The 71,487-nt window shown below is 49.6% G+C and overlaps 1 protein-coding gene and 1 long non-coding RNA gene across 3 annotated transcripts; one reads left to right on the top strand and one right to left on the bottom strand.

The window, feature by feature from the left end:
- Window positions 1-58,151: 58,151 nt before the first annotated feature.
- LOC103651608 (uncharacterized) lies at window positions 58,152-59,815 on the top strand. Its single transcript, XR_564844.4, has 3 exons — window positions 58,152-58,887; window positions 59,242-59,486; window positions 59,568-59,815. It is a non-coding gene; the product is annotated as an uncharacterized lncRNA (long non-coding RNA).
- Window positions 59,816-60,441: 626 nt separating this feature from the next.
- LOC103651607 (SCY1-like protein 2) lies at window positions 60,442-68,806 on the bottom strand. Of its 2 annotated transcripts, XR_564843.4 has the most exons (15): window positions 68,021-68,668; window positions 66,999-67,103; window positions 66,210-66,320; window positions 65,490-65,672; window positions 65,184-65,310; window positions 64,993-65,054; window positions 64,687-64,773; window positions 64,193-64,279; window positions 63,764-63,877; window positions 63,399-63,527; window positions 63,170-63,232; window positions 62,513-62,674; window positions 62,123-62,241; window positions 60,946-62,052; window positions 60,442-60,853 (listed from the first exon to the last, which is right to left on the bottom strand). XR_564843.4 is itself a non-coding variant. In XM_008677274.4 (14 exons), exons 1-14 carry the CDS (start codon window positions 68,510-68,512, stop codon window positions 61,014-61,016), a joined length of 2,880 nt encoding a protein of 959 aa, XP_008675496.1. In that variant the 5' UTR covers window positions 68,513-68,806; the 3' UTR covers window positions 60,454-61,013. The 2 variants fall into 2 exon arrangements, 1 of the variants encoding a protein (XP_008675496.1); XM_008677274.4 differs by having other exon boundaries at window positions 60,454-62,052; window positions 68,021-68,806.
- Window positions 68,807-71,487: the final 2,681 nt, after the last annotated feature.

The raw sequence follows: 71,487 nt of genomic DNA, 5'->3' as shown, positions 1-71,487 counted from the left end.
ACGAGGTTAGCCAGCCAAACCAACTTTTTTGGATTTTAGCCTTTTTTGTGTTTTTTTGTACAACTATGTGTTGAGGACTCGTTCTCAAATGCTATGAATTAAGAACAAGGCAACATAAAATGTTAAATGTTAATGCCCTTCGTCCAATGAAGCATTATTCCTTTAAGGGTTAATGCACCTCGGACGAAGGTTTAAGACGATACAACTACGAAGGTTAAACCTTCGTAATCGGACTCTAATAGATTATATATAAAGTAATATAAAATATGAAGCATTAAAGACAAATGAATTATGAATGAACAACATTACTTTCATATTATATCAACTTAATGCATTCAAATATTAGATATAATTATACCTCTGCCTTGGCAAAGATTGATTCCAGAATGATGCGATTGCAATTACAAGAATGCCTGAACAGTAAAGGAATACTGTTCACTATTTATAGACACAGGACACAGCCTGTGAGGAATTACAATTATGCCCCTCATAAAAGTTTACAACAACGACTTAAACATTTATGGACTAAAAGGTCATTCTACTCTTAAGTCGGTTTGTAATTCCGAAGCTTCATGAAGAGGAACCTTCGGTCATCGCGTACAAACAGCTTCAGCCGAAGCTGTTTCTTCCAGCAGGACCTTCGGCGACGAAGCATGGTCCTAACAGTAGCCCCTTCGCGGTGCTAGATCGTTTTTCGTAACGAGCTTGATCCGTGAAAAAAAAGTATCTTAGGCTTCGGGAAGCCGAAGGTCCGAAAAACACCTTCCCTGAGCTCGTTGTCGAGAAACGATTCAGTTTCCGGACGCGTAGTGGTCCCACCCTGCAGAGTTACTATTTGGTCTCTGCGGTCCACCGCGCAGCGAGTGCAAGCAACTGTTCACCTGGTGTAAAAAATCCTGACGATTCACCTTCTTACCTGCAGCACTATATAAACAGACGGGTAGGTGTGAAGTTACCACAGCATTCATTGCTATTGCACTGTTTTGCTGCCAAAATTTTTAACCATAGCCGAAGCTTAACTCTCGCAATCAAACGAAGCTCCAGTTTAAAGCCTACTCCGTCAGAAGAAAAAGTTTCGGAAGAAAAAGTTTTTAGTTCCAAAAAATTCAGAATTAAATGGCCAGAGTGCGTTCTACCGCTAGGGTTGAGCGTGAGGGAGGCGAAGCTGAAGGATCGGAGACTGTTCCTATCTCCGAAGCGATGCAACGATCTGGGCTGGTGACCTCGGAAGCATTCCGTACTGCCGAGGCAGAGCAGACTGTTGCCGAGACAGAAGAAGTTGTTGCCGAAGCGGAAGAAGGAAATATTGAGGAAGCTGATCCCGATGATGATTATCATATTGCCGTGCCAAGCAAACCCAGCCACTTAGACTTCGGAAAGTCGACTGTCTCCAAGGCTGACCTCTCCAAGATGGTGAAGTCGGGTTATTTCAGTGAAAATGAGAAGAAGTTACTTCGCTTCGGGGGGAAGAAACTACCCCGAAGCCAGAAAAGGATGAAATAGTCATTTTCAAGAGCTTCCTAAAGGCTGGGTTGAGATTTCCCTTAAATAGGATGATCTCTGATGTGCTGCAAAAATTTGGCATCTATTTTCACCAGCTGACTCCCAACGCGATTGTCAGGCTCAGCGTCTATATCTGGGCTCTCCGAAGCCAGGCGGTGGAGCCATTTGCCGACAGCTTCTGTCGAGTTCATGAGCTACATTACCAAACAAAAGCCAGAAAAGACGGATTGCATGAAAATTTTGGTTGCTATAACTTTGCTTATCGGAAAACCACGAAGTTTCCCGTGATCAGCTACCGAAGCAAATGGCCGGCAGGCTGGAAATCAGAGTGGTTTTACGTCAAAGTTGACGAAGATAAAGAGAAGCTGGTTCAGAGCCCTCTTGAACTAACCTTCGGAGAAACAAGACCCCGATGCAGAATGGAGGTAGAAGGTCCAACTTGGGCTGCACTGGGCGAATTCAAGATTATTGCAGAACATATTGGCACTAGAGATTTAGTGCAAGAATTCCTGGCCTTCAGGGTTTTTCCAACTATGAAAGAGTGGACAATGCCGAAGCTTAAAGGGGAAAATAAAAAGGGAGAACTCGTTCGACTGCCCTACCATTATAAGTTCAAGAAGTACTTCAAAGTACCCTGCCAAGAATGGCTTGATACAATTGAAATAATGAGCAATGAAATTCTTGGGAATTACTCTAAGAAAGAGGACCAACTAATGACAGCGGCCTTCGGCACTCGGCCGAAACGAAGGCTAAACAGAGTACTTGATGCCATAGGATTTGAATATGCTGACTACGGTCGACTGGGCGGAGATGCTGGGGGCCCGAAGCGAAAAAGGATTGCTAGCACTACTGACAAAGAAGTCGTCAAGGCAGCAAAAAAGAAAAAGAAAGATTCTGATAATATTAGCGCTGAAGAGTTAAATCCTGAGCCGAAGGTGCCTATGGCAAAAAAGAGAAAAAGCGCATCCCCAGAGCCGGAAATGCCGGTCCAAGAAGAAGAGACTCTTGGTTCTCCTTCTGCTATTGAAGTAGAAGAAATTATGAAGGTAATGACTGAACCTTTGCCTTTCAGGCTAAGTCCGCTGGCACTGGAACTGACGAAGTTTTTTCAGAAGGACAAGGCAGCTTCGGCAGTAGAAAGTCCTGCGAAGCCAAAAAAGCGGAGAATTATTCAAGTAACAGATGTGATCCACCAGACGCCGCCACCGACAACGGTGTCAAAAATTGTTTGTGCTGAAACTGCCGAAGCCAAAGCTACTGAAATGAAAACTGCTGAAGCTGAATCCGGCGAAGCCGAAGCTACCGGGGCCGAAGCCGGGGCCACCGAAGAGTCGAACCTTGAAGCCACACTTGAGGTTATTGACAATATACTGGTGAAAATGTCTGAAGAGGAAGCTACCGCGGCTACAGTGAATACGGCAACTGAGAAGGGGAAAGAGCAAATTGATGAAATTTCAGAAGAAGAAGATTTTACTTTTCAGGATTTGCTCGGACAAGAATTAACGGACGCCGAAAAGGAGGAATTGAAAAAATATGCCATATCTTGCGGATACAAATCAGGGGCTATGCTTTTTGGTGGGGTCAACGAAGGGAAATTAAGATGCCTTCGGAACCGTACTGAAGCCAAAATTGTTAGAACCCTTTCCAAAAGCATTGGCCTGCCGAAGCTGGAAGCGGACTTATGCCGTTACCAACGACATCACATCGCCGGGAGCTTGCTTTATGCTAACTTCAAGGTAACAAATATTTTTTATTATTTTATTACTATTATTATTTAACTTTTTTGGGTCATGTTCTGACAAAGATCATTTCGACAGAGTATATTATTAAGCAAAGTTCTGACAATGCAACAAGATCTAGAGGAAGAGAAGAACAAAGCTGTCATTGAAGATTTGGCTGAAAAAATTGAAAATCACGAAGCCAATCAGAAAAAGAAAGATTTCGTAATCCAAGACCTTGAGATCATGGTCAAAGATCACGAAGGTGCACTAGAAAAGAAAGATTTTGTTATTCAGACCATGGAGGGCTCTTTGGCCGAAGTCCAAAGTGAGAATGACAAATTAAAGAACGAACTGCTTCGTCAATCAGAAAAATTCGAGCAAGAAAAGAAATACTTTGAAGCAAGCCTGAAGGCTGAAGTGGATAAATACTCAAATTTGCAGAAATGCTTTTCAGAACTTCAGGAGAAATGCTTGAGCTTCGGCATCCGATGTGTGCAGCGGCTGAAGGACGTGTTTCACTCTGTCGGAGCTAGTTCTTCGAAATTCACACCTTTAGCTGAAAACTTTCCAAGAGCATTAGAACATATCGAAGGCGAAGTTGATGCCCTTGACGAAGTTATTGGTGGGCACGCTGACTTCTGCGCCCTTGTAGCTTCCCGGGGCACAGCTGCTGCTTTTTTGAAGGCTGGCTGCACACATGGAAACATTGTGAACAGACCAAACTTCAGCTTGTCAGCTTCAGATTTGTTAGATATCCCAAGCTTAGCCAGAAGCATCGGGAATAGATTCATGACCCAGATCTGGGTAAGTGGCGGGCGGAAAATGGCATGCGACGAAGCTCGAAGCCATCTTAAACCGGTAAAAAACTTATGTTTGTTACTTTTACCTTCTCCTTTGAAATTTGTATCTTTCTTACTGTGCTGTTTGATGTATACAGGATGACGAAGCTGAAGATTGACAAGCTGAAGTTTGACAAAACTGAAGACAAAGCCTTAGCTGAAGCTTGAAATTGCTTATACTGTGCTTACCTGCAAAAATTCTTGGAAAAACTATTGTAATATAGATATGGAATAACTTATGTAAATTTGTACATACCTTGTAATATATTATGTCTCCTTTAACCGCATCCAGTCTGCTTTGTTGTGGACGAAAACTTGTCTTTTGAGCCAAAGGCGAAAAACACCTTCCCTTCTTTTCATACACAACGAAGCATAAAAAAAATTTCCTTCAAATCTTCTCTGAAGCACCTATCTTTTTTGTGTAGCATGATGATTCTATATATGTCTAAATGAATGTTTATGAATGCAAATGACATGATGATATGTTATGTGCGAATGAGTATTAAGACACGTTCAAAAAACATAAGCACAACCCTTCATCCCCTCAAGAATGATAAAAATCTTTTTGCCGTTTACTTTTCGGCTTCACCGTTTACTTTTCGGTATATCAGTGTTGACTTTTCGCTGTAAGCCTCCCTTAGGAGCTTCCTCGCCTTTTACTTTCAGCGGAATCAGCGTTTATTTTTCGCTGTAAGCCTCCCTTAGGAGCTTCTTCGCCTTTTACTTTCGGCGGAATCAGCGTTTATTTTTCGCTGTAAGCCTCCCTTAGGAGCTTCTTCGCCTTTTACTTTCGGCGGAATCAGCGTTTATTTTTCGCTGTAAGCTCTGCATTCCCTTAGGAACGACTTTTGAGCTTCTCCCTGTTTTCTTTTCTTTCTCTTTGCACTCGAGGGTGCGTTCTCAGCTTTTACATTTACATTTTTTGGGGGATATCACTCTTATAGAATTGAAATAAGGAAAAGAAAAATTACATGTTGTGGCCCCATTAAAAACCTTTCTCCCCCTTTGGAAAGGAAAAGGGTGCCACGAAAAAGAATATAAAAAATTACATCAAACTAAACATAATATCTCCGAAGCTCATCCGCATTCCACGATCTGGGAATGTCATTGCCGTCCAAATCCTTCAACCTATAAGAACCCGGTCTTGACGAAGATACTACCAAAAAGGGGCCTTCCCACTTCAGCTGTAATTTGCCTACTGTTTCAGGGTTAGCTACTCTTCGAAGTACCAAATGCCCTGGTTCAATGTTCTTCAACTTGACCTTCCTATCTCGCCATTTTATTGTTTCAGCTTGATATTTATTTATGTTTTCCACAGCTTGGAGTCTGATCCCTTCTATATCATCTTTTTCTACGGAGCAATCAGCTTCGTGTTCGCCCTCTGCCGAAGCTACTGTCCTTATTGATCCTGTTTTAGCCTCTTCTGGGGTTATTGCTTCGTCACCAAACAATAGTTTAAAGGGTGTAAAACCTGTTGATCTTGAGATGGTTGTGTTATGACTCCACACCACTTTGATTAAATCATCTGGCCACTTTCCCCTCGACTGATTGAAGATTGACTTCATTATTCCTATCATTATGATCCCATTGGCTCTTTCAACAAGTCCATGTTCTTTGCAGTTTCATTTCAAAAAATGGACCCAACCTCGGCGCCATCACCATTGGCGCCGAGGTAACACACAGCGACGCCAGTACCATTGGCGCCAACTTTTCCTATGTGGCAGCCGAGTGGCAAGTCCCAGGGAGTCGGCGCCATAGATCTTTGCGCCGACCCCCCTTGACGGTGGGGTACGGCGCTATCTAGGGGGGTCGGCGCCAAGATCTATGGCGCCGGCCCCCTGGGATTTGCCACTCGGCTGCCACGTAGGAAAAGTTGACGCCAATTATGTCGGCGCCAATATGTGTTACCTTCGCGCCAATGATGACGGCGTCGAGGTTGGGTCCATTTTTTGAAATGAAACTACAAAGGGCATAATTGTGCAAAAAAACCCAAAAGGGCTAAAATGCAAAAAAGTTGGCCAGCCAAACAAAGGGTGCTGGACTTCACGCATGAACCCGACGTGCAGGAGCTTGTCAATCTCGGTGCAAATGAACTCATGTCACTCCTTGAGCCGCCTCCTCTTCTTTTGTTCCATGTCGGGGAAGACCGCCATGCAAATAGTGCTCAATCTCTCTAGAGACCTCGGACATGTCAGACGGTTCCCATGCGTACCCATCGATATGATCTTGAAGGAAGGTCCTATTTGGCCCTAGATTGCAGCTAATATGTAGTGTTATCTGCCAAATTTTGATGGCTAAATATTTTTTAATCTGTTTTTGTGAGAAGAATTAACGTGATGGTTCTTGAGGTCTCTAATCTATTACTACTCTTGTCGGCGTTTCGAGAACGGGGGGTCCCCAAGCCGACGAGTGAATGTCGCTGCGTGCCCCAGCCCAGATGGGTCGAGCGCGTGGGCGAGCGCGAAGGGGGGAAGCGAGGTGGCCGGAGACGGGCGTGAGAGATGTGGAGATCCCGCGGCCTTCGTGTTCGTCCCGCGCCCAGGTCGGGTGCGCTTGCAGTAGGGGGTTACAAGCGTCCACGCGGGTGAGGGAAGCGAGTGGCCCCTGGAGAGCGCCTGTCTCGTCCTCGTCCCCGCGCGGCCAACCCTCTCTAAGAGGGCCCTGGTCCTTCCTTTTATAGTCATAAGGAGTGGATCCAGGTGTACAACGGGGGTGTAGCAGAGTGCTACGTGTCTAGCGGGGTAGAGCTAGCGCCCTAAGTACATGCCGATGTGGCAGCCGGAGAGATCTTGGCACCCAGCTGGTGTGATGTCGTGGCGATCGGAGGAGCGACGGAGCCTGGCGGAGAGACAGCTGTCGGGGCGGTCGAGTCCTTGCTGACGTCCTCCTGCTTCCGTAAGAGAGCTGCGAGCCGCCATCGTCACAGGGCTTGCGGGGCGCCATCATTGCCTATCTGGCGGAGCTAGCCAGATGGGACACCGATCTTGTTCTCTGTGGCCCGAGTCAGCTCGGGGTAGGGTAATGATGGTGCTTCCTGTTGACGTGGCTGGCCTGCGCCCTAGGTTGGGCGACGTGGAGGCTCCTCCGAAGCCGAGGTCGAGTCTGTCTTCCTTGGCTGTGGCCGAGTCCGAGCCCCTGGGTCGGGCGAGGCGGAGGTCGTTTGGCGGAGGCCGAAGCGAAGTTCGTCGTCTTCTGGGGCTGAGCCCGAGTCCGAGCCCTGGGTCGGGCGAGGCGGAGGTCGTTCGGCGGAGGCCGAAGCGGAGTCCGAGCCCTGGGGTCGGGCGAAGCGGAGTTCGTCGTCTTCTGGGGCTGAGCCCGAGTCCGAGCCCTGGGTCGGGCGGAGCGGAGTTCGCCGTCTTCCGGGACTTAGCCCGAGTCCGAGCCCTGGGTCGGGCGGAGCGGAGTTCGCCGTCTTCCGGGACTTAGCCCGAGTCCGAGCCCTGGGTCGGGCGGAGCGGAGTTTCCTATGGCGCCTTAGGCAGGGCCTGACCGCCTGTCGGTCTCACTCTGTCAAGTGGCACTATAGTCGGAGTGGTGCAGGCGGCGCTGTCCTTCTGTTAGACCGGTTAGTGGAGCGGCGAAGTGACGGCGGTCACTTCGGCTCTGCCGGGGGGCGCGCGTCAGGATAAAGGTGTCAGGCCACCTTTGCGTTAAATGCTCCTGCGATTTGGTCGGTCGGTGCGGCGATTTATCCAGGGTTGCTTCTTAGCGAAGGCAAGGCCTCGGGCGAGCCGGAGATGTGTCCGCCGTTGGAGGGGGGCCTCGGGCGAGACGGAAATCCTCCGGGGTCGGCTGCCCTTGTCCGAGGCTAGGCTCGGGCGAGGCACGATCGAGTCGCTCGTACGGACTGATCCCTGACTTAATCGCACCCATCAGGCCTTTGCAGCTTTATGCTGATGGGGGTTACCAGCTGAGAATTAGGCGTCTTGAGGGTACCCCTAATTATGGTCCCCGACAGTAGCCCCCGAGCCTCGAAGGGAGTGTTAGCACTCGCTTGGAGGCTTTCGTCGCACTTTTTTGCAAGGGGGCCAGCCTTTCTCGGTTACATTTTGTTTCGGTGGGTGCGCGCGAGCGCACCCGCCGGGTGTAGCCCCCGAGGCCTCGGAGGAGTGGTTTCACTCCTCCGAGGTCTTAATGCCTCGCGCAATGCTTCGGCTGGTCTGGTTGTTCCCTCATGCGAACTGGCCGTAGCCCGGGTGTACGGTCGGGGCCCAAGTTCTCGGGCTGGTATGTTGACACTGTCAACGGTTCGGCCGGAGCCGGGTTTTGCGAGAGCAGCCCCCGAGCCTCCGCACAGGGCGAGAGGACGGTCAGGGACAGACTCGGCTTTTTTACATACGCCCCTGCGTCGCCTTTTCGCAAGGAGGAGGGGGGGAGAGCGCCATGTTACCCTCGATGGGCGCCGAACATGGTGTCTCCGGTGAGCTGCAAGCGGGTAATCCGAGTGGACGTCCGTGCCCCGTTCGTTAGGGGTCGGCTAGGGGCCCAGAGGCACGCCCAAAAGTACCTGCGGGTGATCTGTCGGACCCGATCCCCTGGCGACGGGGTCTGAGGGCTCGATGCCTCCCTCCGATGGGATTCCGTTACAGGATCGCTCCCGCTGGTCTCGGAAATGTCCTAGGGTACCTCGGGAGCGCAGCCCGAGCCTTGGTTATGTATCGAACGTACCCCTGGTCATCCCTCGCTCGGCGTCTGAGGCGACTGTGAACCCTTCGGGGGCCAGCCTTCGAACCCCTGATCAGTAATGGGCGCGGAGCCCGAGTAGCCTGAGGCGGCCGTGGAACCCTTCGGGGGGCCGGCCTTCGAACCTCTGACCAGTAGTGGGTGTAGGGCCCACGCGATCTGAGGCGGCTGTTGGAACCCTTCGGGGGGCCAGCCTTCGAACCCCTGATCAGTAAAGAGGCTCGGAGCCTGGTTCCTTCACGGGGAAGGATCCTTTTCGGGGTATCCCCCTTTCCCGGTCCCTGTCGCAAGACATAGAGAAAGAGAAAAAGCGGAAAAGGATACGAAATTGAACGACGCGGCGTACCTTTTTCGGCGCGGTTATTTCGGCGAAGGCGAAGCGTCGTCCGCTTCTCCTACTAGGAGCGCCGCCTGTCCTGCCGCGGAGTTAATGCGACGGGGCGAGTGGTTGGCGGGGCGGCCGTTGCGCGTGCGCGAGCCGTTCGAGGAACGGGTCACGGGCGCGTTGTCTTCACGCCGTGAGAGGGGGTCCTCCTCCTGCCCCCGGATGGGACGTGAGCTTGGCTGACGACGTGACCGCTGCTCCCGCCCGCCTGCCACCGTCATTACTGCCGGCCCGCTTTCGGCCGCATTGACCGCTGCGCCAGGCTGGCGCTGCTGGGTCGTGCGCTGGGTCGCCTCGAGTCGCGGTATCGGTGCCGCAGTCGAGGAGGCGCGGTGGTGGCGCAAGCGGCGGTGCGGTTGCTTGCATGCAGCATCCGGTGCGCCGGTTGCGTGACGCGTGGGCCTGGGTCTCCACGCTGGCGTGCTGGGAGTCGGAGAAGCGCGTCCACTTGGCGCGGTTGCATGTCGCCTGCATGGCTGCCTGCCTCTTTCGCCCGTTGGTCTGGGCAAAAGTGGAGGGTCACTTGTAACCGATGGGCGGTCGTGAGTGCCGCGCGCGGCGGTTTGGCCTCTTCTGCTCTGAGCCGGCTTGCATGACATGCGGGACCCAGCCCCCGCGCCGCGGGGGAGGGCCTTGGAGCGTGTTGGAGAAGACTCAGCCCATGACGGTTGGGGGCGCACGTAGGGAGAGTTGCCTTTAAAAGGAGGGCGACCCCTTTCGGAAGGCGACCATGTCTTCTCGCTCCCTTATGCATCGTGTCTTTCCACCTTCCAAGCCCCCGGATGGGGGATACCCGCCGTCTTTTCGCCTCATCGTTGGAGGAACGCAACTCCGTGGGAGTTGGTACCTTTCAGTCATCGTTCGGCTTCAAGGATTTTCATCTTACAGCCCGGCTGCACCCCTTCACCGGCGGTCACCCAAGATGGTGACCTCCAGCTTGATGGTGGGGGAAAGCGAGCCGGGCTGCGGCCTCTGCCCCTCCCTCAGCCTCAAGGATTTTCATCACCAGGGCTGGGGAGGGGAGTGTGCCGAGTTGGGGTCGGCCCCCGCGTGGGCGGCGACCCGCTCCTTCACTCAGTGACCGGAGGGAAGGGCGGTCGTCGTCCGTGGCGCCGGTGGCTGCACCGTGCCTGGCTCTCGGACTCGAGTGGCTTCGGAGCCGCTTGCGGCGCCGGCGTCTGCCACGGCAGCTTGAAGAGGTTCTCCCGCTGGCGGGATAGCCAAGGCTGGCCACGGACCGACCTCCAACTCTACGGCCTTCTGCCCGTCCTTGCCTCACGAGTTTGGGCATGGGCGGGGGCCTCCTGGCAGCAGCATCCGCCCTGAGGTCAGTGCTGCCGCTGTTCGACCCCCCGTAGCAGAAGTCGTTGTCGTTGCCACTGCTGGAGCGGGTGACGGCGCCGTTCGTCGGTCTTCTGTTGCTCCGCAGGCCTACCCCTATCGAGTGGGGTTGTTCGTACCTGCGGAGGGGGAACCGGAGTTCCGTTTGTAATGGCACTTGGAATGCCAGTGTTTTTGTTCATGGTGGCTGTCGGGGCCTGAACATGTATGTAATTTTGGCGCGGAGCCGTGTTTTTTCCTCGTTTTCGAGCACTAAGACTCGCCTGTTGATTATCTGAACCGCTTCACCAAGCATGAGTCGCCCCGTGTCAAGGTGACGAGTGAGGTATCCGTATCCCGGAGGCGTAGGAGTCCCTCGGCTCGGTCGGCCTTGTTGTCCGAGGCTCCTCTAGCTTAGTTAAAGGGACCCCTCGGCCGCTCTTCGACGAGTCGAGGCCAAGGGTAGCGATATCAGCATCAACAGAGGCAGAGTTGGCTCGAAAACGAAACCTGGTTGGCCGGAGCCTGGCCGGGTTGTCCGTTAGCGGGACCAATGCCGGAGTTGACCAGCCGAGGCCTCGGGTCGGACCGGCGCCCTTGGAAGGTGGTCGACCGAGGCCCCAGAGGTGACCGGCCGAGCCGCCTGCTCGGGCCGGTTTCCCGGAGAAGACCCTGGCGGCGATGGCCCGGGTGTGGTGACGACGTCGTCCTTCGGGGTGGAGGCCCTCGGACCGCGTCGCCGTCCGAGGCTAGGTCGAACCTCGCCGAAGTTGTCGTCGTTGCCGAGGGTGCTGCTGCCCTCTTCCAGCGTCAAGACCCGAGCCTGCAGGATCAGATTGTCTTGTAGCGTGTGTCTTCTGCGGCCGCCGAGGCCAGAACACACACCCTCGCCGCGTTGTAAAGCTGCGTCTCTTTTCCTCTTGTTTCGAGTATCTGGACTTTCGTGTCGGTAACAGGGATGTTTGTGCGAGCGAGAGTTGCTTCTCGCGAAAGGTGATGAGTAAGGTATCCGTATCCCAGAGGCGTGGGAGTCCCTCGGCTCGGTCGGCCTTGCCGCTTACGCGTACTTTCACCCGCCCATGAGGCCCTGTCGCCGACTCAGTCGAGAAGGCTCGAAAGATTGCTTCAGCAGAAGAGCTTTCGAACGAAAAGACTTGTTCGGTCCGTGGAATCACTTTATCCGAACGCGAGTTACTTATCGCAGAAGGTGATGAGTGAGGTATCCGTATCCCGGAGGCGTAGGAGTCCCTCGGCTCGGTCAGCCTTGGCTGCTTACGTGTACTCCGTCGTTTTCAGGATCCACTTTTCGAAGTAGTCAAAAAGCACGAAATACATTCTGGCAGAAGAGATCTTTTTCCGAGGAAAATTTCAACGCAGAGGGGGTTCCCCCCCTTTTAGCCCCCGAGGGAGGGTCGGGCTTTGCCGAGGCGAGGCCGACCCTTCCTTGATGACTAAACTTTGCGCGGATGCGAGGTATATGAAATGACTTGAAAATATCTTAAGGGTAGAAGCGACGTAGCTGTTGGATGTTCCAAGCGTTGTCGTAGACCTCGCCTTGACCGTTGGCCAGCTTGTACGTTCCGGGCTTCAGAACTTTGGCGATGACGAATGGCCCTTCCCAGGGGGGCGTGAGCTTGTGCCTCCCTCGGGCGTCCTGCCGCAGCCGAAGCACCAGGTCGCCCACCTGGAGGTCTCGGGGCCGGACCCCTTGGGCGTGGTAGCGTCGCAGGGACTGCTGGTACCGCGCCGAGTGTAGTAAGGCCTTGTCCCGAGCTTCTTCCAGCTGGTCCAGCGAGTCTTCTCGGCTAGCTTGGTTGCTTTGATCGCTGTAGGCCCTCGTCCTCGGGGAGCCGTATTCTAGGTCAGTGGGCAAGACGGCCTCGGCCCCGTAGACCAGGAAGAACGGTGTGAAACCCGTGGCTCTTCTCGGCGTTGTCCTCAGGCTCCAGACCACCGAGGGAGTTCCTTCATCCATCGCTTGCCGAACTTGTTGAGGTCGTTGTAAATCCGAGGCTTGAGCCCTTGTAGAATCATGCCGTTGGCACGCTCTACCTGCCCATTCAACATGGGATGAGCCACGGCGGCCCAGTCCACCCGGATGTGGTGATCCTCGCAGAAGTCCAAGAACTTTCTGCCGGTGAACTGGGTGCCGTTGTCGGTGATGATGGAGTTCGGGACCCCGAAGCGATGGATGATGTTGGTGAAGAACGCCACCGCTTGCTCGGACCTGATGCTGTTCAGAGGCCGGACCTCGACCCACTTGGAGAATTTGTCGATGGCGACCAGCAGGTGCGTGTAGCCCCCGGGCGCCTTCTACAAGGGGCCGACGAGGTCCAGACCCCACACAGCAAAGGGCCAGGTGATGGGTATCGTCTGTAGAGCCTGCGCGGGCAGGTGGGTCTGCTTCGCATAGAATTGGCACCCTTCGCAGGTGCGGACAATTCTAGTGGCGTCAGCCACCGCCGTTGGCCAGTAGAAGCCTTGTCGGAAAGCATTTCCGACAAGGGCCCGAGGCGCTGCGTGATGGCCGCAAGCCCCTGAGTGTATCTCTTGCAGGAGTTCCTGACCTTCGGCGATGGAGATGCATCGCTGGAGGATGCCCGAGGGGCTGCGGTGGTAGAGCTCCTGCCCATCGCCCAGCAAGACGAACGACTTGGCGCGTCGCGCTACCCGCCGAGCCTCGGCTCGGTCGAGGGGTAGCTCTCCTTGGCGGAGGTATTGCAGGTACGGGGTCTGCCAATTTCGATCAGGCGTGGCCCCGCTCCGCTCCTCCTCGACGTGCAGTGCCCCGCCCTCGGAGGTCGAGGGTACCTCGGGCTGAACCGAGGGCGCCTCAGGCCGAGCTGAGGGTGCCTCGGGCTGGACCGAGGGCGCCTCAGGCTCGGGCGAGTCATCGATCTTGACGGAGGGTTGATGCAGATCCCGGGAGAAGACTTCCGGGGGAACCGTCGTTCGCCCCGAGGCTATTTTTGCCAGCTCGTCTGCCGTCTCGTTGTAGCGCCGAGCGATGTGGTTGAGCTCGAGCCCGTAGAACTTGTCTTCCAGGCGCCGAACCTCATCGCAGTAGGCCTCCATCTTCGGGTCGCGACAGTGGGAGTTCTTCATGACTTGGTCGATGACGAGCTGCGAGTCACCGCGGGCGTCGAGGCGTCGGACCCCTAGCTCGATGGCGATCCGCAACCCGTTGACCAGAGCCTCGTACTCAGCCACATTGTTGGACGCCGGAAAATGGAGGCGTAGCACGTAGCGTAGGTGTTTCCCGAGGGGCGAGCTGAAGAGCAGGCCTGCGCCGGCCCCCGTCTTCATCAACGACCCGTCGAAAAACATGGTCCAGAGCTCTGGTTGGATCGGAGCCGTCGGTAGCTGGGTGTCGACCCATTCAGCAACGAAGTCCGCCAAGACCTGGGACTTGATGGCCTTCCGAGGGGCGAACGAGATTGTCTCGCCCATGATTTCCACCGCCCACTTTGCAATCCTGCCCGAGGCCTCTCGGCACTGGATGATCTCCCCAGGGGGAAGGATGACACCACAGTTACCGGATGAGACTCGAAGTAGTGTCGCGACTTCCGCCTCGTCAGGATCACTACATACAGAAGCTTCTGAACTTGTGGGTAGCGGATCTTGGTCTCGGATAGTACCTCGCTGACGAAGTAAACTGGCCTCTAAACGGGCAATGCATGCCCCTCTTCTTGCCTCTCGACCACAATCGCGGCGCTAACCACCTGAGTGGTCGCGGCGACGTAGACCAAGAGGGCTTCTCCATCAGCTGGAGGCACCAAGATAGGCGCCTTCGAGAGGAGCGCCTTCAGGTTCCCGAGAGCCTCCTCGGCCTCAGGGGTCCAAGCGAAGCACTCGGCCTTCCTTAAGAGGCGGTACAGAGGCAGACCTCTTTCGCCGAGGCGTGAGATGAAGCGGCTCAGGGCCGCCAGACATCCCATGACCCTCTGTACGCCTTTTAAGTCCTTGATGGGCCCCATGTTGGTGATGGCCGCGATCTTCTCCGGGTTGGCTTTGATGCCCCGCTCGGAGACGATGAACCCCAAGAGCATGCCCCGGGGCACCCCGAAGACACACTTCTCGGGATTGAGCTTGACGCCTTTCGCTTTGAGACATCGGAATGTCACTTCAAGGTCGGAGAGGAGGTCGGAAGCCTTCCTCATCTTGACTATGATGTCATCGACGTAGGCCTCGATCGTGCGACCGATGTGTTCGCCGAACACATGGTTCATGCACCGCTGATACGTCGCGCCCGCATTCCTCAAACCAAACGGCATGGTGACGTAGCAGAACATGCCGAAGGGCGTGATGAAAGAAGTCGCGAGCTGGTCGGACTCTTTCATCCTGATTTGGTGATATCCTGAGTAGGCGTCGAGGAAAGACAGGGTTTCGCACCCAGCAGTGGAATCCACGATTTGATCGATGCGAGGCAGAGGGTAGGGAACCTTCGGACATGCTTTGTTGAGACCAGTGTAGTCTACACACATCCGCCATTTCCCCCCTTTCTTTCTCACAAGCACAGGGTTGGCAAGCCATTCGGGATGGAATACCTCTTTGATGAACCCTGCTGCCATTAGCTTGTGGATCTCCTCGCCTATGGCTCTGCGCTTCTCCTCGTCGAATCGGCGCAGAGGCTGCTTGACGGGTCGGGCTCCGGCCCGAATATCCAGCGAGTGCTCGGCGACATCCCTCGGTATGCCGGGCATGTCCGAGGGACTCCACGCGAAGACGTCGGCGTTCGCGCGGAGGAAGTCGACGAGCACTGCTTCCTATTTGGGGTCGAGCCCGGAACCGATCCGGATCTGCTTGGAGGCGTCGCCGCTGGGGTCGAGGGGGACGGCCTTGACCGTCTCCACTGGCTCGAAGTTGCCGGCATGGCGCTTCACGTCTGGCACCTCTTTGGAGAGGTTTTCCAGGTCGGCGATGAGGGCCTCGGACTCGGCGAGGGCCTCGGCGTACTCCACGCACTCCATGTCGCATTCGAACGCGTGTTTGTACGTGGGGCCGACGGTGATGACCCTGTTGGGGCCCGGCATCTTGAGCTTCAGGTAGGTGTAGTTGGGGACGGCCATAAACTTCGCGTAGCATGGCCTCCCCAGTACCGCGTGGTAGGTTCCTCGGAACCCGACCACCTCGAACGTCAGAGTCTCCCTTCGGAAGTTGGAGGGTGAAGCGTCCCGATCCTTTAGGACTCAAATGTGATACAAATTACTAGTCCCAGGAGGCTAGTAAACACATTCTTTACTTCAAATAGTACAGAGTTTAAATAAGGTTATTACAATACCGGGGGTACAAGCTCGAGAGAGCCAAATTTAAGAAGCGCAGTAGGAAGAAAGTACTAGCCCAAGCCACAGGCAGAACTGGGTGCAGACACAGCCCTCTCAATCAAGCATAGCAGAAAAGAAGTCTTCGGCTGCTGAAAAACATAAATAAATCTGGGTGAATACACTAGGTATTCTGCAAGCCCACCCCGCTCCCGTAGAGAGAAAGAGACCTATGATATACATGCTCAATTTGGTGGAGTTGTGGTCACTCAATATTTTTTTCTTAGAAAAAGGCAGATACTTGAAGGTTTTTCCCATAGTCTTATAATAACCAAAAACTCAACCGCCACTGAGCTTCCCGCTCCCGTGGCCTTAGTCTTTTCCTAACACCTAGTCATTCACACATTCCCCTTTCCATAAAACTCATAGAGAAAATTCTAATTGCCATACCATACCAGACTCATCCATACCAGTGGACACGGACTATTCGAATAGGTTTCAACTCTGCGCAGAGGGGTACACTTTACCCACTAGCCCGGTTTCTGCGATCTCACCGTCGCGAGACCCGACTGCCGGATCTCTTTCCTTGCTCGTACGTCCTAACCTTAATGGTTATCCGGAAGGAGTCAGGCCACCACCATGCCCAAACCGGACAAGACTTTCCCCCTCCTTATCCTCCCGGTGCTCCCCAGCCTTCTTAACCCTGGGGTTGGACCGCACGAGTTCGGATTGAGTGACTGCCCACACAGTCTCAAGTGGTTGTACGATAAAGGAGTACAGGTAGTGAAAATGACAAGCCGGTCCTTATACGAGGGGACAATCCTTCTGCTCACACCTAAACCAGCTGAGCCAACACCTTAGGCCCTCCCCTAAACCAGGGAGTCCTTGATCATCCCACTCCAGGGTGATGAGGGTGAGTACCCTTCATCGCAAAACTTTTCAAGAGGAGACTTTATTTGAAGAAAACACATTTCCTTTCTTCCCAAACCACATTTCGTATCCAGAAAGAATAAGTTAATGCGGGCCATCTCTTACTCACAATGCAATATTCCCCCATGATTCCCGGCCTAGGCAGTGGTAGAGAGAATAGGTAATTTATGCATCAAGGGAAGGATGGACTTGCCTTCGTTGAAGCTCTCTTGGCACAGAAGATCTACTTCTGGAAGTTCGGGCTCCGACCCTTCTTCCGGAGCTACGGAATCTGGATCTGTGGTTCCCTCTTCTTCTAGGAAACATACAGTAAAACAATACATCAACAGTGGTTCATTAATCATGGTGTGCCATTTTCTAACAACATTATTTTATGTGACCTTGGAAATCCTTTTTGATAATTTTTTTGTGCATAAAATATTGATAAAACTATTTAAATGGAAAAAGGGTGGAAAAAGAAAAAGAAAAGAGAATTCCTCTCTTCTGGGCCGGGGACACGATTTTTGGCCCACCCCGGGCGCGAGCGCGCGCTGAGACGCTTTCGGCCCAGCGGCGGCCCACGAGCGAGGGGAAAACGGCGCGGCCGCGAGGGTGACGGCGTCGCTTGAGGGCCCACTTGCCAGCGAGAGGGGGGGGAAGAAACGGCGTTGCGGCCAGACGGCGGGCGAACCGGCCGAGCGCGGGGAAAAACCGGCCGCCGGGGAAGCTTGACGGCGGCTTGCCGCCGGTGGCCCGGTTTCTGGTCCGAGGGGGGGGTGGTTTAGCACGGGCGGCAGTTGGTGATTCTCATGGTAAGTTCAATTTGGCCAGAGGGGGTCGGGAGGGGGCTGCCCACGGGGAGGGGGCGGAGTTCCGTGGCGGGGATCGCCGTCGGTGGGCTCTGGGTGGGGAACGGGGGCTGGAAGGTGGTGCTTCGGGTTCGTGGCTACGCGAGGGAGCTGCTCGGCTCACTGAATTCCTTGCCGGACCAACAGAGAAAGAGAGGGAGGAGGAGGAAAGGGCTCACCGGAGAGGAGGACGACGCCGGCGCTTTGCGAATTGAGCTCGGGGAAGGGGAGGAGAGGGATGGCCGAAGCTGGTGCGAGGAAGAAGGAGCTCGGGGCGAGCTTTTTATAGGCGCGCGGGGGAAGGGGGGGCGGTGGAGCTCCCTGGCTCCGGCGAGCTTCCCAGTGCCGCCATAAATGGCGCACAGCGCCGCCGAGGGGACGCTACGGCGGGGCGGTACCGGCGAGGACGCTGGTCAAGGGGAGGAGGACGAAGCGGTGCCAAACTTCCTTGTGCGGCAGGATGGCAGAGGGGAGGACGGAGGCGACGGACGGAGGTGACTTAGGTGAGGGGACGGCGGACGGACGACGAAGCAACTGACTCGTGGGGCCGCTTGGTCAGAGGGAGCGAGCGCGCAAGAGAGCGGGTGGCTGACGGGTGGGGACGCCTTGTCAGCGAGAGAGAGGGCGGGGTGTGGAGCGGCTGTCGCGCGCGCGCAAGCAGGCCGAAGATGGGCCGAATGCGGAGGAGTGCGGGCGCGTGGGAAGGGGGGTCGCGGGTGTTGGGCCGAGATTTGGTCCAACAGGGAGAGGAGAGGGTTTTTCCCTTTTTCTTTTTACTTTTCAAATCCCAATTCCCATTTTGCCCCTTTTTCTTTTGAACAAAATATTTTGTGAATACTCTAAGTGTTTAGAAAATAGAATCTAAGTGAGGTGCTTTGTGATCAAACAAAATGTATGCATATGATGAAAGAAAACTTAGTGGAGATCTTAGAATTAGAGGATGAAGGGAGGGGAGAAAGGTAGATTAGGGTTTCAAACCTGGATTAGGATTTTTGGGATGCTACAAACCTACCCCACTTAAAGGAATCTCGCCCTCGAGATTCAGACGGGGCTCGAGAAAAGGTAAGGGTATTCCTTCCTCAGAGAGTCCTCACTTTCCCAGGTGGCTTCCTCTTCTCCATCTCTGCTCCACTGAACCTTACAGAGCTTCACTTCTGAATTGCGGGTCCTTCTGATTGCTGAGTCGAGAATCTTCACTGGCTTTTCCCGGTACTGGAGATCTTTTTTAATCTGAATTGTCTCTGCCTCGATACGTGTTTCTGGTACTTTTAGGCATTTGCGGAGTTGAGACACATGGAACACATTGTGAATATCTGACATGGATTATGGTAGCTCAAGACGGTATGCCACGGGTCCTATTCGGGAAATGACGGGGTAAGGACCGACGAAACGGGGTGCTAGCTTTCCTTTCATCTGGAACCTTTTGACACCACGCATTGGGGAAACCTTGAGATAAACAAAATCTCCTTCCTCAAATCTGAGTTCCCTTCGCCTATTGTCTGCGTAACTCTTCTGTCGACTCTGAGCTTCAAGTAACCTCTTGCGGATCAAAGCAACTTTTTCTTCGGCTTCTTTAACAAAGTCGGGTCCTTCTAGTGTCCTTTCCCCCACATTGGACCACATTAGGGGAGTCTGGCATTTTCTTCCATACAGTGCTTCGAATGGTGACATTTTGATGCTTGCCTGATGGCTGTTGTTGTACGAGAATTCGGCGTACGGCAAACTGGACTCCCAATCTCTGTCGAAGGCTAACACGCAGGCTCTGAGTAAATCTTCAAGGACCTTGTTGACTCTTTCGGTTTGACCATCTGACTGGGGATGATAAGCAGTGCTGAAATCTAGCTTGGTGCCCATTGCTTGCTGAAGGCCCTTCCAGAATTTCGAAGTGAACTGCGTTCCTCTATCTGATACTATCTTCCGTGGAACGCCATGTAGCCTGACTATCTCTTTAAGGTATATTCGGGCAAGGACTGCCCCTCCAAAAGTGGTCTTTACTGGAACGAAATGGGCCACCTTGGTGAGACGATCGATTATTACCCATATGGAATCATTTCCTCTTTGTGATCTGGGCAGTCCGGTTACGAAATCCATGCCTATTTCTTCCCACTTCCATTCGGGTATTGGGAGGGGTTGGAGTAGGCCTGCAGGATTCTGATGTTCGGCCTTTGTTCGCTGACAGGTGTCACATCGGGCCACATACTATGCTATTTCCTTCTTCATCCCTTTCCACCAATATCTGGCCTTGAGGTCTAGGTACATCTTGGTGGTCCCTGGGTGGATAGAGTAAGCTGAGTTGTGGGCTTCATCGAGCAGGGTTTCTCGTGCTTCTCCCACTGGCACGCACAGGCGGTCCTTGAACCAGAGGGCTCCTTGCTTATCTGTCCTGAGGTCCGGAAGTTGCTCCTTGCGTGCTCTTTCCATAAGCTTGGTTGTTTCTGCGTCCAGGCGTTGGGTCTTGCATATGAGATCTTCTAGATTTGGCTTGACTTCCAGGCCACCGTTGTCTCCCAGACATGCATTTAGCTGAGCTGATTCTTTCTTCCAATCTTCCAGAAAGTTTGTTCCTTTAACCCCGAAAGGTTTTCGGCTGAGGGCGTCTGCTACTACGTTGGCCTTTCCGGGGTGGTAGTGGATGTCGAGGTCGTAATCCTTGATCAATTCGAGCCACCTTCTTTGACGGAGGTTGAGGTCCGGTTGCGTGAAGATGTACTTTAGACTCTTGTGATCAGTGAAGATGTGGCATTTGTTCCCGATCAGATAATGCCTCCAAATTTTTAGGGCGTGCACTATGGCTGCCAATTCCAGATCGTGGGTAGGGTAGTTCTGTTCGTGCGGCTTGAGTAATCGGGATGCATAAGCAATGACTTTCTCATTTTGCATTAAGACACACCCTAAGCCTTGCTTGGATGCATCACAGAAGATGACGAAATCCTGGTGTATGTCTGGCAGAGTCAGGACTGGTGCGATTGTAAGTTTCTCCTTGATGATTTGGAAACTTCCTTCACATTTGGGAGTCCATACAACCTTATTGTCCTTCTTGAGAAGTTCGGTCATGGGCTTTGCTATGCTGGAGAACCCCTTGATAAAACGGCGGTAATACCCTGCCATTCCCAGAAAGCTTCGTACTTCACTGACGTTGGATGGTTGCTTCCAATTTGAAACAGCTTCTACCTTAGATGGGTCCACTTCTATCCCTTCTGCAGTCAAGATATGCCCTAGGAAAGCTATCTTCTCTAACCAGAACTCACACTTGCTGAGTTTAGCATAAAGTTGGTGTGCTCTGAGTCTTCCGAGGACGATTCGAAGGTGATGCTCATGGTCCTTGCGACTCTTGGAATAGATGAGGATGTCGTCGATAAAGACCACGACAAACTTATCCAATTCTTCCATAAATACCTTATTCATGAGGTTCTTGAAAAAGGCGGGTGCGTTGGTCAGTCCAAATGGCATCACTGTGAATTCATATTGCCCGTATCTGGTGACGAATGCAGTTTTCTGAATGTCTGCCTCCTTAATCCTGAGTTGGTGATACCCTGACCTGAGGTCTATCTTGGAGAAGTATTTGGCTCCTTGCAGTTGGTCGAAGAGGTCATCGATCCGAGGGAGAGGGTACTTATTCTTGATTGTAACTTCGTTCAAGGATCGATAATCAATACACATCCTCATACTCCCATCCTTTTTGGTAACGAAAAGAACGGGTGCTCCCCAGGGAGACGAACTGGGACGGATGTACCCTTTTTGCTGTAGTTCTGAAATTTGAAGTTTTAATTCCGCCAATTCGGTGGGGGCCATGCGGTATGGTCTCTTTGCGATGGGCGCAGTGCCGGGAATGAGATCTATATAGAACTCTACTCCTCTTTCTGGTGGCATCCCGGGCAACTCTTCTGGAAATACATCCTCAAACTCCTTGATTACAGACATGCTCTCTGCTGTTAGACTAAACATCATTGGATCGTTTGCGGGCGGTTGGGCTTGACAGGAAACTGCCTTTCCTTGGTGATCGGTGAGGAGAACGGTCTTGCTTGCACAACTGATGATACCCTTATGCTTAGCTAGCCAGTCCATCCCTAGGATTACATCAATACCTTGGGATGGCAAGATGGTTAAGTCTGCCAGGAACACTACCCCACTTAAAAGAATTCGGACTTGGGAACATCCGAGTTTGCACAGGAGGTCTGATCCCGGGGTTCGGGTGACCAAAGGGATAGCTAGGGGTGTAGAGGGGATGCCATGCTTTTCCACAAACTTAGCGGCTATAAAAGAATGGGATGCTCCCGAATCAAAAAGCACAGAAGCGGGAGTAAATTCAACAAGGAACTCACCGAGCACTACTCCCGGGGCTTGCTGAGCTTCTTGAGCGTCGATGTGGTTGACCCGGGCTCTGCCCTGATACTGAGTCCTGCTCTGCTGGCTGTTTGGAGGAAGTGCCTTGGAGGTAGGTGCCGATGGAATCTTGGGGCCATTCACCGAGTTGGAGTAAGTTGGTCCGGATGCCTTCAACTGAGGGCAGTTGTTCTTGAAGTGACTGGGGTCTCCGCAGTGCCAACAGGCGTTTGCTGGCGGCTGGTTGCTTGCAACGGAGGGTGCCTGATGGGAGCTCTGACTCTGCTGACTGTAGCGCGATGGAGAGGGTCCAGATTGCTTATTGAAGCTTGGACCCCTGGGTGGAAGCCCAAAGGGTCGAGCTCTCTGGTGACGTTCTTGCTGTTGCGCTCGGAGGACCTGGAATTTCCTCTTGATGTGCCCTTTTTCTTCCTCTTTTGCTCTCTCCACTTGAATAGCTTTGTTGGAGAGGTGAGAGAAGCTGTGGAAGTCTTGGCTGGCAAGGATGGTCTTAAGCTCGGGTCTTAGTCCTCTCAGGTAACGAGCCATCTTTCTGGACTCGGTGCTAACATCCTCAGGCGCGTAGCGGGCCAGTTCTGTGAACTTGTGCACATACTCACTGACTGTTCTCCCGCCTTGAGTTAGCTCCCGGAACTCATCCTCCTTGAGTTGAACTATCCCCTGGGGTACGTGGTGCTCACGGAAGGTTGCTTCAAAATCTGCCCAGGTAGCATCTCTGACGGCTTCACTGAAAGTGTCCCACCATGCTAAAGCCATTCCTGAAAGTTGATGGGCTGCCAGCTGAACACGCTGATTCTCGGGACAAGTGATGGCTTCCAACTTCCTCTTGATCGTGCGAAGCCAGTCATCTGCATCGAGGGGATTGCTGGACCCCGCGAACGTGGGAGGCTTGAGTCTCAAAAATTCTCCCATCCTGTCCTGGGGCCTTCCGCCGCCTGGGCGCTGGTTTTCCAGACTTCGAGTGAGGACTTCAATGAGTCGGGTTTGATTGGCTAGAACTTGGGCTAGGTCTAGTGGTAGTTCCGGAGGTGCGGGGAGGTGGGTCTCACTCCCTTCTCCGCCGGCCTCTCCTTCAGCTACTAGAGGAAGTCTTGCTCCAATCCCGGAGGCGGTAGGCGTGGTTCTATCCGAAGCCATCTGCCATGGGAAAAGGGTCACTATTATGCACATGCCAATTTTTTTAACTAGTTATTTTATTCATTACATCAAGCCATTACATTACATAGCATACTGCTACCACAAGCTCATCACACACGAGTGCTACCTAGGGTACTCCCGAACACTTTCTCTAAAGTGTCCCCAAATTCCTTGAGAAGGTCATCAAGGCTGGCCAGGGACATGTCCTCGGCGTCGGACTGGTTCCTAGGAGGGTTTTCTTCCTTCTGCTCAGTCTGACATCCTTGGCTTTTGGTCTTCTTGCGGATTTTTCTTGCGGGGGCGAGCTTCTTCAGTTTCTTGTCGTAGTCCATTTTGAGGGTGCGGTAAGCTTCACGGGTATTGGTCTCTTCGCCTTCAGCTATCGAGAGGCTCTCTTGAAGGGACGCTTTTTCTTCTGAAAGTTCCCTGACTTTTTGCTCCAGGATTTCCACCCGGGAGGTTAGGGAGGTGCAGTGGAGGGCGAGGTCATCATATTGGTTATCAAGGGTGTGAAGGTATCCAGCCATGTAGACAATGGTGGGATCATTCTCAATAGGATCTCCTCCTGATAGGGCCTGAAGTCTTTTCCTCCAGGTGGGGGTATTCTTGTTGCTGGGTGGAAAGTAGCGAAGGGGGGTTTCAATGATTACTTTGTTGTAGTTCTGACACAGTTGTCGGAGGGCTTTTCGGGCGACATTTTGGCAAGCATCTAGGAAATGGTCTCCGGTAAAAGTGACTTGGAAGGAACGTTGGTTTGGATAGCTTTGGCTTTCCCCCAGGTAGACTGCCATAGAGCATCTTTTCATTCCGCCCTCGATATGCTCCGTCCAGACGTATTCCGGCTTCCTGCGGATTCCCATGCGAAGCGCACAGCTTCGCAAGAGGCGTGGGAACCCTTCCACTTCTGAGCAGTAGGATGACTTAATGGCCAGAGAGTCTTCCATCTGGAATAGAAAAGAAGGGTCTTGTTAAAACCGGGGAAGGGAAGAGAAAACTTTTCTTGAGGTAAGAGGTATTTTCTTTTTAGGGCAAGTTTTTAGGGTCAGGGCTGCGTCCTACGGCCAGTCCTATGGGCTCTGATACCACCTGAAGCGTCCCGATCCTTTGGGACTCAAATGTGATACAAATTACTAGTCCCAGGAGGCTAGTAAACACATTCTTTACTTCAAATAGTACAGAGTTTAAATAAGGTTATTACAATACCGGGGGTACAAGCTCGAGAGAGCCAAATTTAAGAAGCGCAGTAGGAAGAAAGTACTAGCCCAAGCCACAGGCAGAACTGGGTGCAGACACAGCCCTCTCAATCAAGCATAGCAGAAAAGAAGTCTTCGGCTGCTGAAAAACATAAATAAATCTGGGTGAATACACTAGGTATTCCGCAAGCCCACCCCGCTCCAGTAGAGAGAAAGAGACCTATGATATACATGCTCAATTTGGTGGAGTTGTGGTCACTCAATATTTTTTTCTTAGAAAAAGGCAGATACTTGAAGGTTTTTCCCATAGTCTTATAATAACCAAAAACTCAACCGCCACTGAGCTTCCCGCTCCCGTGGCCTTAGTCTTTTCCTAACACCTACTCATTCACACATTCCCCTTTCCATAAAACTCATAGAGAAAATTCTAATTGCCATACCATACCAGACTCATCCATACCAGTGGACACGGACTATTCGAATAGGTTTCAACTCTGCGCAGAGGGGTACACTTTACCCACTAGCCCGGTTTCTGCGATCTCACCGTCGCGAGACCCGACTGTCGGATCTCTTTCCTTGCTCGTACGTCCTAACCTTAATGGTTATCCGGAAGGAGTCAGGCCACCACCATGCCCAAACCGGACAAGACTTTCCCCCTCCTTATCCTCCCGGTGCTCCCCAGCCTTCTTAACCCTGGGGTTGGACCGCACGAGTTCGGATTGAGTGACTGCCCACACAGTCTCAAGTGGTTGTACGATAAAGGAGTACAGGTAGTGAAAATGACAAGCCGGTCCTTATACGAGGGGACAATCCTTCTGCTCACACCTAAACCAGCTGAGCCAACACCTTAGGCCCTCCCCTAAACCAGGGAGTCCCTGATCATCCCACTCCAGGGTGATGAGGGTGAGTACCCTTCATCGCAAAACTTTTCAAGAGGAGACTTTATTTGAAGAAAACACATTTCCTTTCTTCCCAAACCACATTTCGTATCCAGAAAGAATAAGTTAATGCGGGCCATCTCTTACTCACAATGCAATATTCCCCCATGATTCCCGGCCTAGGCAGTGGTAGAGAGAATAGGTAATTTATGCATCAAGGGAAGGATGGACTTGCCTTCGTTGAAGCTCTCTTGGCACATAAGATATACTTCCGGAAGTTCGGGCTCCGACCCTTCTTCCGGAGCTACGGAATCTGGATCTGCGGTTCCCTCTTCTTCTAGGAAACATACAGTAAAACAATACATCAACAGTGGTTCATTAATCATGGTGTGCCATTTTCTAACAACATTATTTTATGTGACCTTGGAAATCCTTTTTGATAATTTTTTGTGCATAAAATATTGAGAAAACTATTTAAATGGAAAAAGGGTGGAAAAAGAAAAAGAAAAGAGAATTCCTCTCTTCTGGGCCGGGGACACGATTTTTGGCCCACCCCGGGCGCGAGCGCGCGCTGAGGCGCTTTCGGCCCAGCGGCGGCCCACGAGCGAGGGGAAAACGGCGCGGCCGCGAGGGTGACGGCGTCGCTTGAGGGCCCACTTGCCAGCGAGAGGGGGGGAAAGAAACGGCGTTGCGGCCAGACGGCGGGCGAACTGGCCGAGCGCGGGGAAAAACCGGCCGCCGGGGAAGCTTGACGGCGGCTTGCCGCCGGTGGCCCGGTTTCTGGTCCGAGGGGGGGTGGTTTAGCACGGGCGGCAGTTGGTGATTCTCATGGTAAGTTCAATTTGGCCAGAGGGGGTCGGGAGGGGGCTGCCCACGGGGAGGGGGCGGAGTTCCGCGGCGGGGATCGCCGCCGGTGGGCTCTGGGTGGGGAACGGGGGCTGGAAGGTGGTGCTTCGGGTTCGTGGCTACGCGAGGGAGCTGCTTGGCTCACTCAATTCCTTGCCGGACCAACAGAGAAGGAGAGGGAGGAGGAGGAAAGGGCTCACCGGAGAGGAGGACGACGCCGGCGCTTTGCGAATTGAGCTCGGGGAAGGGGAGGAGAGGGATGGCCGAAGCTGGTGCGAGGAAGAAGGAGCTCGGGGCGAGATTTTTATAGGCGCGCGGGGGAAGGGGGGGGCGGTGGATCTCCCTGGCTCCGGCGAGCTTCCCAGTGCCGCCATAAATGGCGCACAGCGCCGCCGAGGGGACGCTACGGCGGGGCGGTACCGGCGAGGACGCTGGTCAAGGGGAGGAGGACGGAGCGGTGCCAAACTTCCCTGTGCGGCAGGATGGCAGAGGGGAGGACGGAGGCGACGGCCGGAGGTGACTTCGGTGAGGGGACGACGGACGGACAACGAAGCAACTGACTCGTGGGGCCGCTTGGTCAGAGGGAGCGAGCGCGCGAGAGAGCGGGTGGCTGACGGGTGGGGACGCCTTGTCAGCGAGAGAGAGGGCGGGGTGTGGAGCGGCTGTCGCGCGCGCGCAAGCAGGCCGAAGATGGGCCGAATGCGGAGGAGTGCGGGCGCGTGGGAAGGGGGGTCGCGGGTGTTGGGCCGAGATTTGGTCCAACAGGGAGAGGAGAGGGTTTTTCCCTTTTTCTTTTTACTTTTCAAATCCCAATTCCCATTTTGCCCCTTTTTCTTTTGAACAAAATATTTTGTGAATACTCTAAGTGTTTAGAAAATAGAATCTAAGTGAGGTGCTTTGTGATCAAACAAAATGTATGCATATGATGAAAGAAAACTTAGTGGAGATCTTAGAATTAGAGGATGAAGGGAGGGGAGAAAGGTAGATTAGGGTTTCAAACCTGGATTGGGATTTTTGGGATGCTACAGAGGGCGTTCCGAAGCAGACGGGAAGGTCGAGCCGTCCGAGGGGCTGGACGCGCTTCCCGTGTATGATCCCGTGTAAGGGCGCAACGCCTGCTCGGACGGAGGACAGATCGACGCGCAGGAGCCTGAGGGTCTCGGCGTAGATGATGTTGACGCAGCTGCCCCCGTCCATAAGGACCTTGGTGAGCCGGACGTCACCGACGATGGGGTCGACGACGAGCGGGTATTTCCCCGGGCTCGGCACGTGGTCGGGGTGGTCAGCTCGGTCGAAGGTGATGGGCTTGTCGGACCAGTCTAGGTAGACTGGCGCCGCCACCTTCACCGAGCAGACCTCCCGGCGCTCTTGCTTGCGATGCCGAGCCGAGGCACTCGCCGCACGCCCACCGTAGATCATGAAGCAGTCGCGGACCTCGGGGAACTCTCCTGCTTGGTGATCTTCCTTCTTGTCGTCGTCGCGGACCCTGCCACCCTCCGCGGGTGTCCCGGCCTTGTGGAAGTGGCGCCGAAGCATGACGCACTCCTCAAGGGTGTGCTTGACGGGCCCCTGATGATAGGGGCACGGCTCCTTGAGCATCTTGTCGAAGAGGTTGGCACCTCCGGGGGGCTTCCGAGGGTTCTTGTACTCGGCGGCGGCGACAAGGTCCGCGTCGGCGGCGTCGCGTTTCGCTTGCGACTTCCTCTTGCCTTTCTTCTTGGCGCCGCGCGGAGTAGACGCCTCGGGGGCATCTTCCGAAGGGCGGCCCTGGGGCTGCTTGTCCTTCCGGAAGATAGCCTCGACCGCCTCTTGGCCAGAGGCGAACTTGGTGGCGATGTCCATCAGCTCGCTCGCCCTGGTGGGAGTCTTGCGACCCAACTTGCTCACCAGATCGCGGCAGGTGGTGCAGGCAAGGAACGCGCCGATGACATCCGAGTCGGTGATGTTGGGCAGCTCGGTACGCTGCTTCGAGAATCGCCGGATGTAGTCCCGGAGAGACTCTCCCGGCTGCTGTCGGCAGCTTCGGAGATCCCAGGAATTCCCGGGGCGCACGTACGTGCCCTGGAAATTGCCGGCGAAGGCTTGGACCAGGTCATCCCAGTTGGAGATCTGCCCCGGAGGCAGGTGCTCCAACCAGGCGCGAGCGGTGTCGGAGAGGAACAGGGGGAGGTTACGGATGATGAGGTTGTCGTCATCCGTTCCACCCAGTTGGCAGGCCAGGCGGTAGTCCGCGAGCCACAGTTCCGGTCTCGTCTCCCCTGAGTACTTTGTGATAGTAGTCGGGGGTCGGAACCGGGTCGGGAACGGTGCCCGTCGGATGGCCCGGCTGAAGGCCTGCGGACCGGGTGGTTCGGGCGAGGGACTCCGATCCTCCCCGCTGTCGTATCGTCCCCCACGCCTGGGGTGGTAACCTCGGCGCACCCTCTCGTCGAGGTGGGCCCGACGGTCGCGATGATGGTGCTCGTTGCCGAGGTGATCCGGTGCCGCAGGCGCGGTGTTGCGCGTGCGCCCGGTGTAGACCGAGGCTTCCCGCATGAATCGGGAAGTCGCGGCATGAGGTTCCGAGGGGTATCCCTGCCTTCGGGAGGCAGAGCTCTCGGCCCGTCGGACCGCAGCGCCTTCCAGGAGATTCTTGAGCTCTCCCTGGATTCGCCGACCCTCGGTGGTTGATGGCTCCGGCATCGCGCGGAGAAGCATCGCTGCTGCAGCCAGGTTCTGACCGACCCCACTGGATGCGGGTGGCGGTCTGACCCTGGCGTCGTCGGCGACGCGATGCTGGAAACCTTGAGGCAGGTGACATATTCCTCCGGCCGGGGGTTGGCCCACCCATACCTGCCCGACGTCCCGACGGATCAGCTCAAGCGCTCCTGCTCCCTCGTCGAGCCTGGCCTGTGCCCCGCGGACTTGCTCGAGCTGTGGGTCGTGACCCCCCGCCGGAACGGGGACCACAGCTAGCTCCCGTGGGATGTCGGCGCGAGGCACCGGCCTAGGGTGATCACCGTCCTCCGGCATGCCGAGATGGTTGCCTTCGGAGGGATCCCCTAGCTCGACGTGGAAACATTCGCGGCTTGGGCCGCAGTCCTCGTCGTCGAGGCTGCGGCCACCGTCGGAACGGTCGGAGAGGCAGTAGTCACACGCGGTCATGAAGTCCCGCATGGCACTGGGGTTGCCAAATCCAGAGAAATCCCAACAGATGCTGGGATCGTCATCTTCCTCGGACCCGGAGGGCCCGTAGGTCGAGACGTCCGTCAACCGGTCCCAAGGCGACCGCATGCGAAACCCTAGGGGGGTTGCACTCGCCTCTACGAGAGTGCCCGCCAAAGCAAGGTCGCTAGGCGGGTTGAGGCCGAGTCGAAATGTCGTAGGATGGAAATCGGTTGGTACCTTTCGATCGACGAGTAGCGACATAGTCACGTCGGGGACTGACTGCGTCGTCGTCTCAGGTACGAGGGCGATGTCCTGCAAGCTCCTCGCGAGCGTGCTGGCGTCGTCCGCTTGCTCGGGGCTGGCGTGTCGCGGGGAGACGGCGCTCGTCTTCGTCTCAAACGCGAGGTCGACGCCCGGCGCGCCCCGCGTTGGAGTGCTGGGGACGTCGACTCGCTCGACAGCCGACGAGGCGCGGCCTCCCGCTTGGCCTTGGTTGCCCCGCCTCCTCCTCCGTTGGCAGGGGAGAGGACGGGGCGAGCTCGAATGTTGTTCCTCCACCACGCGGGGAAGACATCGTCGATTCCACCGCCGGCGGGCGGGCTGTCGGCCGCCATTGTCGTTGTCGCGCGGCGGTGGAAGGAGTGTCATGTCGTAGTTGCCGTCGAGGGACATGAACTCAAGACTCCCGAAACGGAGCACCGTCCCGGGTCGGAGAGGTCGCTGGAGACTGCCCATCTGGAGCTTGACGGGAAGTTGTCGTCAACACGCAGCAGGCCCCTACCTGGCGCGCCAACTGTCGGCGTTTCGAGAACGGGGGGTCCCCAAGCCGACGAGTGAATGTCGCTGCGTGCCCCAGCCCAGATGGGTCGAGCGCGTGGGTGAGCGCGAAGGGGGGAAGCGAGGTGGCCGGAGACGGGCGTGAGAGAGGTGGAGATCCCGCGGCCTTCATGTTCGTCCAGCGCCCAGGTCGGGTGCGCTTGCAGTAGGGGGTTACAAGCATCCACGCGGGTGAGGGAAGCGAGCGGCCCCTGGAGAGCGCCTGTCTCGTCCTCGTCCCCGCACGGCCAACCCTCTCTAAGAGGGCCCTGGTCCTTCCTTTTATAGTCGTAAAGAGTGGATCCAGGTGTACAACGGGGGTGTAGCAGAGTGCTACGTGTCTAGCGGGGGAGAGCTAGCGCCCTAAGTACATGCCGATGTGGCAGCCGGAGAGATCTTGGCACCCAGCTGGTGTGATGTCGTGGCGATCGGAGGAGCGACGGAGCCTGGCGGAGAGACAACTGTCGGGGCGGTCGAGTCCTTGCTGACGTCCTCCTGCTTCCGTAAGAGAGCTGCGATCCGCCGTCGTCACAGGGCTTGCGGGGCGCCATCATTGCCTATCTGGCGGAGCTAGCCAGATGGGACACCGATCTTGTTCTCTGTGGCCCGAGTCAGCTCGGGGTAGGGTAATGATGGCGCTTCCTGTTGACGTGGCTGGCCTGCGCCCTAGGTTGGGCGACGTGGAGGCTCCTCCGAAGCCGAGGTCGAGTCTGTCTTCCTTGGCTGTGGCCGAGTCCGAGCCCCTGGGTCGGGCGAGGCAGAGGTCGTTTGGCGGAGGCCGAAGCGGAGTCCGAGCCCTGGGGTCAGGCGAAGCGGAGTTCGTCGTCTTCTGGGGCTGAGCCCGAGTCCGAGCCCTGGGTCGGGCGAGGCGGAGGTCGTTCGGCGGAGGCCGAAGCGGAGTCCGAGCCCTAGGGTCGGGCGAAGCGGAGTTCGTCGTCTTCTGGGGCTGAGCCCGAGTCCGAGCCCTGGGTCGGGCGGAGCGGAGTTCGCCGTCTTCCGGGACTTAGCCCGAGTCCGAGCCCTGGGTCGGGCGGAGCGGAGTTCGCCGTCTTCTGGGACTTAGCCCGAGTCCGAGCCCTGGGTCGGGCGGAGCGGAGTTCGCCGTCTTCTGGGACTTAGCCCGAGTCCGAGCCCTGGGTCGGGCGGAGCGGAGTTTCCTATGGCGCCTTAGGCAGGGCCTGACCGCCTGTCGGTCTCACTCTGTCAAGTGGCACTGTAGTCGGAGTGGTGCAGGCGGCGCTGTCCTTCTGTCAGACCGGTCAGTGGAGCGGCAAAGTGACGGCGGTCACTTCGGCTCTGCCGGGGGGCGCGCGTCAGGATAAAGGTGTCAGGCCACCTTTGCGTTAAATGCTCCTGCGATTTGGTCGGTCGGTGCGGCGATTTAGCCAGGGTTGCTTCTTAGCGAAGGCAAGGCCTCGGGCGAGCCGGAGATGTGTCCGCCGTTGGAGGGGGGCCTCGGGCGAGACGGAAATCCTCCGGGGTCGGCTGCCCTTGTCCGAGGCTAGGCTCGGGCGAGGCACGATCGAGTCGCTCGTACGGACTGATCCCTGACTTAATCGCACCCATCAGGCCTTTGCAGCTTTATGCTGATGGGGGTTACCAGCTGAGAATTAGGCGTCTTGAGGGTACCCCTAATTATGGTCCCCGACAACTCTATAAGACAGCAAGGAGGGCGTCCACAGTTGTCGTGCCCCCGCTCCCGCACATCGCGCCGCCCCATCTTCCCCGACTGTCGTCCCGCCGCAGAAATCTCGCCCGTCCCTCCCCCCTCGCCCGCACGTGGACCCGCCTCTCCTCGCCGTGATCTCCACTTCTACCAATGACGTCCGCGCAATCCACTCCCCCCGATCTGCCTCACCTCCATGGAAGTATTCGATCTGCCGCTCCCAAATCTCTCCCTGGAATGTCGATCCACGTGATCCACTTCCCTGATCTGCCTCACCTACATGAAGTACCCGATTTGTCGCTCCCAATCTCTGCATCGCGTGGACGCCTTCCATGGAGTCTCTGTACGTATGCGCGATTTACTCCCCCTCCCCCCGATCTGCCGCTCCCAATATCTCCCTGGAAGACCGATCTGCATGGTGTGGACGCTCCATGGAGTCCCCACCCCGCAACCCCGCTCCGTGTTGTGCGGCGACGCGATCCTTGCCGGCCTTCGCGAGCCAGCGCCGCGCCGGCTCATGGAGTGGGACATCTAGCAGCCGAAGAAGAAGTTCAAGAGGGGCGGCAGACGCTCGTTCGCTGCGTAAGACGATGAGGACTTCAAAGCCGACTCCAGCGATTTGGATTTGGAGCTCACAGAAGGGGCTGACTCCAGAAGGTCTTTCTCCAGAGGTATTAGCTCAAGCTTATTTTCTATGGTGGTATACGTTTTTTTGCGTTTGATTGTTGCAGACGATTAGAATCTACGAGTTGGTTGGGGTGCCGCCGCCGCCGCAGGGAACCCCTCGCTGGCGGGTCTGGTCGAGTCCGGTGCGCTTGTACGCGTATCGTGGCGGCAGTTTGGCCCTGTCCCGGCGTGGTGGCCGCTAAACTTCATGGAGCTCGAGGACGTGTGGATCCTCGGCACCTCGCACCTCTCCGCGTCCTCCACACCGTCAAACCCGACAACGTCGTCGTCTAGCTCTGCCGGAGCAGGCAAGGACGTGCATCCCCTTAAATGTTATGCCGCTTAAACAAATGCTGTCAAATATTCTTCCGGGAGCGGGGCTAACAAACCACGTTGCAGAGCCCTCACTTCAGAGCTGGAATCATGTACTCGTCCAGTGCCAACGAGCCGCTTTTGAAGTCCAACATGTTCTCTCTCGGTGGCTCCAAGTTCTTAGGCGCAATCAACAGAAGCATCAACTTGGGTGAGATCAACCGATCGCTGCCTCGTGCTTACCACTTCTCATTACCCATGGGACTCACAAAGACCTGCTGATTTTGTTGGTTTCTTTGGACTGGCACAGGTGGGCAGAGCGCTCTTGCTCTCCGTCTGCTCCGCGTTGTTTTTCCTTCTAAAATTTCTACCAGTGCAAATTGTCCGTTTGGAGGAGAGATGCTTTATAATAAACTGACATGTATTTTTTCTCCATATGTTATGTGATAACATATCAACTGAATTCTACTACCATATACTGTATTTTGGTAGTTCCGAGCAACTAGGAGAGTTTCTGAAGATATTGGAAGTACAACACAAAAAGGTCAGAACCACTTTTCAATCTAACCAGATGTTTATATGTTTGGTGGTGAAGCTACAAAAATTCTAGACTATGTGGAATATTTCCCAAATTGAGCTGGTAATGGAAAGTAAAGGACTGCAGAATGTGCCGCTTCTGGTCTTGAAGGTTTCCAACATGGTTCGTCAATGGAAAGGTAGTATCGGCTTGCGAAATATATTCCTAAGCCTACAGAATGTAAGCTAAAATCACGTGCTCACTGTGTACATTTTTTTCTGGTAACAACAGCTTTTTCTGAAAAGAATGAACATCCTAAATCCTTACTCTCTGTAGATAAGAAGCATCTAGACTAAAAGATATCCAATGCCTTTACTGTTTGTACGGTAGATTTTTCTTTGTCATATATCATAGTTACCTCTTGAAGTACATTTCATCAAGTTGTAGTTAGCCCTTGATGTACATTTCAGCTTTGATGTATACTAGCACAAAACAGAAAGAATCATTATGGTCGAACTACTACTATAATGAGAATTTCACATGCTACTGCTAGATTATCTTGTATGCATGGTTCTTGAGCATAGTCACATTATTTCTAAAACTAATTCTGGAGAGTATGTTTATGTGGAGTTAGAAAAAGTAATATACAAATACATATTATTCTATAGCAGCTTTATAGGTATAAAAAATTCCGTATGTTACTTCTGGTACAGACATTTTTTCTATATAATTGAACAAGCACACCTGTAACTGAATCTGTTTTGCAACTCCAAACTAAAATTGGAATGCATAATAATTGCATATACAACAACAAATATGTTATGATATATAGGAATCCAGATTCTCTGTGCAATGTAATAACATCATTAAGGCCTTGTAACAGTCAGAATAGCATCTGAGTAGTTTAAGTGTTGTCGGCCTATGTGCTCTAGACGAGAATTTTTGCTTTGTCATATAACAAATTCTAGGAACTTTTTTTTGCAAAATTATAACCATTTATCACTTATCAGGATGTTGTGTTGACACTAAACATTCTCGCCTTTCTTGGTAATAGTGTCCACTTAAGTTAGACGAACTGCCACCATTCTTTCCACTGCTCTGTTTCAACTTCCTCGCAAAAAACATAGCGACCTGCATGTGCGTTTTTCGCCATGATCTCAGTTCTCTTTAGCTCCGTCTTCCCCCTTCTTGATCTCAGCTTCAACCCTTATCTTTTGTCTCCCTGTCCATCTCCATCCCGGTGTGATCAACTTTCAAGAAGCGGTTGGGACTGGACCTTAATTTTTGCATCGATTTGGTGCAATTTTAAAGTGCAAGCAGGCATCTCAGCCCACCTACTTCCTTATGATCAACAGTCTGTTTTAAACAATTTGTTACCTAGCTGCTATCATGGTGTGACATTTCTAAATGCTATGAGATAAGTAACACATAAATTATTTTTATGTTGTTTCATGCTTTTGTTGGTTTTCAAGTTTGGGCAACTGATGTTGGAATAAGTTTCCTATTGTTTCTCTTCTTGTACTGGATAATAGGAATGGGACTGCATTACTGGGTCTTGCCTATATAGATTTAGTTAAATACTTAAATGTAAGGTCTGATTGCAACTTCACCAAGTTGAAGTAGTAATTTTAGTTGTTTTTTATTATCCGACAATTGAATTATGGAGTGTGTGATTGAATGGGTTCTTTTGTGTTGCTTATTTAAATAGGGTGAAAATAGAACAAGAACAGATGCTTATTTAGAACTAATGTTATATGCTTGTACCATATATTTCCTCTCTGGTTGCCATATAATTTATTTGGTTTCTTCCTCTGTTAATACGATGCTTTGTTGTATTTATGGTTGCAGCTATGTTGCTCCTAAGAAATACTAAAACATAGTTACTCACATTCGTGAGATATCACTTACCCAATGCTTAAGTCTCCAATGTTTTGTAAAAGAATTATAAGAAGAATTTGCATCTTTTCAGTAACCAAACAAAAGTTTAGTTCAGGTTGTACTAAAAAATAATACTTCCTTCCTTGAAGAAGCCAAGGAATACAGATTTTGGATTGAATATTGCTCAATCTTAAGAATAGCATGCGATTAGCATTTCAAAGGACTCATTACTTGTGCTCTATCTGAAATCAATGTGGTTAATAGAGCTAGAGAGGCTTCTGACTGAATTTTTTAACCATTAAAAGTCAGAAAGTAGTACTTTTTTTGCCATAAACTGCCCTTTGTATAAGTGTCTAGGTTTAGTTGGAAATTGCCGGTTTGGTTCGTATTGTGTAAGAATTTGAGATTTTGAGTTAGATTATAATAATTAATATGTGGTGTTCATTTTTATATAATTTATTGAAACCGTACATAGTATTGGAAACTGAACCCATACCCTAAACAGGGTTGGGAGTGGTATTAATAGAGAAGTAACTAGGCCAGGCTCATTACACTGGGGGTATGACGGTCATTACAAGGGAAACACCACAAACCCTAGACAGGTAGTCTAACACATAGCGATATCGACTTTGTACTTCTACCAGAGTGGCTGAAGGCACTCGTGGCCCATGGGCTCCTCGGTCGTTCCTTCGTCGGCGTAGAAGGTGGCTGACGAGTAACCCAGGACACGGTGCGCGAGGAAGATGAGCCATGGCTGTTTCTGCCGATCAACAGATGACAGGCAGTGCTCGATGAACCTGTACTGCTCCGTTCCTGGCATCCAGTCCAACTCGGTATTGGCTTACGCAGAAACGGAACATCCCGTAGTCCGTTGAGTACCTAGAATTATAAGCTGATGTTCGATGAGAGCTTCTTACAGAAAAAGGTTGGAAAATACTGTAACTTTCTAGATGGACAGTGATGCACAGCTCAGCTCCATCAACAAATAGCTTCAATGCTGTATTTGTTAACTGCCATGATATGAGTTTAGTTATGTATTGGTTATTATTACTCCAGTCCAATCATGGTTATTACCTGTTTATATATCTGCCAGGATATTTACTCCTTTGGTGAACGCAGAGATGAATTGAGACAATAATGGAATGGTGACCTTCAAGGAATTCCTTTTTGCTTTTACTCAACCGAAGATTAGGCGTTCTGAATCGATCGAGCCAGCCCCTCAGGAGGCCTCCAGCAGCTCCCTCCTGTCGTGCCTCGGAAGTAGTAGCTCATGTTCTATATGTGGCGAGCTGATGGTAGAAATTACCAGGTTTGCATGCCATTGATTTTTTTGCGAGTACAAAGAGTTGGTGTTCTATGTAGTGGTGCACAAACAATTTTATAACCGACATTCCTTTTTCTTTGTTTGTTGATGTGATTAGGTTCATTCTCTTCTGTGATATGTGAAGCTCGAGTGAAAAGAAAAATTATGTGATGAGAACAAAGCAGCTGAAGTTGGAATATATTGAGATGTCTATAATGTGGTGTGGTGTGACCCATGATTGACAGATTAAGAAGATTTGGTGGGCTTGGCTTGATGACAGGCGACAACATTGTTTTTTTTGGGTCTGTATACGATGGATGACATTGCCCCCTCTCCCACTATTATTAATTTAATTTGTAGCGAGACTGACATGATGATGATAAGATGACTGATCGCTATGTCTGCATGGGATGCCCATCATCGAATGATTTTATCTATAATTTGTGATGTGTTTTGTCAGATGAGTCGGGCGATGGAAGTTGGTCAGCATGCACCAGAGGTTGAGGCTGCTGAAGCATCAGATGAAGATGTTGAGGCCTACATCGGCAAAGCTACCGGTGTTGTGCTGATTTATCTATTACTTTTCTTAAACAACATATATAGAAATTGTCCCACTCCTGTTTACTACACAAAGATGTTCAGTATATTGCAACACAATCAATGTTTTTATGACTAAGTTTTTAATCCAAAATATCCCAAGTTTAGTTATGCATTGGTTATTAACAAAGAATATATATTGTTCGTTTTTTATATAATTATTGTGTACGTGCTTTGTGTGTGGCCACTGCCTGCACGCGCTAGGCTTAACTATGTAATAGAAACTGTGTTAGAATCTTTTTCTCTTTGTTTCTAATGATAAAGAAAGTAGAAGAATGCGTATACACAAGATAAAAAGACCATTCTTTATTTTTCTTAATAAATGTCTCGTGTATATCTCAACTACCAAGCACCACCACCCGATCGCTTCCTATAATAAATTTTTGCACAAATGTATATTTGAAACATGGTTGTTGGCTTTAATAAATAGGATGCACAAATCTTTATAGTTTACGCTGTATAAATGAAACCGTAGCAAAGCACGGGCACACTACTAGTCAATATATATATGTAGAAGAGAGAGAGAAAAAAGGATTATGCCGCAGTACAGTAATTAATACGTATTCTTCTTTTGGATGTTGGATTTGCATTGTAATGAATAGCGGTAGCTCGAGCTCCTAGTCCTAGCACCCTTTGCTTCGAATCCACTTTCTTTCCCTTGAAGGAACCCCGTACTGCAACCCAGAACCACGCAAAAGGCGCAAGCACTTGCTTGTCTTCAGTTCTCTCCCATAGTTAAGACAAATGGCTCGCTTTGATCCCTCCACGGCCGGACCACCCTATTTGCCAAGCCAAGAGACAAACTAGTGGCAGGGTGTCAAGTGATGCCAGTAGCCAAAAAACAAATGCTGAGCTGCACCGGCCGGAAGTTGCAAGTATAGCAGAAGAATCTCACACGCAGCCGCAAATGACGCCGGCTGAACGAGAGTTGTGACCATCAGCTTAAGCCTAATTAAGAATGAACAGGATGACCTAGCTAGTTTGCGTACTAAATGCAACAGGACACACAGCATGTATTTAGAGCCAAAGGATCGATGGGCATGTACCAAGCACACAGAACTGTGGTCAGGTCATCTGCTCTAGTGCTCTACTATAAGGCTGTTTTAGTAATGCAGACAACAAGAGTACAAAGAGGACAAGCTACCCCCAAATAATCAAGCCAAAGGTTCCTTTTTCTAGCCGGGCACACGTTGGCTTAGGGTCTGTTTGGTTGGGCTGTGGCTGTGGAAAAAGCTGTTGTGGGCTGTGAGCTGTGGAAAAAGCTGCTGTAGGCTGTAAGCTGTTAAAAATCTAAAAACCGTTTGGTGGAAACCACTAAAAGTCGTTAAAAATTCTTCGATATATGTTTTCACAGTTCCATCCGAAAAGCCACTAAAAGCAGGTCCAGAGGTGCTTTCAGATTTGCACTACGAGAAAGTCGGCTTTTAAAAAAAGCTGCTTCCTGGATCCAGCCCTTTGGTTGACTTTTGGCTTTTAGGGGGACAAAAGCCAAAGCCAAAAGTCAAACCAAACACACCCTTAGTTTAGAGATGGCAATGGGTACCCGAAACCCGAAACCCGATGGGTTTTTACCCCATTAGGGTACGGGTTTGGGTCAATTTTCATACTCATGGGTTTGTTAACGGGCATAAATCTGTACCCAGCGGGTTTATGGGTACGGGTTTGTTCTTATAGTACCCAAACCCGTGAACCCGTGGGTTTTTTAAACCCGATCAAACCTAGTGCATATTGTCATTTTATTTTATAAACGAACAACAAACTTGTTATTCCTTATTTACTTCATATTTTTTATCAATTGGTGAATGTATCAGTAGTCGGTGAGAGTGTTGCTTGCTTGATATTATAGTTTTTACTAGCGTTATATATGTGGTGGATGGATAACTTAGTGCAAGATCACTTAATTATACAACTTATTATTTGTATTTCATTCTCTCTACTAATAATTTTTATACCAAATCATAAACTCGTTGTTCATTACATAGATTTTGGATCATGATATCATTAATCATTACTCCCTCCGTTTCTTTTTATTAGTCGCTGGATAGTGCAATTTTGCACTATCCAGCGACTAATAAAAAGAAACGGAGGGAGTACAATACTTATTGATTATGAGAAGAACAAGTATATTGGAGATAAAACCCGCGGGTAACCCATGGGTACCCGTTAACCCGATGGGTACGGGTTTGGGCAAAATCTCAAACCCGTCATGGATACGGGTTTTTTAATGGGCATAGATATTTTTCACGGATACGGGTTTGGGACGGTAAAACCCAGCGGGTTTGTACCCGTTGCCATCTCTAGCTTAGTTAGCTAGACACAATCACACGATGCGACTAGCAAGGGGGCGATACATGTCCAGGTCATGCGTGCTTATCAAGATGGCTTTTATTTGTCCCAAGATATGTAGTGGCGTGTAGAGAGACGAACCAATTAATTAAGCCCACGATACAGATTAAAGCGAACTCAACGCCGGCCCTGGCGGGGTCAAGCAGTGTCCCGACCAGGGCCCCTAGATTAATTATACCGTTTTAGCGTTTGCTCTAGTTAAATCCTATTTAGTTGAGTGAATTTAGAAAAATCATACAACTACTCGTCTTTTGCGCGAGCCGCTGTAATTGTACTGAGTGGGGTGAGAGTCTTGCGAGACCGTGACAATCGCGTTTGTGTCACGGCCGTCACCGTGTACCGCAGGAAACGAGGTCCGTGGTGTTTTTGGCTCGAAGCGGAGCACCACTTGCGTGTGGAGAAGGTCTGCAGCTCTCTACAGAGTTACTCGACCGTGGTGCTTGGCGCTCGCGTGAGCTTTCCTTTGTGTAGAGACACCAACCAAGATTAGTCGGTACCTTGTGTGGTTTCGAATACCTCGGTAAAGATGATCTGGTTGACGGTGCTCCACGCGACCTGCTTCGGATATGCCAGAATGTCGTCGCCGGAGGCCACACATCGATCCCTCGATCCAAAGGAGGCCAGCCTCCTCTTCACCTCCTGGAGGGAGGCCTCCATGTTGTTCTCTTCTCTTGTTCATCTGCTCAAACAGATTCCTCTCGTCACACCCATAGCCATAGCTCGGATCTCTTGCTTCGGTGCCTACTTGCTGGAGATGGTTGGCTGAGGTCATTTCAGAACTGAAAATGGTCTTATGTTTTACAAGTAAATAATTATTAATATTAGTATGATCATCTTATTACTTAACAACAGTAGTCGTTTTCTAAACCAAACATCTAATAACATATTGTATTTAAACATCTTGTAATTTAAACAATTTGCATTGTCACACTTCGTTTGTAAACATAATGTAATTTAACTTACGTATCGTGTGTATGAGACTTATATATTGCATGGTTAAAACTTTTCGTGGACGTGTATAATCAATTATGTGCGGTCAAGGCTATGTGACGTGTATTTGTGTGGTCGAGACTTGTGTGTGTAAATGAACAATCGTGTGTTTAAGACTTATGTATAGTGTGGTTAAAACTTATGAATGATGTGTATGCTTAATTGTGTGTAAACAGGGACGAATTCAGCGGTGGGGCGAGCGGGGCTCGAGCCCCCTATCGCTTCGGATCCCATGGAGCCTCACTACACCCTTCTCTAATCTAAAATATATACAATATAATGTAGAATGAGCTTTTATACTGCAGCAATTTATTTCAGTCCCTCCTAAACTTTTTCCTGGCTCCGTCCATGTGCGTAAATGAACAATTTGCATTAGACTTGTGTGTGTAAATAAACAATCGTGTGTTTAAGACTTATGTATCGTGTGGTTAAAACTTATGAGTGAACATGTATGCTCAATTGTGTGTGGACATGAGTCATGACTATGTATTATGTATTTATGTGATTGAGACTTGTTTGTGAATGTAAATGAACAATTGTGCGTGATTAGGAATCATTTATCGTGAGTTTTTCCGATTTAAGTTACCGTTTTCTGATCGATTCCGAGATATTTTGTCTGAATTTATTCGTTTTCAATATAGCAGATTTACCGGGTGTAATCAGTTTATGACTTTCCCTCGTTTTTCGACACTGACCGGAAAAAAAAATCATACGCATGAAAACGACGGTGAGTTTTTTTGATCATTACCGACCATTTTCACCCTTAAGTGTATGCGTTGAAGTTCATCAACTACCTACGCAAGCAGTCATCAGGATAAAGAGGACATGACTAGGTGGCTATCTATCTATCTATATACGTGCCACCCTATGTTTTATCGGTTGAAAGTGGCGCTTGTAATTTGATTTCGTTGATTGTGAAAAAAGAATGCTGATTAAAATCTTGGAATTGCGTGTTAGCGAGCAGGCCGGTGCGACAAGGACAGTGACGCTGACGCCGACGGTGATGAGAGAATTGAAGGAGATCACAATTCAACACCGGTCATGTGACCGGAGACCCGTGGATGAGATTCCCCGATCTGGCATTGCCGTTGGCAGGGCGACCAGGCCATGGACAACTCCGCTACGGTGCATTCATACATTTCGTTCTCTCAGCCTCCGCCGTCCGATGATGCAGAGATAAAAGCACGTTGAACATAATTGATCGCTAGTAGGTGAATTAGTATAAGCACGTGTAATCTGGTATGCACATAACCCTTGTAGATTGAAAACGAAGTAGATCAAACAGGAAATCCGTAATAAAAAAATCTTGTTTTGTTTCGTGTCATGTTCCTATATTTTTCCATAAACACATAAGTGTGTAAATCGACGGTATAAATATAAAAACGTGAGACGGGATGGAACATGAGGTCATTTTTATTCTGTCTGTTTTATCCATGCCATGATGTATGAGTAGTTGAGAAAGAATATTTATCTTTTTTCCCTTAGATACAGGACTTTTTAGATTCACCCAACTAAATTTTAGGTAGCCAAAATTTATACTTAGCTAAAGTTTAGCTAAGTCAAAATAGCTAGATTTTGCCGACTCTTTTAGCTCAATTGTTTAGATCCCTAACCGCTAAATTTAGGTGGCTAAAATTTAGTTCGTGGCAAACACATCCATAATAAAGCGGGAGGTATGTTCGTGTGATAGGATTCCACTATCTATTCTTCCTCTATATATGACAGATAGTTATAGACTTAGGCCTGCTAATGAATTAATTCTTAGCTATGAGTTAGCTAACAATTAATTAAGGTATTAGCTAAGGGTATTTGGAACATCTATAGCTAATTTTAGCAGCTAATTGTTAGCTCTAAAGTTTCCAAAACACGGTCCTCGTTCAACAAATATATCTTCAGAACTAATTACTCTTTGCTTCATTTTAAACTGTAAAATGTTTTAGCTACAAGTTTAAATTTTGCAAAACTCACCAAGTCAAATCGCTCGACACTCATAACCTCCATTAAATCTACCAAATAAATTGCACCCAGACTTAACACGCCATAAAAACCAACGGTTCAAATCACTGAATAACTCTCTCATAATCACTCAAAAATCTAATGGCCAATATTATTTGGATCATCTCACAATCCCTCATCCCTTCCCCCTTTCGCACGACCCCGCGCGACCAAGCCTTGCCCTCCCTCGTGTCCCGCCGCCGCTGTCACCCATCCCTTCGCAACGTCGCCGTCGTCGACTCCTTACCTCCTCCCTATGAGATTATAGCGTTAGCACATACTATATGTTAGTAAAAATAAATTAGCGAGATATATCGTGGAAGTCTTCAAAGAAGCATCTAGCATCTTCTAGATTTTGTAGGTTTTATTTTTCTTTAAAAAGATACATTATTATAAGGTTACTTCGTTCTTTTTTATTTATCGTGTTTTAGTTTAAAAATAATCTATCTGACCACGAATATTTGAGAACGAATATCAATTCTTAAAGTCGATGACAAAGCCAATGACTACATGGGAAAGTGGCTCAAACGAGATCCAACGGGGCTCAGCTTTTTTCTCACCGGACTCGGGCCACCCCCGCCTTTACGACGCTGACAGAGCGCTGGGCCCCGCACGGAAATTCCATCGTCCAATGATGACGGGTGGCGCGCTCTTCCACGCTGCTGGAGGGGAACGGGCCCTTGTCGCCGCCTGACACGCGGGCCCGCCCTTCCTAGACCGGGAAGCCTACTCATTCCTCCCAACTGGCGCGTGCGACCGCGGGGAGAACCGCGACGGCCGCGGGCGCGGGTGAGGATCGCGCCCGTCCACCCGGGGCCACGGACGGCTGACGTCGCGCGCGGGGCTCCCGTAGCGTGCGTGTGGTGGGCTGGTGACCGGAGGAGGGAAAATATTCGCCAGCTAGGATGTGGGCCACCCCTTGCATGGGCCAGTTTCGGTTAACGACACATTTCTATTTTTTCTTTTTGTTTCCACTCGACGGGCTTGACAAAGACTGCCTTGTTTCTTTATCGGGTCATCAACCATCTGTTTTTGTTCCTGACGATGGGGCTAGAAGTTGTCGACGTGGCAGAAATAGTAGTAGTAGGTATGCACCATTAGCATGACAGTTTAGGACAGGTCGGCCGTCGGCACACGGGTAGGCCTGTTTGGTTGTATACTTGAAGTACTAAAAATTGTCACATATTTATTGCTATACTTGTTTAAGGTTAGACGTTTGGAGAGGATTAAGGCTTTGTTTGGGTACAGAGGGATTGAAGTGGATTGAAGTGTATTGAAGGGGATTGAAAAAAAATTAGTTCATATTACACTTCAATACACCACATACCACCTCAATCTACTTCAATCCGAGATTACCCAAACAAGCCCTAAGGGGGGCTAGAATCCCCTACTATTCATTCAAATTGAATAGTAAGAGATTCTAACTAGAGATGGTAATAGAGACCTGATCCTCGATTTTCCCGGAGGAATTTCTCTGTTAGTCATTGTTCGATTATTCTTATCTCATATGGACTGGATGAGATTGAAAAAAGTTATGAATTTTTTTGACTTGTTTCAAATTTAAACTCACCTAATCCACATGGATTGAGAGCAAACGAACAACCCCTGTTTCATCACTACGGAAATGTAAACGGGATGGGAAAATTTCTTCCCTACGGAGGTATAAACGGGAAAAATCTTTCCAGATGGGTAAACGAGGGATGGGGATCGAGAAGCATTCTCCATCCATGTTTTCGCGATGACCCGTTAAACTTATATATGACGATGTTTTTAAGTAACAGTTAATGATAAAAATAAAATAATTACCTTGTCAAAAGACCACTTGCACAATTATGTTCATTTTGATGTACACATGAGTTTTACATCTAACAATGTGTATCATTAACAATGTTTTACATTAATAACAAATAAAGTAGGATCTAATTATAATTTAAGCGGGGACGGAGATCTTGATGGGGATTTATCCCGCGGGGAATGAGGATGGGAAGAAATATCCTCCGCAAGCATTCGTAGGGTTCCCCGTGGAAAAACAACTTCGTCGCGGGGACAGAGATGAGAAGCTAAAAACCGACAGGAAATTTCTTATTGTCATCCCTAATTCTAACCCCCTCGACCCCCTCCATTCCACTTTCTATACTTTTACAAGTCATTGACGAGTAAGATCTACACATGAGAAGAGAAATCTTACTACAAGTATGGCTATAAACCAAATACATATCTAACTTAGTCAAACCTGCATAATCATTCGGCGTGGTAAATTGTGGTAATTAAGGCAGTGAACCAAACCGTCTCTATCACCCTATAAATCCTAACAAGCGACTGAAATCACGGCGGTAGTACCCAGTGCGTGTGGCGCCACTAATTTGTTGAGATGTTGGAACGGAAATGATTGTAGTAGTAGTAGGATGTTTGGTGTCGTTCCGTCACATTCAATCTGATGATGGCCACCATATACACAAGTTGTTCATTGTTTTCCCCACCGAGCTAAATGAATTTGAGTAAATTTTATTGGTCCATCAGTGTCACACTCGAATTTAAGAATAAATCCGGTATATTTTAAATGTGTGCTAGGATCAAGTCTCACACATATAATTGACTCATTGTTCAGAAATATATCATATGACGACAACGATCCTTCACAACCATAGTTGAATGAGAGACGACGGTCCAAACCTCTCCGAACTCATCGTAGCATCCATCGTGCTCCTTTAGCAGTATTTGTTCTTGACCTTGTGTGATTATAAAAAGGGTGAGTTCACATACGTTCATCGCTCAGCACGTGTAGAGAATAATGTGCATGAGCACACTTACGGTGGAGGCTCATGTGTGGTGTAAGGCTTATCAAGAAAACTGGTTAAGACTAAGCATTGGTTTTAATAAGTTGGTCAAATTTTATTAACAATTACTAAGTATAAGTGTATACCAACCTAATTTAAATAATTGACCATAATTAATAATAAATTTTACAATACAATACAAATGACAGATTAAATTTAATTCCATAAATTAATCATGTGAGAGCCCTGAGCCCCTCATGAACGTGAGCACGACTGATATATCAGTTTTATACCCTGTAGAGGTTGTACCCTTTATCCACAAGTCGTGTTTCTTTTTCGCCCTGAGTTGTACAGATCGTTAAACACTTCTAAGGTGAGTTGACGAGGGTATATTACGAGGTCTTTATAAAGTTCCACTTGAGAAAACCTGCCACAATTTCAGCGAGAAGGGGAGATATAGGAATCCCTGTTCCGAAAAGGCATTACAACATGATCGACCCGAGAACTTCTCTATATCAGTAGCTCCTCACACTGCGGTTGCCCATTTCGGGTAAGGCAGTCCTCCACTAGCGTTTATGATATTTTATTTAAAATCTCATGCAAACGAACTTACTCATGTACTTGGGCTTAATCTTTCTCTCTATCATACATGAATATGGACTTTGATTATATGAACTTGCACTAACACTTGATGTTTTAGCGTCAAAATTTCATGTAAACAAGGTTCCTTTAAAACCTCAAACCTTTTCGCATATAATCGGATATGTTTCCATTAATCACCAATAAAGGGAAGATTGAAAGCACATAGGCCCCTTGTTGAGTTCCAGTGATTAACTAAAACATAAGATTATTGTGCTAATGTGTGTTTTGTGAAAACAATGTGAGTTAGGTTTGGACACTCGAAAATGAATGGGCTTATGTGGTATTTGTGCCCCTATTGATGGAAATAAATTGTGATGAGTTTTCAAAGGATGAGCAAGAAGGTTAATGATAAGAGAGTTGTAAGTATCAATGGAGTTGTTGGACACTTAGAGTAGTGATATGACCTTTATTTTTTTTACATTGGTTGTACTATAAAGGGGACATGAAACGAGTAGCTTGACTTAGGCAAGTCTAGTTAGAAATGGTGATACACACTTATGAACACTAGTGCTAGGTAAACCTGTGATCGAAACAAGTGAGTTGGTTGTGCTGGCATCGAGCATGTCTGATGGTCACCAAATATCTATATCTATACTATACTTAAAGCACCAGTTTCAACGGTCGTCCCGTGTCATCTTTTTACCAGTTTCAACGGTCGACCCGTGTCATCTTTTTACAAATGACCCCTCACAGCTATTTCAAATTAACCCGCACGTCATGTCGGCCTGTTGACTGTGTCAGGCCAGCCCGTTAGCCCGTCGACCCATTTGATTAAATCAGCGTAAAATATTAAAAAACAATGCAGGACGTGTGGTTCGAACCCATGTCGTGATAGAAGAAGGGCGGGAGACATTGGATGAAGCTATCTAACCAGTAGAATATCATGCTCAGATGTTTTAATATTGAATATAAATTATATATATGTATATATGTTTTTTAAATAAAAATATATAATCGTGTCGGGTCGGGCCAGCACTATGGGTCGAGCCAGCACTACGGGCCGAGGCTACAACCCAAGCACGACACGACGTTCTTGGCTCTTGCAAGCATTAGGTCGTTTCTCACACCACATTGGCACAATAGACTCCATGGTGTTTGAGGTTGGTGAATTGGATGGAGCAACAATGATTTGTCACACTAACAATAAATGAAAGGTTATTTGTTGGTTTTAAACATTAGTAATTGCTATGAAGTAGTATAATTTATATGTAGTGCATCCAGTTTTTATTGATGCCTTACTTTAACAATCACTCCATATTTTGATCTATCTTTTTTATAAGTTTGAGTTCATGTGACTTATTTTAGAAACTTGAGCTCACAAATTTTCTCTTATTTGGTCTCTGTATGGTGGAATTATGTCATTTTATAATCTCTGTTTGTTCAGTCAGTCGTTGTGAACTCTTTTCTAATCGCTCACTTCATTGGTCGTGTTGTACCAATACATATTGGATGGAGTAAACAATAACATCAGTTAACCAAATCAAAAAATATTATATGGAGAGAGGAGTCAGTCATTAAAAAATCTTGAATTTTTTTGTGGATAGTTTACATAGGTATTTGTCGGTACCCTGAATCAGGGGTACCCTCTTCTATAGTATGAAGGCGCTGCACCCGTACGACACCTCCAGGCCACACGGAGGGCGGCACCCGACCCCACCACATGGGCAGGTTTAGGGGCACCACGTGGCAACGAAAGATAATACTTCCTAGGGTACATCGATGGGTCCGGACCTCCGCAGAGGGACACCGGACCCCTGTGCGTACGAGTCTGGAGCTCCCAAGAGGGCATGCCAGGTCCCTCCGAGTAAGGTCCGGGCCTTGGCAGGGACCCGGGACGAGGAGGACCCCGGCATGAGAAGGGGTCCGGTGCCGGCACGTGTCCAGGCCTTGCCCTATGCTTCCCGCCCAGGCGGAGACCCGCTGCTGCCGCGTGGCTTGTGGCCCGTGACATAAACCAACGGGACGAGCCTGACGTAAGGCCCATACAACCGTGCAGCCTCTGTATTTATTGCGGAGAGGACGCACCGCCTGCCACCACGCTGATGGGCGACGTGCCCTCTCAGCATTTAATGCGCCCTATCCAATCCGCTGGCAGACGGCGTCAGAGTCATCCAGCAGACGGCGCGCCTGACCAGTCTGTTGGTGAACAGTGCGCTCGTGCCGAGCGGCGCACTGTACTCATCATCCCTTCTACAAGAAGCTTCCCCTGCACGCCGAGGATACGCAGATCTCGGGCGTCAGAACACAAGAAGATTGCCCTAGCAGCGAACATTTGTGGCTCCAAGTGCTATATTCATTATGTCTCTGGGCCCACATGTCGGGGCCCAGTACCTTTGTGCATGCCCCCCTTCAGCTATAAAAGGGGAGATATGCGACGTTACCATACAGGCTCATACAGGCTCACACAAGCTGATAGAAGCACAAGCTCAGGCTTTAGACACAATCTTAAACTCACAAGCTCATACGAGCTCACTAGCAATACATCACACAGTGGAGTAGGGTGTTACGCTCCAGCGGCCCAAACCACTCTAAATCCTTGTGTGTTCTTGTGTTCTTCCTGTTTCCCCAACTAACAAGCGAAACGCCTAAGCCCCTCCTCATCTTAGGATTTAGGGCGGGTGCACTCCGCCACCCGGCCGGAGATTTGCTCTCCAACATTTGGCCCGCCAGTAGGGGTTAGGCATTAGGTTTTTGCTTGTTTCCTTGCCCAAGTATGATGGTGCAAATCATTGAGCACCGCGCCAAGACTTCGGTAGATTTCGCGGTGGAGGGAGAAGCTGCTTCCTCCACACCGCAGGTTCCCAACCGCCCAGTGTCGGGCACTGCTGCAGCGCATGCCGCACGACAGCACACGGCTACGCAAACGTCCCGAACTCCATCGAGGGCTTCTCCAGGGGCATTATCGGCAGCCAGGGAGTTATTGCGACACCCTCCAAGCTCCACGGCCTCACCGGGGGCCATGAAGCAGTGGCGGGACGATGTCGACCGACTACTCGGTATGGCACATTCTACCTCGACCAGGTCGAGGACGCGGTCATCCCGACGCCAACACGAGGCGTCAGCATCTGTGCGCTCGCCCTCAGTAAGGGGCGCACAGACCAACGACCTTCGGGCAGAACTCAACCGCAGGCGTGCGGGAGAGGATGCCCGGGTCTCTTTGGAAAGGGCGCGCGAGTGCCGCCAGAACATAGATGGTCGCAACCTCGATCAAGACTTCGCTGCGGTTGCACCACAGACACCAACGGGCACCCGACCCCAAATGGGTGTACCCTTTGCCGGTGTGGGCTGCGCCGCTCTTGCAGATCATCTCCGCGCGGCGTCATGGCCACCCAAGTTCCGGCCTCACCTGCCGGAAAAATACGACGGAACATCGAACCCGTCGGAATTACTGCAGGTGTACGTCACCGCCATCACGGCGGCAGGTGGAAACACCGCTGTGATGGCAACATATTTTCATGTAGCCTTGTCTGGACCTGCCCAGACCTGGCTCATGAACCTCACCCCGGGGTCAGTCTACTCCTGGGAGGAGCTCTGCGCGCGGTTCGTTGCGAACTTTGCCAGTGCTTACCAACAGCACGGTGTGGAGGCCCACCTCCATGCGGTGAGGCAGGAGCCCGAGGAGACTCTCCGAAAGTTCATCTTTCGCTTCACCAAGGTGCGAGGTACCATACCCCGCATTTCTGATGCATCCATCATCACGACCTTCCGACAGGGAGTACGTGATGAAAAAATGCTGGAGAAGTTGGCCACACATGACGTGGAAACTATCCCCACACTCTTTGCTCTGGACGATAAATGCGCCAGAGCCGCCGAGGGTCGTGCATGGCACTCGGCCCCACAAGCCAGAGCTGCCCAGTCGGGTGGCTCGGGTGCCGTCCCCGGGACGGAAAGAAGAAAAAGAAGGACCGCGACTACCAGAGGCCACGGTCCACCGCTCTGGTGGTTGCAACCACGACCGGAGGCCAGTGCGACCGCAACAAGCGCCCATGGCCGCAGAAGGGTAACAGCGGCTCATGCCTTATGCACCCCAACGGCCGCCACAGTGCCGCGGAGTGTCGCGAGATCATTGACCTCGCAAAACGCGTCAGTGAGCGGCGCGAGCAGTCTTCCAAAGATGGCTCCCCACCTCACCGCCGACCTGGCAAAGAAAAGGTGGACGATGGCGAGGTGGCCGCAACTGAGCGGGACCTCGGGTATCAGTCGCCCGAGGGGGACCTAAAAGATGTCTTCGTCGGAGGCTCTTACTCCGGTGAAGACAACTAGACGGACCCAAGAGGGACCCCGTGTTCCCCGGTGTACGGAGTTGAAGCATGCCTTCCTCCGGAAACCCTTCTGGATTCCCCACGGGTCCAGGCTGCCGACAGGTACACGCGGAAGTGGCCACAGCCAAAGACGAGGGTCCCGTGTCAAATGCAGATGGGGACCCAGGGTCGGGACCTAGCCCTACGGTGAGTACCAAACCAAGAAGGGCTCCGCAACCCTCCCCCAGCTGGGAAGGACCCTCCAAGGTAATGGGAATACACCGACCCAGGGGCAACCATCTAGCTACGACTGAAGGAGTACCTTACCCCGGTGCCAAAACATCTCTGTAAATTCTATCCATAGAGCAAGTCTGAGGGGTTGAATCTATTTCCCTTTTGTAACTAGGTAACACATACGTGCACAACAACCCAGTGGGGTCTGTCCCCATAAACCCGACCTATTGGTCTGCACACATGCATGACGAGTTATAAAGAAAAACTACCCCCTCAGTTGTGCCTCTATGATAGATCCATCTCACTCCTCCATGGTCTTACCTTGCAGTTTTTCAGATAATACTTTTTATCTAACCCACCCATACGACTTCAATCTGTTCTGACATGACGACATCCGAATTGAGCAGCCAGGCTTGCAGTTTAGGGCCCCCTATACGAAAGTTGGGAGGTCCGACAGCCTGGGGGCCGGCTCCAGAGAACGGGACCCCGTTCCATGGGGTGGTCCGGAGCCTGTGTGGCCGCTTAGCCTGGTTCCGTACCTGAAAGCCTGCACACTCCACCACTCCGTGACAGGTACCTAGTATTTGGAGCTATAAGTCCTGTGGGTCCGACAACCTCGGGACCGGAACTAGAGAACAGACATTAGTCTCCTGGGGTGGTCCAGAGCCCGTGTAGCCGCTCAGCCTGGTCCCGTACCATGGGCCTACACGCTCCACCGCTCTGTGACAAGTGTCCTAGTATCTAGAGCCGCGACCCAAGGGGGTCCGGACACGCAACTTGGCCACCCGGACTAAAACCTGCGAGTCCCGAGCATGTATCAAAGGATGGCTAATGTCAGACAGGGGACCCTATGGGTGTACTACTAATGTTCCTTAGCTGAAGCTGTGTACAGACTAAACTTCGGTGAGGCTGCCTCCCGAGAATTATTGACAACCTTTTCAGATACGCTGGTATCCAACCTCAACAAATCAAGCCTGCATCCCAGGAGGGGGGCCAGGTACCAAGGTGGAGTCAACAATGTCGCACACAACAGAAACAAGTTGAAAATAGATAAGTGCTAATACTGCTTAAATAGTACTCTTAAGTACCTTACAAAAAAGTGAAAGTATTACATCTGTTTTCAAATGGAGCCCTAGTTCCATCTCTACTCTGCAGGTATGAACTACCTCCACACCAGTAAGGGTCGCGGGATAGCTAGCTCCGAGCGGCTCGCCAGCAGAGGCGACCACCTCAGCACCGACGGCGACGGCCACCTCTGCATCGACGACCCGCCAGCAGTGGCGATCACCTCAGCACGAACGCCACTGCGGAAAGGTCCTCGCCCTCGTCTTCCTACGGGGGGCGACAACGAGGCCATTAAAGCCAAAGAGCCGGAGGTCCGGCGACAGGTGGCACTAACGGTCTCGCCAGCGAAGGCAACCACCTCTGCAGTGGGGAGCCTCACCAGCGGCGGCGACCACCTTGGCACCGACGACAGCGGCCACCTGCGCACCAGTGCCGTACCGGTGAATGGCGGTCGCCCCAGCGCGCGCGTAGAGGTCCTCGCTCCCGTCCTCACTGCGGGAGTGAGGACAAGACCATCCAAGAACGCTGTCGCCGCCCCCGTGGCGTACGACGTCTTGTACGACCCCCCGGTGCGGCCGACGGCGCAGGAGAAGCCGTGGATGTGCCCGACCCGCGCACGACGCGACCGTCGCCCGTGCGGTGGATGGACAACCACGCCCCGTGCAAGCGGCAGGAGGCAGCGCCGGAGGCGACACCAAAGCCGCCCAGGCTGAGGAGCCAGACATGCGGCAGCTGACGGCGCCTCAGACGGCCGGCCTCGCGTACCCGGAGTTCGCCTCCTTCGCAAGGCTGGCGAACGCCTTTCTCCCTCGAATGCTGGAGGAAGAAGCGGGTCGCCAGCCCATGCGGAGGGCATGGCCCCAACTCGGCTCGCCCTCCTCCCCAGCGCGGATGATGAACATCCTTGAAGCTGAGGGTATGGGGAGGCCGCAGCCCGGCTCGCTTCTCTCCACCGCAAGGCTGGTAGTCATCCTTGTGGATGACCACCAGCCGGAGGTTGCGACCGGGTTGCGTGATGAAAATCCTTGAAGTCGAATGATGGTGGAAGAGCGCCAACCCCCACGGGGTTGCGTTCCTCCAACAGCAGCAAGAAGAAGGCAAGATCGGCGGCACCACCACGAGCGCAAGCTCTCCGGCGGTGAGGTCGCCGGAAGGGACGACCTTGATGCGGAACCCTCCAGAGAACACCGACGCACCCCATCTGGAGGCTCGGAAGGCGGAAGGGCGCGATGGTCGCAAGAAGAGCGAGGCATGTCTACTGCCCGGGAGATCGATCCCTTTTTAAAGGCAGATTAAGCGCCCCTTCATCTTATGACACGGGCGAAGTCCCCCCCCCCCCCCCGACGTGCACCAAGGTTCCCACCTTATGACACGGGGGCCAGGCCCCACATGTCATACAGACTGACCCGAAGAAGCAGCGTGCAACTACCCCACGGTAATGCACCCCTTCATTTTCGGGGCAACCAGCGGTCAAGAAGGCGAACCGCCGCACAAGGGCATGCAATTTCCCCACGATTAAGCGCCCCTTCATCTTCGCCGTAACCAGCGGTCAAAAAGGCGAACCTCCACGCAAGAAGCGTACAACCGCCCCGCGGTTGTGCGCCCCCTCAGCTTCGCTGCAACCGGCGGTCCAGCACGGGGCCCCTGGCCCACATGTCATGCAACCGGCGCGCCGGTTACCGGGTGCGGAAAAATCGCACCGCCGCTTGCGCCAATGCCACATCTTCTCGGGGTCGTCGCAGAAGTCTGAAAATATAAGTTTTTCAGAACCAGTGCAGCGACTCGAGGCACCCCGCGCATGGCCCAACAGTGACATTAAGTACGAAGGTCACGGGCCAGTCAGCCGTGGGAATAGGCGTAGCAGTCGGCATGACCATAGGCGGGCCGACAATAATTACATCAACAGGCGCGCAGGAGCAGCAGGCCAACCGCCAATCAGACTCTGGCCCCACCTGCAGACTCGCATCCTCCTCTGAGGCGGGCCCGAGGGCCACTATCGGTACCCTGAATCAGGGGTACCCTCTTCTACAGTATGAAGGCGCTGCACCCGTACGACACCTCCAGGCCACACAGAGGGCGGCACCCGACCCCACCACATGGGCAGGTTTAGGGGCACTACGTGACAATGAAAGATAATACTTCCCAAGGTACATCGATGGGTCCGAACCTCCGCAGAGGGACACCGGACCCCTGTGCGTACGGGTCCGGAGCTCCCAAGAGGGCATGCCAGGTCCCTCCGAGTAAGGTCCGGGCCTTGGCAGGGACCCGAGAAGAGGAGGACGCCGGCATGAGAAGGGGTCTGGTGCCGGCACGTGTCCAGGCCTTGCCCTACGCTTCCCGCCCAGGCGGAGACCCGTTGCTGCCGCGTGGCTTGTGGCCTGTTACATAAACCAACGGGTCGAGCCTGTCGTAATGCCCATACAGCCGTGCAGCCTCTGCATTTATTGCGGAGAGGACGCGCCGCCTGCCACCACACTGACGGGTGACGTGCCCTCTCAGCATTTAATGCGCCATGTCCAATCCGCTGGCAGAAGGCGTCAGAGTCATCCAGCAGACGACACACCTGACCCCATTCTGTTGGTGAACAGTGCGCCCGTGCCGAGCGGCGCACTGTACTCGTCATCCCTTCTACAAGAAGCTTCCCCTGCACGCCGAGGATACGCAGATCTCGGGCATCAGGACACAAGAAGATTGCCCTAGCAGCGAACATTTGTGGCTCCAAGTGCTATATTCATTATGTCTCTGGGCCCACATGTCGGGGCCCAGTACCTTTGTGCATGCCCCTTCAGCTATAAAAGGGGAGACATGCGACGTTACCATACAGGCTCATAGCTTTAGACCCAATCTTAGACTCACAAGCTCATACGAGATCACCAACAATACATCACACAGTGGAGTAGGGTGTTACGCTCCGACGGCCCGAACCACTCTAAATCCTTGTGTGTTCTTGTGTTCTTCCTGTTTCCCCAACTAACAAGCGAAACGCCTAAGCCCCTCCTCATCTTACGATTTATGGCGGGTGCACTCTGCCACTCGGTCGGAGATTTGCTCTCCGACAGTATTGTTGTAAACCGTCGCAACGCACGGGCAACCGACTAGTGTATCATTAGACAAGAGTGTGCCCTATTGAAATCAACATAGCACCAACATTTTTACTGTGTCCTGGCAATGCACTGGATATAACACCGAGAGAGCTTGCAAAATTGATCAATGGGTTTTAACTTGGCCGAACCTTTTGGTATATATGCCGTGTGTGGTCTAGGACATGGCATGACTACGTAGAAAAATAATAATGCAAACTGAGAGGTACGGTAAACAGTAACATACACTAATTATTTGGATTTTTGTTACGATGTGAACAACAAATGAAGAGGCGCAAAGGAAGGCGAGACCGTGCCTGCGTGAACGATCTCGATGCACTGGCAGTTTGGCGCTGGCACAGGCGGTCGGGCGTGGGTACGTGCGCGTACACACGCATGTGCATCGTCTCGTCCGTCCCCCGTCAACAAGCCGCGCGCGCGGCGGCCCACGCTGGGCGTCGTCAGCGAGTGAGCACGCCGCGCGCGCATCATTGCCCCCGGCCCGGCCGTGTGCCGTGCGTGCTCTAGACATACGACCGAGGCGTGCGCGAGTGACGCGCACACACGTACGTACGTACGGGCGTACGCCCCGCGTGGGGCGTCGATCGATCAGTGGCTGCTGTTTCCGCGCGCGGCGTCCGGTGTGCGGTGTGCCGTACGTGGCGCCGAAGGTGCCTTGTCGCCGCTCGCCGAACGAGCAGCGCGGACCGCGGACGACGGCCAGCGCTAGGTGCTAGCGGCACGCCGCCGCACGCGCATGCACGTTGCACGCACGATCGACATGCTGGCGGGGCGGCCGGATCGGATCCATCGAGTGCTCCGATGATAACGTGTACTCGCCTTTAATTGCCGCGCTCGTCTCTCGGCCGGGCAGGACGAGTAGACCAATCTCCGGCCACCGAGAAGTGACCGGCCGACTGGTCGGATCCGAGGACCTGACGGGTCATCGGGGACGTCGACGCGTGCGCGCGCACTTGCCGGCCGGCCTCGTGCGTGCCCGTCGATCTTGCGCTAAGCACCGCTGTGATGGCGATAAAGCCTCTTCTGTATACGTACGCCGTGCTACGATATGCTTCCGCGCTATATGATCGATCGCGACACACACATACACGTAAATCATGCAGTGATCATATCTACATATGACGAGGGTTAATTAGAGAATGGCTGAAAGTCATGAACGGACACTCGGCAAAAAAGTCTTCGCCGAGTGTTTCTGTGTCGAAAATCCTACACTCGGTAAACGAGCTCGTTACCGAAAGCAGGCCTTTATCGAACATGGCTCCTTTGCCGATTGCCCAACAAAAAAGCACTCGACAAAGCGTCGAGCACTCGGCAAAGACCCGGATTCCGGCAGTGTATATATAAGTGACGATAATCGTGACAAGAGGTGTTAATGGATTGTTTAGCGTCCTAAATAAAATTTAGTTCAAAAATCAATAAAATTATTAGGGTTTGATCCTAATCCAATTAAATCCTTAAATTTTAGCCCATTGTCGCATCTAATCGTGACTAGTCACTCATAGCGTGAGACCGAGATAAAGAATTTACGTAATTTTATAATTCATTTAATAAAAGAATTTACAGTGAATATGTGATGATACATGCATAGGTGTAAATCTACTACTCTCAGTAGTCGCAAACACAGACGATAGTACTACTATAAACAATTTTACTCTTATTTTTTTTATAAAAAATAATGTCTATAATACCAAATATCTTTCAATAAAAATCTAATAATACTTATTTAATATTATAAAGGCTGATGATATCATTGTATATAAACTCAGTTAAATTAAAGATGAATTGTTTTTGGTTCCGTACAAGAATTATATACTATACTCTTTTTTAAGCACACACACTACCAAGAATACCATGTACCAACCCCCCACTCTCGTGCGTCTCGTCTCGTCTGGTGAAAAGAAGGGCAAAAAGCCGCGCGCAAATTAAAGGGTTTCTTGTTACGTACGCACTGCACGACCGAACACGCGTGTGTAGACAGTCATCACGAATAAACTAAAGCACAAGCACAAGCACAAGCATCTCGCGTTCGTTGCCGGTTTTCCAGCACTTGCTTGCATTGTCTTGTTTGCGTGTGGCTGTGATTCTGTGGGCTGTTTTGTTTAGAGACCTAGCTAGCTAGATTGGAATTAATGGTCACAGTCGTACGTCTGTCTAGGCATATAAGTAAGTAATCCATGTAGTACTGCAGCTGAGTAATGAGTGGTTTAGCTTGACTGTATGGGATCCTAGAACGAACGAGTTAACTAGGATGCATCAGTTGTGCACACAGATAAAACTAGTAGTACAGCACATATACTAGCACCGTAGTCAGCACTGTTCCAGATCATAGCCAAGCTCTCTCATTGGCAGCGCACAGATCAAATTAATCACAGGGCTGCCTCTGCATGTGTTTTGTTTTGTTTTGTTTAGGGGAGACAGATTATTTGCAAAGCCCAAGGCCTACTCCTTTCGGCTTGGTCGGAGTAGTAGTTTATAATAATAATAATAACAATACAGTCCGCATGGTTAGCGCCCTAATCCCAGGGTTATTAGCTAGCAGTATATGCAAGAGCTAGCCAGCCGTGGCTCATCCGTACGTGCTGCTCCCAGTCCCAGGACAAAATCTGTTTCCGAGCCCAAAAGAAAGCATGCATGCCGATTAAAAAGCCGTCATATGCAGTGCAGTGCAATGCAAGGGTGCGTGTTTATGGACATGGTGATGGTGGTGTGGTGGAGGTGGTGGTTGTGAAACTCAACTCTTCTCCTGTGAACCATGCAGCTAAAGAGACCCCGGGCGGGAAAGGTGGATAGATAGATTGGTGCACGGCACGCACACCTGTCCAAGCTAATGCAGATCACACCCCTCCTCCATGCACCTGTGAACGCGACGATGCCATGCACACTCTGTTCTTGGTTTTACCTTCTTTTCCTTTCCTGCTCCTCTAGCTCCTGAACCATCTTCTGATAGATCATGCCTGCTTGCTGTTGATTAATTAGACAAATTCCAATCTAAATTCCGAATATAAATCATGACCAAATCAGAAGAACTGAAATAACAAGCCAAATCAGATGATGCGTACTGATTAGACTTACTGATCGATGGCACGCGCCGGAATCAGCAGGGTCGACGATGTCGAAGTAGCGAAATCAGCAGGGTCGACGAGGTCAGCAGATCACGAGCAGTCGCGTGAAGACGCTTCCCAAAAACCTTATTCGCCCTCTCCCGGTGCAGGATCTAGAAGACGAAGGGTTCCGGAGACCTGCTCTCCTGATCGCAGATGCACCTCTGCGGTCACATCTTTATTTTGTTGTTGTTGTTGTAGCATTAGTTTGTTTATCTTTTGTTTTGATCTGGGTCTTAATTTGCCTTGAGATGTGCAGGGCCTGTAGTCGAATGCAAGCAACAGCTCAGTTATTTTTTGTGTGTGCGTGACGCTGAAGGGAGACCTATCTCTATGCTCAGTCAGAAGAAACATGGTTTTGTTAGGCATGGAATGGAGAGCTGGCTACTCTATCCGTTCCAAATTATATATGCTTCAATTTGATTCTACCCTAAGTCAAACTGATGCAACTTCAATTCATCGAGTCTCTCGGAAATAAGATCTATTAACTTTACAGGTTCAAATAAAGACAGTACCCAAAAAGAGGGGCGGCTGGTCAGACAGAAAGCGTGGGGGTGGGGGTGGAGCTAAACCTCATTGAGGCTCATAACCAGAAAAGAACCTTGTCATAGGGACAAAAAAGGATTAGAGCAAGCAAAACATGCCCGGGTTTTCCTTGTACTACCGGCCGGGCGGCGCTCTCAATTTGCTCCTCTGATCTCAAAGACTGACAATTGCACATTAATTCCCTGCCCCGGCCTAACTATCTGTTGTTAATGACTGAGCAGCTGTACGTATCTGTAGTTCTGTACCATGACGCGCTCCTCCATCTCCACTTCATCTGGGTGGGCAACAAAAAAAAAAAGGCTGCGTCCTTTTTATAAAAAGGGTCGAGCGGCGCGCGCGCACACAGGCCGTAGACAGAGAGACGCCCTTGTTGCAACTTTTCAGGTAGGGGCCATGGCGTCACACAGCTAGCTAGAGACGAGAGAGAGAGAGAGAGACAGAGCATCTCAGCCTCATCCATCATGGGGAAACATAAGCTTTCCTTTATGTCTGCACAGCGCAGGGGCAGATTCTATCTCTCTCGGCCTTGGGCTTGCACATGCATGATCTCTCATCTCTCCAAGCTAAGCCTCCAAGTCCAACCAACCAATGCAAAGAAAGCTGAAGGCTTTTGCGAGCTCTCGTGCCAACTACGGCCGGCCTTGGTGTCTTGTGCTTCACATCACATGTGTGACTGCCTGACAGGGCTTGTGTGTTTCTGGTAGATCTTATCTGAAAGGTGACGACCTCACATCACAAGACACGAGAGCTAGCAGTGCCTGCCTGCTTCACATTGACAACATCCCGTTCGTTCGTCACTTGCTTCTTGCTTTGCGTAGCCCCCAGTTCTTCTCTTTCCTGCTTTCGTGATATCAATCAGAGAAGCAAGTGTCTCTTTTACATGCCTAACTAACTACTCATGTGATGTGATGTTTGTGAGCAGTGGCCAATAGTACAAAGCGGCTGCGAGGTACCAATGCAAAGGAGGTAGCACTATCAGCCGATGAACAAAGCCCAAACCCAGCGAGCCCCACGCCGTCTCCGTGCATGGGCCACCAGGCACCAGCCACAAGCCCACCGGGTGGCCCATGGAAATGCATGGTCAGTTTTTCTAAAAATTTGACTGTGGGAAGAATCTGATTGTGTAAAAAAATATGAATATCATTAAGATTACGTACGAAGGAAGATAAAGATATCTATAGTGCTCAGGATCTAGAAAGTGACGGATCTCTATTATTGCAACGATTCAAGCGATTGTGTTTATGTTGATTTTGAATGTTATATGTTATTTGAGATGTTAGTAAATATTTTTTGAGATGCCATATGAGAGGTCACATGTGCCTAGTAAGTATTTGGAGATGTTATATGAAAGGTTACATGTTATTTTAGATGTTAGTAAATATTTTGAGATGTTACATGTTATTATTAGTTGCATGATTCTTGCCACTTTTGTAGGATACATGTCAGACTTAGTGTGACAGCATGAAGAGAAGGTTGGCACGAGTTCCACGTGCAAGTATTGTAGGAAAACGAAGAGCAGAGGCGATGGTACCAGCAGGTAGGTATGGGTATGGACAAACACCCCCTTCACCCCTATACTCAAATTTGTCAAATATGTATCCAACAGGAATCGAGGCCACATATATTCAACCAAGTTTGGTGTTACCATGTTGGGTCCATATGCTTCTACAGACGACCAAGTATGTTAATTTTGTTTCATCGTTAACTATTTCTTTGTCATTCATGTTTTCTCGCTAATTTTATTTCATATCTTTGTATAGGACTATGTATACAGAATGTGTACACACCAGGATCCTTTCAACATGCTTAACTATGATGACTCAAACTGGATATGTGAGTATTGTAATGTGGACCTATATGCTGCGGAAGAACTCTAAATGAACTTGTATTTGAGTATTGTGAAGACCGATTGTTGTTTGTTACATAAGAGTTGGAGTTTGTGGCCGAATATGTATGTTGTATGCTATTTTGGTGAACATTATGTGAATCAATTATCATTTATTGTGCACCATAAATTAAGCAAATTACAAATAAATCGTGTCAAAATTTTCCACTTTTCAGCAAAAACACCAAAAACCGGTGCAAACAGGCGGTTTGCCGCCGGTTTTTATCGGTAAACTGTTTTATTTTTTTTATTCTAAATGCCAAATCGATCGGTTTTGAATGGCTTTTAGCGATTTTTGGCTGTAAACCAAAACCGACATGGGGTTTTGTATTTAAAACGGTATGGTAAACCTCCCTCATCAAACATTTCAACCCACGACGTTCTAGCTCTCTCTGCATGCATGCCACCGTGATTGTGATCATATGGCATCCTATTCATCCATTCCTCTGTTGCCAGTTCGATTTGTTTTCTGCCTCATTTTTAGAATCTCGTCATTAGGCAAACACAATGAAGATTTGTTTTCTGCCTCATTTTTAAAATCACGAATGACTCCTTAATAAAATCACGAATGACTTTACAACCAATGAAGATTTGTTAAGGTATTCTAGGGTGGATGAGTGAGTAGATATGTGCGTGCGCGCGTCCCTGTCTTTTGTCTGCAATACCAGATATATATATCAGGCTGGGTAAAGGCAACCGGGAAATCGGCTAGAAATGGTAAAGGGAAAAGACCAAACATGAAGATCGACTTCACACAGTTGTGGGGTATCATAACATAACAGTGGTGATCCTACCAGCAACCAAACAACTGTATAGAAGCAGAATTGCCGATTGGCCTTAAACTCGACAGACTAAGTATACACAACACGAGCCTTAACTAATGAATTACATGATGTTGGGGAGCGGGGAGAAAATGGGCAGGGACCACATATAAGGCACATGAAACATTATGTAAACATTCAAAACTTCACAGTCCAGATAAGCATGTCAACTATATTCATCAACTCTACAAGCTACAGCCGATTTTAGACAGAAACATACACAACGACATTTCTTCTGTCACCAATATGAAGATAGCCTCAATGCCCAAATCAAAACCCTACGCATGAGAGAAGGTAACCTCTGCAAGGTCCAGATTCCCCGAAGTAGAACTCCTTCAGACTATAAACCAAGGCCAGCCAGCTTCGAAATGAACAAAATATATATATATGCTTTCACCACATGCATGTCCAAAAGAACAGTATGATGCTCACCTTACAAAGGTTTGAAGATGTACACATTGACAATCGTCATCGCCAAGAATAGAGGCAAGCCTCTCTTACTAAAGTAAATCCAGGATAGGTTGTTGTCCTGATGACGAGTTCGAATGAGGAGGCCTTGATGCTCGGGAGAGTGCTGATTGTCCTTGATTTCTACCACGCCCTCTTCCAACTGAAGTAGATGGAGGAGGGGCAAGTCTGGGTGGGCCATTTGCGGCATTATTGGCAGACATGGACAGTGATCCAAAATCAGATTTTGGTTGCATCATGCTCAGGCCTGTACTGGAACTGCTTGGATTGGAGAGGCCAGTGCTCAATCCTCCAATTGGATTTCCAAAACCTAGAGCTGCACTGCCCTGATTCAAATAGCTGCCAGTTGAGTTCATGCCCATCAGATTAGGCGTGTTTGACCAGCTCATTTGGTTGCTTTTCGCTTGCCCTATAGAATTCCCGCTGCCACCAAACCCTATGTTACCTGAGCTAAATCCAGAAATATTTTGATTTATGCTTGGACGATGCTCGGTTGCTGTAATGCTAGTAACATTGCTAGGTTTTGGGGGCCAATCAGCAAAAGGATCAATATCGTCAAGTCCGTCGCTAGATAGCCTTCCAGATTCATTCTCCTTGCTAATAGACAAGGATGCATTGAAGTCGGATGACGAGCTTCTTCGAGGAGGCCACTCAATGTCAACAGGGGCACATGAGCCAGAAGTTTGAGGTCCTGAACTGGGCACAAGAGATTGTACTGGTTGTGGTTGCGCAGGTGGGATTGTAGCTGCTGTAGCATGAGAAACTAATGATGGCTGCTTTGCTCGGGTGCTCAAATCAAAGGGGAGTGGTGTGGATTGCTTTGTTTGAGTACTGAAGTCAAAAGGGTGTACTGAGGGTTGCTTTGTCTGTGCACTAGAATCAACTGAGAGAGATGGAACACCGGTTTTCTTAGAAGGACCCCAGTCTTCATCCCATGGAGGGCTGCTCTTTGCAGCTGGTATTTGTCCTGGCATAGGTTCAGAATGGATCCCGTTTGCCAATGAAGGTGATGCTTTTACCTCTGTGTTCCCATTATCTGTAACAGTCACACCACGCTTCTCTTCGATCTTGCTGTAGAAATAGGTAGTAGTTTAGTTGACATATTAATGGACACAGGAGAGCAATGCAGGATAAACAATACCTTGTAATGTCCTTGACAAATAGCATATACTTGGCAAATTGTTGTACATTCAGTTGATGTGCTGTGAGTAATGGGAAGATGAGAGGAATCACATATTCCGCAGCAAACTCCACACCGCACTGGATCAGAGACAAGAGAGTAAATTGAGTATTACTGAGCTAAATCATGGGCAGACCAAGTGCCGAAGGCTCCCACATGAGTGAAATCTGGGAAGGAAATAAATCGAGGCAAGCCTTCCCCCGCAAATGCGGAGAGGCTGCTTCAAACCCGTGGCCTAGTGACTCAGTGAAACAGCTTTCACCACTGCACCAGGCCTGCCCTTCTTGGCATGGGAAAAACCGCTCAGAATTCAGCTACGGTAAGAAAGGACATGCAAAGACAAGAACTAACTTGTTTATAGATTGCATTAGCAACACCAAGTGTGCACATAAGAGTTGGCGCAGTATGGTCAACAGCTGTGCAACGCCGAACCGTCTCCAAGATACCCAATATACCTTCTTTGTCCAGGGATGGCACAAGATCTCCTAAACAGCGCAACGCATTCACGCGCACCTATATTGCAGGAACAGTTAAGAACATAAGATAAGTTACAGTACAAAGTACAGAATGATGCATTCCTTACAGTACAAAGTACAGAATGATGCATTCCTAACAGAGGCAGGAGCACACAAGTACAACACTACATAAGAAAAGGCAGCTTCTATTCGCAAAACAATGAGTAGATAAAGAAACATGAGATGGAACAATGCAACAGTTGAATTATAAAATGTCGATCATATTTAATTCAACAAGAATGAATTAGGTGTGTGTATGTATGAAAGTTCATAATTAGTAATTACATAAGAAAACAAACAGTATGAAAGTTAATAATTACACAAGAAAATAAGCATTCAGTGTTAAAGGGTTCCTATCCTTTTTTCCTAATATGAGCCTGCTAGAACATAAAAGAAGCAGTAGCCTTCCATTTTATAAAAGTTTGCGGTATTCCAATGCTTTAATAAGAACATTATCAAATATATAATAGCCTGAAGCATATACTGTGCATACCGCGGCAACTGTCGTCTTTAGAGCTAATCCATGTACACGAGGAAGCACAGCCTGTTTGACTAGCTGCACAAGAAAAAAAAATATTACATGAACAAATAACATGTATGTCATGCACATACACTGTAACCAATTGGTCAAGTGAGTTCAAAGTCTTCAAAAAGAGGATATCGTTTTTGTACTGGTCAATCAAATGATTAATCTTCATTGTTTAGTATAGAAAAACAGTAACCTTGGTGTCAAGTTGACGAGACAGTGATACTGTTCGACGCAGAACTTCTTCCTGTAACCGGGGATCATTGTCATCATAAGCCCGAACCAGCATTGGAAGAATATGTGATATCAAATGTTCCTGTGTGGCCTGCACAAGAGAAATATCCTGATCACAAAGCACTATGCGAAAAAACTACTACATAAATGACATGTCACTAACAATCATTTGTGGATTAAGGGCACCAATGTGTTCAGTGTTCAGTCACATAGAACTACATGTTAATAACAATCATTTGTGGATTAAGGGCACCACTCCGTTCATCCGCATAGATAACACAAAGGAATAGTATAATCTATCAATATTTCACAAGTAACACTGATTACCTTGTTAATGATGAGATCTGCATGCTTCACAAGCAAAAGTAGAGTTTCACCTGATGCTGAAGTAAACACTGGAACAAGCGCAGGCAGTGTTGCAAGTTCAAAATCCCCTTTATCCTGTAAAAGAGCCAAAAGTAAAGGCCTTTCAGAATAGTCGCGCCAAAATGGTCAGTACATAACATATCCTGAAATGCATTTTGCTTCAAAAAACCTACAGACAAGAAATTACAGTATTCAATTCTCATTGTGGACCTCGCACATAGAATGACATAAACCACATGTACTTAGGATTTTACTATAGTGATACACATATTTTACATGGAAAGAACTAGCGCTAAGAATAAATACTCGGGATTCCATAATGTTCTTTGAATGCATAGAAACTCTATTCATTCATTAAAGTGGATACAAATGAGAAACCACAGAAATAACCTGAGATTCTGCTATTGTTAGAACCATAGGCAAAATCATTGGCTGCATAACCATGTTGCGTAACTCAGCACAAAGAGGAGGAAGAACCTGGTTGCAAAGTGTGAGTCAGCTTTGAAATAACCAATGGATCAAATAAATATAAGGCTGTTCTTTTTCCTGGACAAAACAGTTTGAAAAGCACAAACAGAAAAAAAACAGAAACACAATGTCGGAATGTGTCAACTAGAGAATTGATTCATATTGTGACAAGTTTAAGATCTAGAAATTGAGGTTTAGATATTATTTTATTTATTTCCAATACTCCATACAGGGTATGCTGATAGCAACCAAACATTATGGAATCTGGCCATCTGGGTAGATGTATAATTTAACATATCCAGGTTTCAGGAGCTTCAATGAAGTGGTACATAACAAAATGATGCTCACAGAGAGTGGACACATGGGGGTAGCATTGGTCGGAAGAAGACAAGGATGGATTGCAGTACTGAACATACTTTATATCGAAGAACTCGGGAATCAAAATCCTTCCACATATCTGATAATGCCTTCAAAAACTCTGTCTTCTGCATATTATCTCTCTCCTGAAAGGAATGTTATCTTAAAAATCAGGACCATTTTAGGTACCAAATTGTGCCATTTCATTCTCTAGTCAAGCAGGCAAGACTCTTTCCTGCTGTGTTGACAGGTATAACTCAAACAATCTAGTCAAAGGTGATTTTCAGACAGCAAAGAAGCACACCAGATAGCAACCTTTAAACTTATTAACGAAAATAAACTAAAGGGGAATAACAAAAACATACAAGCAAATGGTCAAGGAAACGAAGAGCGCGCAACCTCGTATCATCCCGGAAGAAAGAAGAACCTGCACAAAAATTTAGCATTTTAAAAATCATTTCATGAAATAATCAGTGGTGGTCATGATTTACCCCCAGTGAGTGAAAAAATCTCCTTTGATTTTCCCTTAAATGAGGGAAAGGAAGGTGTTACACACCTGTAAAGGCCACAGCACTAGGACGCGATACTGCATCCATCGATATCATCCTTTGCAAATCCGATACCAAATCAGAAGGAATATTAGAAAAGGCTTCACTTGTTAAATATGTCAAGGCATTCATGTACTGCAAAAATAGGGGAAAACATCAGAACAGGTGCTGTAGGATGTGGATACAACCCAAACAAGATGATCTACATGCAAAACTGAAGCGAGAAAGTAAAATTACAGTTGAGGCCATTGATTGATGCTAAAAGGACAAATCTATATTGGGTAAATGCCATCAATCAGATGTTTAAAACATACCATTTTAACATTGTTATGGCAGTCCAGAAGTGGTCTACGAGCAACCAGATGGTAAGCTAGACATCCAAAGCTAAACATGTCACAAGCAGAGCCAACTTTAGAATCTCCACTTCGAACCAATTCTGGTGCAGTATAGTTCAACGACGGTTGAAGAGGCAAAGCTGTATCCTCGACATCATAGTCCTAGAAAGAAACCAAGCAGATAAATTGGCAACAGTTCAGAGCATTGGAACACAGAAACAAGCAGGGTTCACAAAACAGATCATAAAGTCACAAATCACAGAAGATGTCAAGTACTGAGCAATGGGTATAATGAAGCGCTAAATATGCCTAGCTGTACATTAATAACTTAGCTATAGAGAGGTCTAATAATGACTAACATAGGTTTGTGGTGCACATTTTATATGCCGTTACAAATCTCAGCAGTAGCAATGTGCTACATGCAATCGCCACACGACAGTAGTGATATACTTTTGAAGTTGATATGAAAAGATCAGTTCATGACTAGATGAGACTCCATGCACAAAAAAAATATGTATCATGCAGAACTACGTGACAATTTAGAAAATTAACTGAACGATATAAGTTTGGTGGAATATTTTCTGCTACAGAAAACTTCGAAGGGACAATACAGATTAGTCAATGTTCTCAAAATATGGTAAAAGAATCTGCAAATTAAAGCCACCAAAATGACAAACTAAATGTAGAATACTTACTAACCGAATAATGGAATAGCTGTGATGAAGTCAAACCACCTGTGGCTTGATCAACTGAAAGAGCAAAACCAAACCCACCAAGCTTCCAAGATCCGTTAGAAGTTATAAAGACCGTCTACAAAAGAAATATGATTAATACAGTACACTAGTGTAGAACTCAATGATGGCATAATAACAAGCAAGTAACATCAAATTCATTAGGTATTCTGCAGATTTATTTGCAGATATATTAGATACATGTGGTGCTAAGCCATCAGTTCAGAGAGCAACATACATTAAAAGGCTCCATATATAGAGAACAATGTGAACAAACCAATTAGCAATTTGAGGAAAAAATATGTCCAATAAAGCATTGAGTTTTTCAGCAACTAAAGGCCTGTTTGGATCCAAGAGCTAAATCAAACTGACTAAATTTTAGCTCCTCCTTAGGAGCTAAAAGTGACTAAAAGATACATTTTCACCATTTTAGTCATTTTAACTCTTTCTGTTTGGATCTTTAGCTCCTAAGGTGACTAAACTTTAGTCACTTTTACTTTAGCTCATGGGATCCAAACAGACACTAAGTACAAAAAAACATCATATACTGCACAGCAAGCCTAAATCAGAGTGGCCTTAGGATCACCAAGGGGGACTGCGGCAAGCCGGCAAGGCAGAATAACTATGTTAAAATGACAAAAGAACACAAAAACTATGGGATTGTAATAGGAAAATGACAGAGCAAATCAATTATATCAGTAACAGAAAAGGAACAAGCAGAAAATTATAAGGCAGAAGAATGGCGATGCATACTAACCTCAGGCGATATAGCTCGATGGGCAAGATGAGCATTGTTATGAAGAAAATCTAACGTCTCTGCAACTTGTAGCAGTCCATGTTTAATCTCAAGTAGTCCCATTTCCTTAAACACAAGAAAGAAATTAGCAAATTGTTGAACTGAAAAATATGATCATGGTTTGGCTATACAATCAAGTGTCATGACTAGGGCACCACTCAATACACAGAAATGCAGGGAATGTAGAATCTACAGGCATCAATCGCCACTTATATGACAGGAGAAGTTCCAGCTCAAGATACCAGATTGTAGAGCTAAAAGTTTTAAGAGTCGAAATCCACAAGAATCTCAGTCAAACCTCATGTTTAAATACAATTCTGGTTATCTAAAGTCCTACCAAACACCAATGGATCTGTGGCAGGGGCAGTGTAACAAGTGAGGTCAGATAATCTTGGAAGATTTTTACAAATCAGTGGAGTATAACTTATGAAGTAAAATAACTATGCGAACTCCGAGGGACCGAGGAAATATTACGATTTTTTATACGTCTGACGAACAAGGACTCCATTTTTAGGAAGGTTTATTGCAAAATTTTAGGAGTACAAATATTACACTCATTTAGCGGCTTTTTTGGATGTGACACTGACAAATGCTGCATTAGAAACATAAACGGTATCATGTTAGATCGTGCCTCTGTTATTCTATGGCATTTGCTAATCAATAATTGCATGAACAACCAAAACATGAAACAATTGCCAGTTTTCAACTCACATACCAACACTAACCGCCTTAACATGGTAACCAGTATTGAATGCAAAGTAGCAACGAGAGTTTGAAGCAGCTCTTCGCATTTGCGAAGGAAAGTTTGTCTCGGTTTATCCCTTCACCAGACCCCGCTCATGTGGTGGGAGCCTACGGAACTGGGTTTGCTCTTTTTTTCTTGTGGCTATCCAGCAGTAAATTAGTAATTGCTTAAGGTCGATGCTAGATAGAACATAGACAGACACACAGAGTCAAACAAAAACAAGAGACGTCAGTCGTACCATGCCCTTGAGCTCCTTGGGCACCTTGCCGACGTTGTCAAGGCACCCGAGCGCGTTAGCTACGGAGGCGAAGACGGGCTCAGTGGCCATGGCCATGGCGGCCTTGGTCTCGTCAAGCGCCTGCACAACGTGGAGCACGCCCGGGTGGCGCAGGCGCACGAGCCGCGCCGCGTCGGCGCGGACGAGGTCGAGGAAGGCGTCCTCGGCCGCCTTCGACAGCCCCGCCCGCGCCCGTGCCTCGGCGAGGGCGCGCTTGTCGAGCACCCAGACGGAGACGACGGGGTAGGGCGCCGAGGGGGCGCCGTCCCGCGGTCGCGCCGTGTAGATCCGCCACGCGAGTCCCGGCCCGCCGGACCCGGCCTGGTCCAGCAGCTCGTAGTCCTGCAGCGGGCGCGGGCCCGTCACCTCCTGCACCGTCGTGGACACCGTCTTCTCGATGACAGCCGACGCCTTCGCCAGCGCCTGCGTCAGGGTCTTCATGTTGAGCGCCATCGCCCCCCACCGCCGCCGCTGCCGCTGCCTCCAGCGAGATCTGGGAGGCCCCGGCCGCGGTGGTGGATTTCCTCTTGGAGCGGGGTCGCCTGATCGGTCGGTGGCAGCGCGTGTTTGGTTTAAGGGAAATTTGGATCATACCATTAAAAGATCATCACTTTGGATCCATACCATTACTATCTCACTTACATGTGGGTCCACATGAGTCAATGACATATGGGGTCCATGGTATATATCTAAAGTTTGGATCTTTTAATGATATAGATCCAATTGTTCCTTGGTTTAATTACTTTACGGGTGTGTTTTTTGGTTTTTTTAATCGGTTTTCTGCAGCTCGTGCCATGCGAGACCGCGAGCGATGGGAGGAATGGAGGACGATGCTTCGTCACGAAGGGGACCAGAAGGGGAATGTTGGTTCAATCTTAACCGTTGGTTTTATGTGGTTTTGGCCGAGATGGACGGCTGGAATGCGGTAGTTGGTAGGCGTCGCGGTCCTCTCCTAGTCTCCTCTCCTACTTCTCTGAAACTTCTATTTCAGCTAGGCCTGAAAACCGTTTTCTAAAATCCCGTATCCGGCCCCTCATAATTGTATCGTTTTCTAAAGTCAATATCGTTTTTGAAAATTATTATATTTAAAATTTGAATTTCAAATACCTATGGACATCGTATTGTAGTCGTCAATAAGTAGATTAATTATAAAATCGAGTAAATTTTCGATTAATCTACAATCATTTTTTATAGATGATATCGTTTTTCGACTGTTTTCGGTCATTTTCAACCCTAATTTCAGCATTGTTTTATCTACGTTCAATGTGCTAGTGAGTTGTGGTGGCACACCAATCATATTGATGGTACAGTGCAACGACTATATGACATGTGAGAGAGTCCAGTGGCAAGCTAGTATGGTGAGCCCTCCCCGTGAAAAAATAAAATTAAAGTGGACATATGGCCCACATACCAGATATAAACTACATATAATGCACTTTATCTTATCCGAAAGACCAAAAATGCATGAGTTGAAAATAAAACATATCCTTTTTTGTAGCTCGCTCGGATGCTCGCTTAGGTGTTTTTCTCACAGCTCATCTAGAAGGTAACAACCCGTGTCCACATCACTAGATGACGCACAACGGCGATAGGACCATGAAAACTGGTGTTTTATAAGAGTATATAGATATATAGATTTTTATTTTCTTATTTTTCCCCATTTGAAAGATATATTTTTACTTTTTGTTTAGAGGGACTAGTTCTTGTGCTCATTTTGCATCGGGCTATCTCTAGCATCTCTCCTATCACATTCTCTATCTCATATCCTATTTCAAACTCCACTCTGCAAACAGTGTTGTCGGTGTCTCGAACCTCGCTCCGATAAGTAAATTTATTGTGCGTGTTCCAGGCTCGGGAGGATGGGCGCATAATTTATACTGGTTTGGGTAGAACGTCTCTACATCCAGTCATCGGCGGCTTGCGCTACCGGCATCATTGATGATCAAAGCTCGTAGTAGGGCTTACAAGAAGGCGAGAGAGGGAGGAGAGGCTCCTAAGTCTCTTGTTCGCGGTGAAGGTGGTTACAAGGTGGATGTAAAGAAAATGAACCCCGGGCTATTTGGCTCAATAGGTTTTGGTGTTTGATGATCAACACAATCTGTGGACTAATGCGTTTGCTAGTGTTTATATTTGTAGTTCACAGTATGCTAAGGTTACTTGGACTAAGGCAATGAGGAAAGCAACATGCCAAAAGAAGACATTATGAAGATCACAAGTGAAGATCAACATGTATCAAACAAGTCCAAGAAACAAAGAATAGTGTTGCCGCAGAGAGCAGCAGCTTTTCTCCAATGGCTAGAATTGTGTTGGGCCTATAAATACCACCCAACCAGCCATTTCAAGGTGTGGGAGCCTAAGCAACATACCAAGGCATATAGTAGACATTTCCAAGTGCTCATACACCCAAGTGCTTAATAGAATCACTCGGTGATTAGCGTAGGTGCTTTGCGGAGTGCTTAGGTTAGTTAGACCGCATTAGCGTTTGCTCTAGGTGAATCCTAGTTAGTTGAGCGAGTTTAGAAAAACCACACGACCCCTCGGCTCTTGCGCGAGCTGTTGTAATTATACCGAGTGGGGCGAAAGTCTTGCGAGACCATGGCAACTGCGTTTGTGTCACAACCGCCACCGTGTACCGGAGGGAACGAGGCCTGTGGCGTTTTCAGCTGGGAGCTCGATAGTGGAGACGGCGGGGAGCGTCCGAGAGGAGCCGGAAGTGGAGCACCACTTGCCCGTGGAGAAGGCCTGTGGCTCTCTACGGAGTTACTCGACTGTGGTGCTCTTTAGCTTCCACATCTCTACCTTGCTCTTTAGCTTCCACATTTATTAAGCATTTAAGTTTCAATCTTGTCTTTATACTTATATTGTTAAGATTGAAACTTAGCCATTGCGGTAGAGATAGCAACACTTAGACAAAATCTAGTTTGCACATTCTAGTTTGATTAATTGCATAGGTTTTGCTCTAGGGTTTTAATCGTGGCCTAGTGTATAGAAAGTTTTAGAAGTTCTAATTCACCCCCCCTCTCTTAGGCATCACCTGTTTCCTTCAATTGGTATCAGAGACTGGTTTGGCTCATTTGAAACGCTTTAGCTTCACCGCTAAAAGAGTCGACGCTTTTTAGGGATAGATACCCATAGGCCTCCACACTTCGACGTCACTAACTTTCCATATTATAGTGCTAGAATGGCTTGTTACCTAGAGGTCGTGGATCTAGGTGTTTGGAGAGTCACTCATGATGAGATGAAACTACCCAAGAATCCCGAGAAACCCACCACGAGTGAGGAAAAAGAAATTCATTTAAATGCTAGAGCTAAAAATTGCTTGTATGAATCTCTTAGCACGGATATTTTCAATCAAGTTTTTACATTAAAAACTGCTAATGTGATTTGGCTAAAATTGCATGAGCTCCATGATGACACATCCAATGTCT

Source organism: Zea mays, chromosome 3 (genome assembly GCF_902167145.1).
Source record: "Zea mays cultivar B73 chromosome 3, Zm-B73-REFERENCE-NAM-5.0, whole genome shotgun sequence".
NCBI lineage: Eukaryota > Viridiplantae > Streptophyta > Magnoliopsida > Poales > Poaceae > Zea > Zea mays.
This window is presented reverse-complemented; position numbering and strand designations above follow the sequence as displayed.

Coding starts and splice junctions, on each gene's coding strand:
- LOC103651607 (XM_008677274.4), bottom strand. CDS start 68,512: ATGGCGCTCAACATGAAGACCCTGACGCAGGCGCTGGCGAAGGCGTCG. Junction 62,675..63,169: donor TAAAGACGACAGTTGCCGCG/GTATGCACAGTA, acceptor CCTGCAATATAG/GTGCGCGTGAATGCGTTGCG. Junction 62,242..62,512: donor CTAATGCAATCTATAAACAA/GTTAGTTCTTGT, acceptor TCTCTGATCCAG/TGCGGTGTGGAGTTTGCTGC.